This window comes from Lepidochelys kempii, chromosome 22, assembly GCF_965140265.1.
Source record: "Lepidochelys kempii isolate rLepKem1 chromosome 22, rLepKem1.hap2, whole genome shotgun sequence".
In the NCBI taxonomy this organism is placed as follows: Eukaryota; Metazoa; Chordata; order Testudines; family Cheloniidae; genus Lepidochelys; species Lepidochelys kempii.
The window spans coordinates 7,761,252-7,832,718 of NC_133277.1; the positions used below are offsets into that span (position 1 = coordinate 7,761,252).

Consider the following 71,467-nt stretch of genomic DNA (forward strand, 5'->3'; position numbering starts at 1 on the left):
TTTGTTCTCCACTTTTGCTGAGTGATTTTCATTACAAATATCCTCTTATAGTGTGTGCGTGGGGAGAGGTGAGGAGGGGTGAATGGGCCACACAAAGAGAAGGAAAAGGCCACTCATTATAGAACCAATAATTACAGGGGCTCTGACTTGCCTTGCAAAGAGCTGAAGGGATTCCTACGAATTGGACATGGCAGTGTTTAACATGTACAGCTCCTCCAAGGGCAAGCGCTTGTTTTTATTTCATTACCGGCGGCTGGGATGCAAGAGAGCTTTGGCCCCCAAAACACTGAGCTCCCAAGTGGTTTGGAGGATTTTTTTAAATTTTAACAAAAGCTTGACTAACTTTGATCCATATATATATATATATATATTCTCTGGTTCCATGATGGAAGGGCTAAAATACAACAAGACAGGGTATTATTCCTGTAGCCAAGATGGAAGCAGTAAGCGCCTGAAAACTCAACAGAGTTCTTGTTGTCTTGCTGGAGGCATTTCCAGCCCATTCTCGAAAACCCAAGAGGTTCCAATAATTGCCAAATGGGTGCTGAATCAAATCTCTGAAGCTTGTAAGATCTGCCCACCCCAGCGTACCATCTGCTAAAGCAAACGCGCTGCTTCATTATAAGAATTTTCCACCCACCCTGCTACAATAACAATTATAATGAATACATAGCTGTATCTGAATTTAATGCCTTGGGTCAAACTCTGAGTGGAAACAGAATGTCACCTCTTAGCTACACCCAGTTGTGTATGCATTGTATGAGTTTCTTCAATCCATCAATTTTAGTATTTACATTGCCCCATCACCATTATACCCGAACACCGCACAATCTTTAATATAATTTACACCACAACTCCCATTTTAGAGATGGGGACACCGAGGCACTGAGGCTGACTGATTTGTCCAACAGCACACAGGAAGTGTGGGAGAGCAGCAAAATAGGGACAATTATCTTTGAGAACTCATGGAGGACGGGTGAGGTCCTAGAGGACTGCAGAAGGGCAAACACAGTGCCTGTTATGTTGGCAGACCAGGTGCCAGTTGATGGCAAGGTCCTCATGCCTCAACTGAACACTGACAAATACACAGCTGGAATCAGTCTGGCTCACCTGTGCATCAGTATTGATAAAATAGGTATTTGAATTATGTGTTTAGTAAAAAGAAATGGAGGACTTGTGGCACCTTACAGACTAACAAATTTGAGCATAAGCTTTCTTGAGCTACAGCTCACTTCATCGGATGCTGTAGCCCACGAAAGCTTATGCTCAAATAAATTTGTTAGTCTCTAAGGTGCCACAAGTCCTCCTTTTCTTTTTGCGGATACAGGCTAACACAGCTGCTACTCTGAAATGTGTTTAGTGTTTAGACTGTATTGAATGCCTGTGAGTTGCTGCCTGCATTGTATTGTAAGGTAATATTTAAGCATTTATATTGTAAGCCTCTGTGACATTTTAAATCACCTGACAGGTGAGCGAGATTAACTAGTGTAAAGTGCTGATCTCCAACAGAAGGTGTTACATCCCAGTCAATAGGGAAAACACATTGACACCAGACAGACTATTGTGGAACATTAAAAAGGACAAAATACTTTGTTGTTTGGCTATCCCCTCCCTGCCCCTGTGAAGACAATGGCATAGAGCATACACTTATAGAGAAAAAAGAAGACTGGTCAAGGGGTGGTAGTGGCTGCTATCTGTCTTTAAATATGTTAAGGGCTGTTATAAAGAGGATGGTGATCAATTGTTCTCCAGAAGGTAGGACAAGATGTAATGGACTTAATCTGCAGCAAGGGAGATTTAGTTCAGATATTACAAAAATCTTTGTGACTCTAAGGATAGTTAGGCACTAGAAGAGGTTTCCCAGGGCGGTTGTAGAATCCCCATCACTGAAGGTTTTTAAGAGCAAGTTAAACAAACACCTGTCAGCAGTAGTCTTAGGTTTACTTGGTCCTGCCTCTCTCCAGGGGGCTGGATTGATGATATCTCAAGGTCTCTTCCCGCTTTACATTTCTGATTCATTGACAGAGCAGGGAGTTGAACCTGTCCCTTAGCCCCAGATTGTAGAGTGCGTTGAGATCCAGAATAAAAGTGTAAGGAATGTGTATGCTAATAGTAACTACAGACCCAAACAGGATCAGAGCTCATTGTGTTAGATCCAGTCCCACCCCATAAGTGCTCAGAATCTAAACAGAACCCTGCATATTTCCAGGGTCTTTGTATTCAGTGTTCTGTGACCCACCATATACCTGTAAAGGTTGGATCAGGATCCTGGTTGGAGTGTCTATTGTTCCCCCATCTACCACCTATACATTCAGGCCTAGGCTTTTGGGTTGGTTCTCTGTAAAGAGACAACCATTTACCAAGTTTGCTCCAGCTCTGGGTTCAGTTTTCTAACACACCAGAGGCCGGCTCCCAGGGTTTTGCTTTGAATCAATCTAATTCCCATAATCTTTTCTCCTTCCCCTTTTTTACTTGTTAATTTCCATCTAGGTCTTAATTTCCCTCACCCTGAGACCTGCACAGACTGGCCTCTGCCTACGTGTGATCACACAGTATAGTCCTTTCCTCTTCAGGGAAAGGTCAGCCATGGTGTTTTAGTGTTCCGAGAAGAAAGGCAGGAGCAGAAAGACAGAGAGTGCTCACAAGGTTCTGGCTGTGAGCCTCTCTGAGACAATGTCAGGTTGGGGAGGCTATAATAGCCTTAATCTGCAGTACCAGGGGATTAAAAAGCCCATTCTCACAGGACCAGAAAGAAAAGAAAGGAGCAGAAGCGGAAGAGGAGGGGGAGGTAAGGAGCAGGTTAAAAACCCAGAAATAAAGAGCATCAGGATTTAAGGAGCTCTGTCCCCTGGCATAATAAATGTGAAGTGGCCTGCACGGAAAAGGGGCCTTAGCAAATGGCTTTGCTTTTGGTTTTCACACTAAGCACACACACTTCAGCTGTCTTCAATAAAGACAGCCTGTTTTGTTTGGCTCTGTTGATTTCCAACGGCAAAGGAGTGGGAGGGGGAAACTGATCGTTAATGAGTTTCTGCCAGACTCAGCACTCGAGAGACTTGGTAGGTATTATTTTTAAAGACTGATTTATGGTCTTTGATCCTCACCACTTTTGTCCCTCCTCGGGAATGGCAGTCAAGTGCACCCCACACTTGAGGATGTTAGGGGAAGAAAGGGGTCTGGGAACAGGAAGGGAATGTGCTGAGTGCTGGGAGGATTCGGTCAAGGGATGCTTGAGCAGCCTTTTGAGCGTCTCAGTGAGGTGAAGCGAATGGAATGAAAAGGTTAAAGGAAGGAAGAAGACTTTAAATACATTTGAAAAAAAAAAGTTCCTTGATGAAGATGTAAAGGCCTGAGACACAGGGCAGCATGGGCCACAAAGACAGAAAGCAAGTTGCGTCTAAAATGGAACATGGATGCTCAGAGATGGCCACAATACTCACCTTATTATTTGCCCTCCAGTTTACTGACTTGTATTCCTACGAGGGGGACCTCTTTGTGCTAGGTGCTGGATACACATAGTAAGGGACAGTCCCTGCCACCAAAGGCGCACAGTCTACTCCTGATCTTGCAAAGGCTTATTGTAGGCACTGGCAGTTGTCCCATTAAAGGCAAGGGGACTATTCACACTGCATCAAGTGAAGCATGCACTTAAGTCTTCAAAGGGGAAATGGAGGCACAGCAGGGTGAAGTGACATCACACAGCAAGTCACAGCTGGAAAGAGACTCCCCGTGTATTGCGCCATCCACTAGACAACACTACCTCTCAGCAAGCAGCTTTCCTATGCCCTTCCACTGATTGTGGAAGCAGAAGTGGGTTACACAAAATAGTATAGATCAGATTCTGTTTAAAGAGCTAGTCACAGCGCACCGTTATGGACGACATTTGTTTTCTGCCCGGCTTTGAATGAGACAACTTCCTTATCTATAGCCTGCTGCCATCCCCATCCCTAGAGCTGTGACCTCATCAACTTTCCTTAGTTCAGCAAGGTTGATAATTGCGGGAGACTCCTACAGAAACTCCAGGGGGCTGCAGAAAGTGATGTAGGCGGTTCAGTAGGCAGAGGTTTCTGTCTGATCCAATACTGCAGAATGGTATAAGTAGGTGCTGGAGGTGGTAGAGAGGCTAGAGAAGTTGTACTAAAATGTAACAGTATGGGCAAAGTTCAGAGATGAACTAGGGATGAATATATCCAGATGAGACTGGAAGATGGGGTGGCATTAAGGTAAGAAGAATATAACTACCTGAGTTGAATTTTGTCCAGGATAACAGTATTATTAAATAAGATAAATAAACAAACTATGAAATCTTTTCTGGCCAGAAGTGCCTGGGTTTCACATCTCACCCCACAGATGGCAAATCAATCCCATCACCCATGAGCACCATCATTCCAGTACTCAGGTGGAGGAAAAGGCCTCCTGATAAGTCGTCATCATCCCCATGTCCTGCAGCCCTAGAGGATGACTGCAGCGCTCTGACACTAGCCCAGCACAAAGTGGTACAGCTGTTGGTTATTCACCCTAGCAGACAGGTACCTCACTTGTCTATGCCAGCAAGGCCATGCCTGCACATCTGGTGCAGTGAGAAACCTTGCGCCACTGTGCAAGTCCTTCGGGTGCGTTAGATTAACATTCAACCAGGGATATAGCTCCAAGCAGGTTCTGTGGAGTGTAGCCCTGAGTTGGATCTGGTATTAATTATCCAGTGTTCTGCAGAGAGATAAGTACTTAATCCTCGAGCTGTTGACACTGGAAATGGACCAATCTATCCTGGGGTGGATATTATAGAAGGGAAGTTGGCTCCAGCAGCTCTCCCTGCCACATGTGCTGTGCAAATGTTCCCTTACTCATAGGTAATGGGATTTCATAGAGCATATGGGATCTTTCTGTGGCAAAGCTAATCTGCAATAATATATGACCCAAGCGCTTAGTTGTATACAATTTCTCCCCTTTTTTTCAACCTAATATTTTAATTCTTAGTTGGAATTTTTCTTTTCTAGCTCTCTCCTCCTTTTTGCTTTTAATTATCAATCACCATCACATAAAGGCATGTGAGCTGGTGAAAACGGCAGCATTCTTCTCTCTAGTCAAACTGGCCAATATTTGCACAGCAAAAGCTGATGGTTCTTTCCAGTTCCAAACTACTGCACTCTCCTCTATCCAAGGATTTGCCTCCTTCATTCTGGGACACGCTATCAACCCACTCCCCCGTCTCTCCTCAGCCTTTTCTTGTCATCCTCCCTGCTTTATTCTCTTCTTTCTTCATAGTGTGTGGTTTGTAGGGATATTTCCCAGTAAATAAACATTTTAAATCCACAAACAGGTATACATTTTTAGGTAGGGTATTATTATATACAGATTAGAATAAGAACACAGGTCACATGGTAAAATATTTGTCTACTTTCATATATACAGGTTCTTGGGACAGTACTGTTATACACAAGTATGTGTTGCAATATTATCATACACTCGTAAGTCTGCATATAGTTGGCGGTCAGTTTTTGTACCCATGTGAAGACATGGGGATTTGGTGCAGAATTACAATTCTTGGTTAAGTATGCAGCTGCTATTTTTGCTGTATATAAATGAGGGGTTGTTACTTTTCTAGGTATAATAGTTATTATTTATATTATGGTAGAGTCTAGAAGCCCCAACAAAGACTAGGGCCCCGTTGCGCTAGGTACTGTACATACACATAGTGAGAGACAGTCCCTGCCCCCAAAGGCAAATGGTAGGTGTGGAAAGAGGCATAGAGAAGTGAAATGATTTTCCCAAGGTCACAAAACATGGTAGTGGCAGATCTAGGAATAGAACCCGGGTCTCCAGCCTAGCTCTTTGACCACACTACCTCTCTAGTACTAGCCACACCTGCGGTCAATATTTATTTTTGTTTCTTTCACATGACAACTAACTCAGTGACTAAGGCTCCTCCTGAAAAGGAGCATGGGATTTGCTCAGTCTGAGCTGTGCTCTGTTCTAGATCTCGGGTAGGGGCATGTAACTGTGGGACTTTTGCTTCTGAGTCCTAAAGTACTGAAATCTCCTTGCTGCTCTCCAGTTCCTGCAAATGCCCCTTTATTAGCAGGCTGCGATAAGCCCCTAAATTCCTGCCAATAAACAGAGTTTGCTGAACATGTTGTAGCAAGAGGGGGACAGCATGAGTCAAAGCTGCCCTTTTTTTTTTTTTTTTTGCTAAAGAGGTATTTTTTGTGATAGATAAGAGGAGGTAAATTTTCAGCTCAGACTGAACATGGGAAACTACTTTTTCTCATCATCATTTTCCATTTCATTTGCAAACTCGGGCGAGATGGCCTGTGCACAGGCAGAAACACTAAGAGAATACTGATCTTAATAGGATGTGTGTTCCTTAATGACAAAATACAGATTGGGGCCACCAGGGTGAGCCATTACCAGTTTTTCTATTCCTACCTCTGCATCTGACTCACAAAGCGAACACAGGCAAGTCACTTCACATCTCTGCTTTATTTCCTCCACATGTAAAACAGGGACAATAACACTGCTTTACCCCGCAAGGGCATTCTGGAGCACCATTCAGTGAAGTCTGCAAAGTGCTCTGAGAGCCACGGACAAAGGGATAGTACAACGCAAGGACAAAGCAATAGTGCATTACAACCGCAACTCACTGACACCAGCCTCCCACCAAAGTGACAGGTCTCTGGTTACATCCTTCATAATCTGCAAGAGGAACTCACTCCCTATGCCCCATATGATGAATGGCAACGGATATATTCATGAAAAGCTGCCCTCAAGGAACGTCAGAAGTCAGAGTTCCAGGCAGGATATTCGAACCCTCTCGACAGGTGAGAACCCTAGGCTCACCCTCTCTACCACCCAATGCTATATTCCATGGCTTTAAGGATTCCAAATATCACCCCCTTTCTCCCCTTCGACACTGCAGGATCTGATTTATAGGTGAGGGACTAACCCACCTTCCCACCAACCAGACTTTATTTTGTCCTCTCTGGTTTACACTGGGTATGACCTGAGACACCCAAAACATGAGGTTACAGCCATGGAGCAGACCAAAAAAACCAGGGAAGCCACCAGCCAGACCTGCAACAGGGCTCAGTAATATTACATAAGATTCTGGCTGATGGTCTCTTCTCTTAGGGCCTCTCCTAGACTCCTTTCAGGCAAGGCAGGTCAGGGTATGCTGTAAACCAAAATTATGGGACAGAGGAGCAAAATAGAAAGCCAGGGAGTGAGGAGGAAGAAGTGAAATGGGATGCTGAAGGGCAACCTGTGGCTTAAGAATGACAAAGAGAAATTGGAAATGGGAAACCTATTGGGTCCCACCTTCTACTCCACACTTTCTGCCACTGTGGGATGGATTGTCCCCTATGGTATGTTCTCCAATTCTTTGCCCAAATTCAGTGTTAAATGACTCAAACAATGGACTTTCTCCCTTTCCATCTGGGAGGCTATTCCTTCCCCTAAGAGACCATAGCATTGTTAGGAAGTTTTCGCTCATAGGCAGCCTAAAATTTCGGTTTGCTCCATTTCATCCAATTCCTCTTAGCTTTCGGGCACCCTCAGACCATCCTAAATGACCCCCTCCCCTGGTGCTTATACCTTTCACATACTTGTAGGCAGTACACACCCCGAAGAGTAGATACCCACACGGGAGACTGTCTCCCTATGGAAAGAGGAGGGTCTGTGTCTTCAAGGCTACCTGCACTAGTGTTACTCACCCCTCTGGCTAAATGTCCTCTACAGTGAAAATGATGCGCACCCAAATCCAGCACAATGGTTGGGGACTAGTGGGTGGGTGTGACAGGCTAATGCACGTCCCTTTCAGTTCCTGGGTAACTGCGTGTAACCCTTGTAAGAGAGAACAAGCACATTGGGATGTAGTGTAGAATGGACATGATGGCCATGACCTTGCAGGCCTCTCTCATGCCAGCTCTCCCCCATTATCTATTTTAAACTGTAGAGAATCACAGGAGGCAGGGTCCTCTTGGATGAAAAAGTCCAATGCCAGCCAGACTGTGGCTTGTGACCTGGTGAAATGTGGCCCATGTGCTGGAGGAAATGCAAATAGTTTTGTTGATGCTCTTACTCCCTGTTCACCTGCTTTAACATTAATTCAACAGCGGGGCACCATAAGCCCATGATGCCACTTGAAGCCTTTGCTATGCTGTAGAGATTGTCACCCTGGGGCATCGTACAGTGATGGGCAATAGATATATAATACCACCTTGTGCTGCTTCTATAACATACCCTGTCTCTACAGCACTTTGCAAATAATAGATCAACCCTAACAACATCCCTCCCAATTTTGCAGCTAGGGAAACTGAGGCACAACAAGGTTAAAGTGACTTGCTCATGGTCACACAGCAAGCCAGGGCAGAGCTGGGGATGGAACCCTGGGGTCCGGACACCCCCTGCCTGCTTTAACCACCCTCCCACTTATCTACCAATGAGAGCTGTATGATAAACTCCTTTGAGCACCAGTGAGGTGATGGATCTCCAAGAACTTGCTGCAAGAGGCAGTCTATGGTTACAGAAACTAATTTATTTCCCCTTGTGTCTGATATAGGTCAGTTCTTTCCTCCACAGAGTGGCCCGGCCACGAATCAATGGGAGAGATCCTCTGGTGAAGCGGAGATCAGGGATGGTCTCACTTCCAAGAAGCACCCGGCCTTCATGCTAAAGAAGCTGCTGCTCGCCTGTGGTGCGGTGCCTGAATTGTAACCCCAGGACCCTTAACAATCCCCACTTACAAGACAACGTGGGGTGGGGGAGCCATTGCCCCATAATCTTCAATCTTCCCTGCACAGGCAGATGACTTGGGGATGGGTGCGGTGCTCTCCAGTTCTGTTTCACCCCAGATCCCTCTCCTCAGCCTTGGCGGCGAGGGATCTCAGAACAACATTCTCTTGGTGTTGAGATGGTGTGAGGCACCTTCCCCTGCCCCTAAGGCAAGGCAGGAGCTTTCCGCTCGTTACCCATCACTCTGCAGTTCCCACAGATTTGGACGGTTGCTTATGAGGCTGACTTGGGGGCTATGTTCACGTCTCCAGTGTCTCCATCTAGGAGGTTCCACTCCATCATCCAGAGGGAGGTGGATTTCTTCCCCCCATTCTTCATGCTGGGCAGGCAAATCAGAGTGGGCGATGGGCAGGGAAAGGTGCCAGGGAGGATGTGCATGGAGACAGGAAGGACAACACCAAAGGCAGGAACTCTCCCTGGGGATGTCTCCTTGTCTCCATCTCATCTCTCTGGGGAGGAACAAGGGTGGGATGAGGATTTCCGCACTCACAGATATCCACCCTGAACGGGAGAAGGCCAGGCAGGAATCTCAGCACCATGCAGCCTTCACTCAATGAGGAGCTAAGTGGTGAATTTATTTACTAGGAATAAGGGCTGCATTCCTTCTTCTCTTTGCCTTATATGGCATGCGAGTCGATGGGTGTTCAGCTGATGGAACGTCCTGGGGTCATGTCTCTGCACATCAGTGCCAGGGCCTGACGCCCTCGAACCAACCCTGATGTGCCACCGACCATTCTGGGTCAGGACTACTCAGATTCAAGAGATATGCCGGGCATGAAATTACATCCAAGTAGGATTTGTGGCTGGCCTGGCCTCACTTCGCAGCCTGCTTGCCCCTAGAGAGATCAGGCGCTTTCCCACTGGGAGCACCTTGCTCGCCATCACGTGAGCCATGGAATGGACACTTATGTTACAGACAAACATCTCCACCTGCTCACACTGGGCATAGTCAGTCACCCTGCCAACAAGGGGAAGCCTGAAAGAAGCCTCATGTCAGACTGGCTGGGGTAGTTAATTAAGAAACTTCCAGCCCTGTCCAGCAAACACTGAATGCCAGTGACCTGATGCCTGTGAATTCTTTTCTCTGCTGCCCATTCTTCTTTGCTGCTGGCAACAGCAGCCCTGGTTAATGTGGGGAAATGCCTGCTGTCTCGAGGCTGTTAGAGACAGATGAAGTTACAGTTGTTGTTTTGGGATCATCACTGGAGTTGTTAAGTATCAAAAACTCCAGCAGGACGTCGGAGAGGCGGTAAACCAAGTGCCTGAAAGAGACAGAGGAGAAAACACAGGCTCGTCAATGCAAAGAGGCTGGAGTCTGACACATTTGCACTCGCTCAAGCAGGGTGTGCACCTATGTACAAGGCATCCATTAGAGGCCAAATTCACTGCAGAGCCCCAGGCTGGGGTAAGGGGGGGGGGAAATCCCACACATGGGAAGAGGGGGAGGAAATGCTTCAATGGGTGGGTGATCCCCCCCCAAACAGTGGTTGCCTGAGGCTGCTGAGAAGTTGGGAAGGTTAGACTCATTAGTATGGAGAGTGCAGCAGAGGGGCTCAGAGATGCATACTAAATCTATGTTTACATAATGCTCAGTGGCGAGCCATCTGTGTACGCAACACATCCACTGCCTGCTCACGAAAGCCCTGAATAGGACTTCCTGACCGGCTCTGCCCACGGGGACCACTTTGATTTTGATCGAGCTATAAACTATAAAGAGCAGTGTAGCTGTGGCATCACAGGCAGCGGCAACAGAGGTAGGGCTGGGCCATCCAGAGTGTAAACCCGCCTGAAACCGGCGGGTATGTACTCAGCACAGCTCAGCCGTGCCCCCGCTGCTATGACCCATGCTACCGTGGCCACACGGCTGTTTATACTCACGCTAGCTCTGTGAGAGCTAGTGTGAGTGTGTGTATGCAGGCTGGGGAAAATCACACCTGTGATGTAGACGTAGCCTAACTTAAAAGCCTTTCCAAACAATGGGACAACCCCAGATTCGTCTCCTGCCAAGCTATTTGCATCAATGAAATCAGCAGATCACCTGAGATAATTCATAGCATGTTGAGGTTGATATTTTCTGATCGTCACCTCACGTCAAAGCCTCAGGAGATGAACTTTTGCAGTGAGAGCCCTTGGCCTGAAAGAGTCTGTTCATTCCAGTGAGATTCCTCATCATCAGAAACTTTCTAAGTGAGGTTTTTCAAGGGAGTCCATCGCGCAACGCACTACTTGGTTATTGCAGAGCAATGACTCTGGCTTATGGAGGCTAAGAAGGCCCCGTTGTCAAGGCTACCTGTTTATGATGGGTTGATGTAGTGACTCAAGGACCAGGTTCCAGCTCAGTCGACATCTGCTTGTCCCAAGGATTTCCAGAATTAAGTCTGTTAACATCAGAGAGACACTGTCTTTAAAAACCCACATCTAAATTACAACGCAGGGCGCATTGCACTTGTTCAGGAACTCAGTGGATGTTAAAGAGGCTTTTCTATCTGATTAGATGTCCCAGAAAATGATGCCCCTCCTCCCCCGACTTGGAAAAATACCAGGAAAACACACATCTTAAAGCCCAATCTTAATACCAGACATAACATCCAGCTCTAGAACCAAATGTAGAAGAGAGCTTCCGGACCAAAGAGACAACCTCTGGCTAGTTATAATAAACAGCAGATGGAGAAGAATCTTATCATGCTTTACAAATTATCCACAGATGGATTACTTCACCCACTTCTGAAATGCAGCCACCTCTGGGGTGAACCAGACAGCAGCTGTTTTAAGACAGAGGGAAATGTAAAAGAACACCATCTGGCCAGCATATCAGGGGTAATGATTTTAGTCATGTGGAGAAGCGTCCTGATTTTTTTTTAATGATAGCAGAAAGAATTCTGTTTTATACCTCCTTTGAAAGATAGTACCTTCAGCGGAACAGCACCTTCTTGCTGTGCTGGGGCACTGCCTCCCTAGAGAGTGGCTCTGAAGTAGGAGCACCACCTACTGAGTGGCCAGTACTAAAGGTGGGAGATGAGAAGGCCTGTATTTAGAAGTCACCAAATGGCAGGCTCTCTCTCCCTCAGAGTACTGGACTTTGCTGAGATGGCTGTGTGAATTATCTCGAGTAACCCTGGGGCAGCGCGGTGGCTGTTCACTTGGAACTAGTGGGAGCCCTATTGATGGGTCATTTAACTCCTGAGGTGAGGTGAATTTGCCAGGTCTTGGATCTTGCCGTGGCTGACAATGGTGTCAAAACTGCACAGAGTTTAGAGAGCGAGAATTGCTATTTTCCAAAGTGTTTCACACTAAACACACCAAAGGGGGGCAAAGAAGGGACGGCTTCAAGTCCATGCCTCTGGTATCACACATGGGTAAACACAAGCAGGCTCTCTCATGCTTGGAAACCAGATCTCTAGAGGTGACAATGCAATGGGTTCACTTGTGGGGCTCCCCAACCCTCTGCCTTGCACTGGTTTCAGGGATGGCCAATGAGCCTATGACAAACTCCCGTTCATTTGCAGTGCTAACAGCCCATGGTGCTCAGCATCTGCGGCACATTAAGCACTGGTTCCAGGTGTCACTATTGCACCGGCTCTCTCACATGGCGAAGTGGTGGAATGGATTTCAGAACCTGATCCCTAAAGAGCCAAGGCCCGTTAGCCAGATCCCACAGCTAGAGAGCCCTTGGGTGTTTATCGCACGGCAAACTCACCAGGAAGGAGTCCCATCAGGCTCTGCAAGGCCTGCTGTGCCGTCACCTCCTTCTGCTCCTGCGTCCTGACAGGTTTAGGCACCGCTGGTAAGACTCCCCCGGGCCATATGGATTCCTGCAGCAATCGGAGGTACTGGACCCAGCGCTGAGTGCAGGTCAGGTTAGTCACCTGCACTTCCAGCCATCTGCAGGCAGGCATGGGGGGGGGGGAGAGAGAGAGAGAGGTGAAAGATGGCTACAGTGGGAATTAGCTCTTGAGCCTCCCACTTATCCGGGACTCCTGGAGAAGGGTTGATGGGCTTTATAAAATGTTCCTCCCTTCACAGCAACGGCCCACAGGGTATCACAGCCACTTCACAGCCATTCATTAGCTGCTGCTCCTCAGCCACCTGTGAGGCAGCTAGAGATGACTACTCCCAATCTCCAGATGGGAAAATGTAGGCACAGAGCACAAGGGCCAGATTAGTGACCCTCTTGCTTGCACTGTGAAGGAGTTACTCACACAATGTCAAGAGAGCTACTCATGGAACTGGCCACCAATGGGACCGTGGCCTGTGCTGTACAGGTCAGACTAGTCCTTCAAGCCTGTGGATTGCTCTAGCTCTTAATGAATGGCTCGAGGGCAGACTTTGGCACCGATGGGAGTAGAGCCCAGGGCTCCTTGCTCCAAATCGGGTGCCTTATTGCCAAGAGCATCTTTAATGCTTTTGATTTCAGAATCAACCCAGCTCAGAGACCAGCCTGATCCCTACCCTGCCCCACCCCACCCCAAAGCCAAAAACAGGCATTCTTGATGCTTCACTGTAAAGGGAAGACAGCTCCCAGGGGATCCAGAAGCCCCCAAGCAGCAGCATGCCCCTAAGCTGTGGTAGCAGAGGGTAGTATGTTATATTACCAATTTTCCTCCCCTCCCTAATCCCATTGCCAGCACAGCCTGGCGAGGGAATCTGGTCTGGCGTTGAGTGCCTTCCTTGTCCTGTCCCACTGCTAGTAGAGAAAGTCAATACAGGACACCACGTGGTGTTTTCCCATTGCTTGTGCCAAAAGCCAGTCCTCGTTTGGGTTGGGGGAGAGTGAGTAAAGGCTAAGGGGAGATGCTTGGGAATAGAAGGGGCTGAAGGACTGTAAGGAGACAACTGAAGGTCTTTAGTAATGCTAGTTCTTAAGACCAAAGCTATAACCTCCTAGGGCAGGGAGGTGAGACTGTCCTTGTGTTTTGTACTCATCTCCTTTGCCAGCTTTCCCTCCCATCCTTCTCAGTTCTGCTCATCTCCATCACTGGAGGGCAGTGAAATCATTGCAGCTTGCATCCAAAAATCTATGCCATCCATCTATTAAAAGGAAAGTTATGTACCCTCCAAAAAAACTTCACACTGGCTCTCCTGCTGCGACAGGACTATGCCCTTTATATGGTAACAACCTGCAAATCCCGAGGCTACAGCCACAGGAATGTCATTCCGGATAGGAGCCAGGAGGCATGTGCAGCCAGTGCAGGAAAGGTTCGTTGACACCACCCATGCTGGCCAGAAAATGTTACTAAATCTAGTGTGGATCCCCAGACTCCAAAACATTACAGCACTCTCCCAAGTACCAGAAAATGCCTCTGCAGTCAGCCAGCCGTCAGCTTTGGAGCTCCCTCTGCCCCCAAAAATCAGCCATGCAGAGTGGAACCCCATAGGCCTCCTGGGGAAGCATGATCTTAATCCTGATGCCACTCACATCAATGCCAAGACTCCCACTGACTTCAGCAGAACCAGGATTCAGCTCCATAGCACTGAAAAGACTGGTGCAATACCGCCGGCTGTGGGAAACGTGCTCTCTCCTCAGTCTGTGCCAGCAGGGGGCTCGACAGGAAACAGTGGAGTGTTGACAATGGGGAAAGCTTGCAATTTCTCCAGGCCTTCCATTTTCCACCTCCTAGAGTCTGGGATTCAGCCCGAGCCTGGAAGTCTACACAGCAAGGAAACAGCCCAGCAGCCCAAGCCTTGCAAGCTGAGTTGGCTGGCATGGGAAGCCGTGGGTGTCTAGTTGTTGTGTAGACATACCCACAGAGTTCCAGCAGATAGCAGCCCACAAGCAGTGTCGGGAGACCTGTCCCATTTGGCAGCCTGTGCTGGTGCTTGTGTTTGTAATTCCATCATCACTGTACTCCAGTGGCTTGTAGTACGTCCAAGAGCTGGGCCCTGCCAAGACAAACTTTATTTAACCTGCGCTCTGCCAGACTGTCTGCATTCTTCTCAGCCTGGGCATGCTGGCCAAGGGCTTCTTTCCCGGCTTCCAAATGCAAGTGGACAGAACAAGAGTGGCACTAAGAATAGAAACACCCAAAGGTAAGTGAGGGAGAAATCTCTGGGTAGTACCAATGGTTGTCAAGGGGCAGAGCTACAGTGATATCATTCCTCATGTGCCCCTGCCTTACATCCTAAGGAATACATCTCCCTAACAACAGGCTTCCAGGATCCACATAGAAGTTGTACGCGTGCGCACCTGTTAAAAACTATGAATAAAAGTAAAGAAGACAGGAAAATAAAACCAGTCTTGGTTCCACAGAGCTGTAAGGTCTTTGTAATCCCTCTCAAAACAGCCCTGTTCCTGGCACTCCTCTGGGGGAGCTGGATGGTTATCCCAGAGACTTGGGACAGCTAGGGAAAAGGTACCATCAGCAGAGCTTCTGTGGGTATTGCCACAGTGCCCCATGGTTCCAACCAGGATCAGAGCCTTCTTATGCTATCCGAGCATGCCCTTGGGATCAATAGGCTAGTTTGCACCAGCCTTAGACAGCAAGGTAACAAGAGTCCTATCTAGGGCAACAGTCACGTTTGAAAGTGCGTTGGCTTAAACCCAACTTTGCCCCCAGCATCAGCACACTTTAAAATCTTGCTAGTCATGCTTAGTTGGTCATGGTACACTCTAGGGTCAACCACAACTAACACACATGGTTTTCAAGGTGTGGAACTGCGCCTACTTTAGGGGCAATGTCATGCTTAAAATCAAGTTAATTAACAGATTTCCAAGTATGACAGATGGTGTCTGAGAGGGTCACAGAACTTCGGGGATGTAGGGTTAAAGCTCAGCAATCAGGCCAAGGACCTTTCCAGGGATGTTAGATCAAATGCTTCACTGGATTAATCTCCACTGTGTTCAACAACCTTTATGTGCTTCCTTCCTACAAAGAGCAAACATGTTTCCTGGCGGGAACATCACCAAAAGAGCAATTTTAAAGCAAATGTTGCAGAAAGTTAATTTTGATTGTGGAATCATCAGTATCAGCAGTGTAAGCCTCACTCTGAAGACTTACTCTCATCCAGTTAGGGGACAGGACGTGCAAATGGTTACAGGCCATAGCGCTCTTGTGATTATAAAGCCCAGGATGGGGAGGGGGTTATTTATTACACTCTATGATTTTGTATTTTCAGTCTAGCTCTGTGCTTCCCAAATTGGGGACTGAGTGCAGGAACAGAGGAGAAGGCTGATCCAGACTCGCTCCCCATGTGCTCCTGCTGAGGTGGGCAAAGCAGCAGATAGCTCTTCAAAAGGTGCCCAAGTTTTCTCCCTCTCCCTGCTCCTGCCCCTAATGCAGCCAGTTTCAGGAACAGCTCCTGTGGGCAGGGATGCAGGCTGCTGTCCCAGCTGTGCTTAGCTGCAAGAGCACAGATGTCCTGGCTCCTTTCGATCACCAGTGGGCTCCACTTTTTCCAAACAGTCTGTCAGCTCTGGTGGGCTGGGGGACCAGAGAGATGGAGAATCTCCACAGAGAGAGAACTGAAAAGAATCAAGATTAGGCAGCGAGGTGAGGGAAAGAAAAGAAAGGAGACACAAAAGTTGAGGAGGGAAAGGAAGTGCAGGGATAGTTGTGGCGCAGCCGATGGGGGCTCCCCTCCACCACCCCATTAAAGGGCGGACCCACCAAGAAAAGGCTAGGAAGGTCGGGATTGCTCGACAAAATCGGACCCGGGTTCCATCTAACCCAGCACATTCCGTCCCTGAGAGCCGCTGCCCTGGGAGCAGCGGGCACAGTCCCCTCATGGATCGGTGACTGGTTAAAAGACAGGAAACAAAGGGTAGGAATAAACGGTCTGTTTTCAGAATGGAGAGCACTAAATAGTGGTGTCCCCCAGGGGGTCTGTACTGGGCCAGGTCCTAGTCAACGTAGTCATACATGATCTGGGAAAAAGGGGTAAACAGTGAGGTGGCCAAATTTGCAGATGATACAAAACTACTTTAGCAAAGCTTTGGACACGGTCTCCCATGGTGTTCTTGCCAGCAAGTTAAAAGAAGTATGGGCTGGATGAATGGACTATAAGGTGGATAGAAATCTGGCTAGATCGTCAGGCTCAACGGGTAGTGATCAATGGCTCGATGTCTAGTTGGCAACCAGTATCAGGTGGAGTGCCCCAGGGGTCGGTCCTGGACCGGTTTTGTTCAACGTCTTTATTAACGATCTGGATGATGGGATGAATTGCACCCTCAGCAAGTTTACAAATGATACTAAGCTGGGGGGAGAAGTAGATAAGCTGGAGAGTACGGATAGGGTTCAGAGTGACCTAGACAAACTGGAGGATTGGACCAAAAGAAATCTGATGAGGTTCAACAAGGACAAGTGCAGAGTCCTGCACTTAGGAAGGAAGAATCCCATGCACCGCTACAGGCTGGGACCAACTGGCTAAGAGCAGTTCTGCAGAAAAGAACCTGGGGATTACAGTGGATGAGAAGCTGGATATAAGTCAGCAGTGTGCCGTTGTTGCCAAGAAGGCCAATGGTATATTGGGCTGTATTAGTAGGAGCATTCCCAGCAGATTGAGGGAAGAGATTATTCCCCTCTATTCGGCACTGGTGAGGCCACACCTGGAGTATTGTGTCCAGTTTTGGTCCCCCCACTACAGAAGGGATGTGGACAAATTGGAGAGAGTCCAGCGGAGGGCAACGAAAATGATTAGGGGGCTGGGGCATGACTTACAAGAAGAGGCTGAGGGAACTGGGGTTATTTAGTCTGCAGAAGAGAAGAGTGAGGCGGGATTTGATAGCAGCCTTCAACTACTTGAAGAGGGGTTCAAAAGAAGATGGAGCGCAGCTGTTCTCAGTGGTGGCAGATGACAGAACAAGAAGCAATGGTCTCAAGTTGCAGTGCAGGAGGTCTAGGTTGGATATTAGGAAACACTATTTCACTAGGAGGGTGGTGAAGCACTGGAATGGGTTACCTAGAGAGATGGTGGAATCTCCATCCTTAGAGGTTTTTAAGGCCTGGCTTGACAAAGCCCTGACTGGGATGATTTAGTTGTTGTTGGTCCTGCTTTGAGCAGGGGGTTGGACTACATGACCTCCTGAGGTCTCTTCCAACCATAATATTTTAGGATCCTATGATTCTACTCAAGATAGTTAAGTCCCAAGCAGACAGTGAGGAGCTACAAAAGGATCTCACAAAACTAGGTGACTGAGTGACAAAATGGCAGATAAAATTCAACATTGATAAGTGCAAAGTAATGCACATTGGAAAACATAATCCCAACTATACATAGAAAATGATGGGGTCTAAATGAGCTGTTACAACTCAAGAAAGAGATCTTGGAGTCATTGTGGAGATTTCTCTGAAAACATCCACTCAATGTGCAGCGGCAATCAAAAAAGAAAACAGAATGTTGGGAATCATTAAGAACGGGATAAATAATAAGACAGAAAATATCATATTGCCTCTATATAAATCCATGGTATGCCCACACCTTGAATACTGCGTGCAGATCTGGGTGGCTCATCTCAAAAAAGATATATTGGAATTGGAAAAGGTACAAAAAAGGGCAACAAAAATTATTAGGGGTATGGAACAGCTTGCATAAGAGAGATTAAAAATACAGACTTTTCAGCTTGGAAAAGAGACGACTAAGGGGGGATATGGTAGAGGTCTATAAAATCATGACTGCTGTGGAGAAAGTAAATAAGGAAGTGTTGTTCACTGCTTCTCATAATACAAGAACTAAGGGTCACCAAATAATAATAAACAAAAGGAAGTATTTCTTCACACAATGCACAGTCAGCCTGTGGAACTCATTGCCAGAGGAGGTTGTGAAGGCCAAGACTATAACAGGGTTCAAAAAATAACTAGATAAGTTTATGGAGGATAGGTCTATCAATGGCTATTAGCCAAGATGGGCAGGGATGGTGTCCCTAGCCTCTGTTTGCCAGAAGCTGGGAATAGGTGACAGGAGATGGATCACTTGATGATGACCTGTTCTGTTCATTCCCTCTGGGGCACCTGGCATTGGCCACTGTTGGAAGACAGGATACTGGGCTAGATGGACCTTTGGTCTGAGCCAGTATGGCCATTCTTATGGACAGATAGGAGCAATATGTTAGATCATTAAAGGTTCATGAGTAAAAATACCTCTGCTTTAGCGATTTTATTTGCTGTGTGAGGCAGGCTGGATCAATTAATGGAAAACCCCAGATGACTCAAACCCAAGTGCTCTGACATCGCCATCAAGCAGACCTATTGCGCTAAAATCCAGTCCTCAGAGATACACCAATGCAACACGATTATTAAGGGTTAATATTTCTCATGCATGAACTTAAATGTGTAAAGCTGCCAATCTGGCACCTTTCACCAGCGCTAAATTCACAAATAATTTTTTGTGCTATTAAAGCACTAATATTTTGAGGTAGACACCCAGACGAGACACACACAGAGGAAATCAGGTAGAAATAAACCCGCTGACAAACACAAATAGAACTGGCTTTATTTTGGATGGCTGATAAGTTGCTATTTCCACTCTGGTATTTTACACAGAAATAGGGCCCCAAAAGAAATTAAAACAAACCCATCACTGAACCATCTCCTTGTGTTGCAGAGGAGACCTGAAATAGACAGCAAGTCACCCCTGAGCCTCAGACACCAAAAAGCTCTGAAAATGCCCAGTGTCAAGAGACAGAACACATAGGCAATGGGTCCTGGCCTCTTGTCTGGAGGCACATAACTTGCCCATGCTGTAAGGATCCTCTGTTTGAAATAGCTGCCGATGGAGGAATGAACTGGCTGCTAAAAAAGAGCTGGTTTAATACCAGGGCTTAGGATGGAACTCCAAGGTCAACTGAAGGGGCCCCATCAAAACAGGATAAACATGAAAGCCCCGTAGTTGGGGAACATGGGTTTGGGGATGAGCATATACAGTGGCCCTATTCCCCAGAAAAAGGCAATGGGTGCTGCTGAGATGGGAAGGTCTTGTGGTAAAGGCACCACCCTGGGAGTCAGCAGAAGGGGGTAAGTAGCTGTGTGTGGACTGAAATCTTGTTTGACTCCTGAATGCAAGATGGGCTGCTGTGCCTCGGAGGGAGTGTGGCTGACCACCTGCTGGATTCCTTGCCAATGGAAAAGGCTGAGTACAGTGAATCAGTCAAGCTTCCCTGCAGGTTCGAAGGGGAGTCAGGCAGACTTTGTCTACACACAGGAGTTGTACCAGTTTAACTTAAACCTGTTTTTAGACCAATTTAGCTAAAGCACTGCAAACCCTTGTGTGGACACACTTATTTTAATTTACAAGTGGCTTATTACAGTTTGGCTTAAACCTGTTCCTAATGAATGTAAACTAAACTGAAGTAAGCCTGGTTTAAACTGAACTACGAGTGCCCATGCAGGTTTCTGCACCAAGTTAGCTAAATCAGTTCAATATCCCCTTAAGTTAAACCAGTGAAGCCCCGCACCTAAACAAGCCCTGAGGCCACAGTCTCCAGCAGGATTCAAACCCATGTTTGCAAGAGGTGAAATGAGTGTACTAATCCCAGAGCAGCACCTTGCCCCCTCCTCCTGAGATCAATGACTGAACAGCTGCTCAGGAACAGAGACTTGAATTCCTTGAGGCCAATTAATGCACCTCCCAGGCAACAGGAAGGTAAAAAGCAAGGCACACAAGACCAAGGTAGTACAATATACCAAAGAGAATGGTGACACATGGAGACTCACAAGGAGAGATGCAAATATATCCATGCCTCCTATCAAAAGGTTCTGAGAATGTTGTAGAAACAGAAACAGCTCAACTGCAGGGCCAGGATGGAATCCCTCTGTCCCATGTACAGCATCGCCACAAAATCCCTTAGGTGTTCAACATTAACACTCGACAACAGCTTGAGATAGGAAGTGAGGGAATACTGCCTCCATCTGAAACTCCAGAGGGAACCGAGAGTGCATTGTTACTCCAAACTCAGCAACACAAACGTATTGCCAGGGTTATTTTGAGTAGGTATCCCAATTCTTTAAAAAAAAATTCCTTGAAGTCTTCAGTCGACCACGAGTGAGCAACACCTCAAGAAATTATGTTAAACAGAAATTAAAAAGTACAGCACCAAAAGTAAACTCCCTGCAAGTTGCATGGAAACTTTTAAAAGACACCATAATAGAGGCTCAATTTAAATGTATACCCCAAATTAAAAAATATAGTAAGAGAACCAAAAAAGAGCCACCACGGCTAAACAACAAAGTAAAAGAAGCAGAGAGAGGCAAAAAGGCATCCTTTAAAAAGTGGAAGTTAAATCCCAGTGAGGAAAAGGGAAAGGAGCATAAACTCTGGCAGATGAAGGGTAAAAATATAATTAGGAAGGCCAAAAAAGAGTCTGAAGTAGCCAAAGATTCAAAAAGAATAGAAATTTTTTTTTGAGTGCATCAGAAGCAGGAAGCCTGCTAAACAACCAGTGGGGCCACTGGACGATCAAAATGCTAAAGGAGCACTCAAGGACGGTAACGCAATTGCAGAGAAACTAAATGAATTCTTTTCATCTGTCTTCACAGCTGAGGATGTGAGGGAGATTCCCAAACCTGAACCATTTTTTTAGGTGACAAATCTTAGGAACTGTCCCAGATTGAGGTGTCATTAGAGGAGGTTTTGGAACAAATAGATAAACTAAACAGTAATAAGTCACCAGGAACAGATGGTATTCACCCAAGAGATCTGAAGGAACTCAGATGTGAAATTGCAGGACTACTAGCTGTAGTCTGTAACCTATCATTTAAATCAGCTTCTGTACCAAATAACTGGAGGATAGCTAATGTGACATCAATTTTTAAAAAGGGCTCCAGAGGTGACCCCAGCAATTACAGACCAGTAAGCCTGACTTCAGTACCTGGCAAACTGGTTGAAACTATAGTAAAGAATGAAATTGTCAGACACATAGATGAACATAATTTGTTGGGGAATAGTCAACATGGCTTTTGTAAAGGGAAATCATGCCTCACCAATCTACTAAAATTCTTTGAGGGGGTCAACAAGCATGTGGACAAAAGGGGGATCCAGTGGATATAGTATATTTAGATTTCAGAAAGCTTTTGACAAGGTCCTTCACCAAGGCTCTTAAGCAAAGTAAGCAGTCATGGGATAAGAGGGAAGGTTCTCTCATGGATTGGTAACTGGTTAAAAGATAGGAAACAAAGGATAGGAATAAATGGCCAGTTTTCAGAATGGAGAGGGTTAAATAGTGGTGTCCCCCAGGGGTCTGTATTGGGCCCAGTCCTATTTAACATATTCATAAATTATCTGGAAAAAGGGGTAAACAGTGAGGTGGCAAAATTTGCAGATGATACAAAATTACTCAAGATAGTTAAGTCCAAGGAAGACTGCGAAGAGCTACAAAAGGATCTCTCAAAACTGGGTGACTGGGCAACAAAATGGCAGATGAAATTCAATGTTTATAAATGCAAAGTAATGCACATTGGAAAACATAATCCCAACTATACATAGAAAATGATGGGGTCTAAATTAGCTGTTATCACTCAAGAAAAAGATCTTGGAGTCATTGTGGAGAGTTCTCTGAAAACATCCACTCAATGTGCAGTGGCAGTCAAAAAAGGAAACAGAATGTTGGGAATCATTAAGAAAGGGATAAATAATAAGACAGAAAATATCATGTTGTCTCTATATAAATCCATGGTATGCCCACATCTTGGATACTGCATGCAGATGTGGTCACTCCATCTCAAAAAAGATATATTGGAATTGGAAAAGGTTCAGAAAAGGGCAACAAAAAGGATTTGGGGTATGGCACGGCTGCCATATGAGGAGAGATTAATAAGACTGGAACTTTTCAGCTTGGAAAAGAGCCGACTAAGGGGGGATATGATAGAGATCTATAAAATCATGACTGGTGTGGAGAAAGTAAATAAGGAAGTGTTATTTACTTCTTCTCATAATACACAAACTAGGGATCACCAAATGAAATCAATAGGCAGCAGGTTTAAAACAAACAAAAGGAAGTATTTCTTCATACAATGCACAGTCAACCTGTGGAACTCATTGCCAGAGGAGGTTGTGAAGGCCAAGACTATAACAGGCTTCAAAAAAGAACTAGATAAGTTCATGAAGGATAGGTCCATCAATAGCTATCAGCTGGGATGGGCAGGGATGGTGTCCCTAGCCTCTGTTTGCCAGAAGCTGGGAATGGGCGACAGGGGATGGATCACTGGATGATTACCTGTTCTGTTCATTCCCTCTGGGGTACCTGGTATTGGCTACTGTCGGAAGATGGACCTTTGGTCTGACCCAGTATAGCCATTCTTATGTTCTTAGACCTCTTTGTCTCATGTCTTATCTAGCATCCTCTCTTGCTTTGTAACACTAAGTAGGTAGATTCCCTTTTTAAAAACATACACAGTCCTCCTCTGTAAAAGAGAGGCACCTGGACAATTCTATTCTATTTCTTACACCAAGTACACTACCGATGGGTCTCAGTACCTACAACAGTATTCTTCATTTATATGCTCCAGGTTATTTAAATCCATGTGCCACGCCATGACAGCGAGGGACACACGAGCTTGATTGATCACTCCTGTGCCACATGGGTACCCTAACAGCTCTCACTAACCCTCCAAAATCCTGCCTGAGCTTGCCCTAGCTCAAAGAAAAGCCTCAGAAGGACTCTTTGGAGAACAAGCTTCCTTAGTTGACCCAATTTCCTCATCAGGAGAGGACACCTGTGTCTACATACTTCACCACAGTATATGTGAGCATCTCCCAATCATTAAGACATTTACCCTTTCACTTCACCCAAGGCCACAGAAGGCGGCTGTATTGAACTTGTCCATCTAGATAAGCATCTTATGATAGTATTATTGTTATTTGTATTACCATAGCCCCTAGGATCTGAGCGTCTCACAATCTTTAACATGTTTATCCTAACATCAGCTCTGTGAGGCTGGGTAGGGCTGTTACCCCCATTTCACAAGTGGGGACTGAGACATAGAGAGAGACTAAGTGACTTGCCCAAGGTCATGCAGGAAGCCTGTGGAGTTCAGCAAATGGATGCCAAGTCTCCCAAGTACTAGGCTAGTGCCCTGAACACTGGACAATCCTTCCTCTCTCAATGCCTATCTCCTAAATCCCAGTCCAGTGCCTTAAAACACAAGCCCATTCTTAACTCACGGTATCCAAATGGAACAATGGCCCAAAACATAAGCACAAAGCTGCAGAACACTGTAGCATTCATGACTTTGTAGAATTGTTTTAATGAGAATTTTTGGTTTATGGGTGTGGGAGGGTGGGTGGGGCGGGGGGGAGTTAATCCTGCCTTGCTGCTCTCTGGGGTGCCCCTGATATGCAGCCAGGAGGATTTATTCCTCCAGGGCTCTCGATCCTTCCCCAGGAATAAGTTCACTCACAATAAAACTGATTTTTTAAAAAAATGACAAAAGTAACCAAAGCTGCAACTGAATCACTCCCACAGCCACGGGGGGCGGGAGAGGGGGAAAGAAATGAGGATACATAGCCAAGGAAACAACTGCTTCAGGAGCAGTTAGAGGAATGGAAAATAAAGGAGGACGATATCCCGCCCCCCCCCGCCCTTGCCAGCCTCCACTTTCAGCACCTGCTGATGCTACAATCACCAGAATTTATGTGTTTGCTTCTCCCTCATGCTGTCAAGAGAAACGCACAGAGCTCAGAGCTGAAAAACTTGGATCTGACGCCTGCAGAGCAAACCAGCCTTCGTCCAGTTTGCTGAATTGTTTGCAGAGGGCAGACAGAAAAAAAGAGCCCTCCATAAATTAAAGACTATGAAGAACCCTGAGCCCTTTTAAAGAGCTGGCCAAGAAGAGAAGAAAATAAGTAAACCATCTCCTTGAATTACTGGAAACGTTCGTCTCTCACTGCCCTGTAAAAAGTTTACAGTGGTTTAAACTGCGAACAATGTGTTCCGTACCCCCAGCCCGAGGACAATATGATGAAGTGTTTGTTCAGCAGTGCAGCAGCCTCCATCCTTCAGGGCTCAGCGCCTTCCAGTTGAACAGATTGTCTTGCCAATTTCACACCTGCTAAACCCACAGCGCACACGCCGCTCTCCCTCGCGCCATGGTGCAAACCCGGAGCAGCTCCGCAGAAGGCGGCAGAGCAGAGCGACGCCCGGTGTGAATCGAGCCTTGTGAGTTTATCCAGATACAGCAGTCTCCTGTGCACCAAGTGAGTCAGAATGGTAAGGCTTTACACACACTGGTGTAAATGATTTGACACGTTGCAGGGCAACGGAGCATCAGGCCTTTCCTTTCTCCCCTCTGACCCCACCGAGAGTAGCCCTCTCTCACAGGTTTGAGACATTGGGGCTAGTGTGTGGGTGTGAGGGGGCAATACTGCCCCGCTGCTCTCTGGGGTGCACCTGATATGCAGCCAGAAGGATTAATTCCTCTAGGGCTCTCAAGCTTTCCGCAGGAATAAAAATACCAAAGCTGCAACTGAATTGCTCCCCAAGCCACGGGAAGCGGGAGAGGGGGAAAGAAACAGAGGATAAAAAAAAGTGTCCCAGGCCCTTGATTTTTAATGAAGTCAGAAAGTTCCCCTGCTTTCGATAAGGTCTTCATCAAGTGTTTATTGAGCCAATGAAGCTCTTAACAGCACCCCAGGGAGAGGCCGGTCTCTGTGAGCCATGGATTGCTTCATTCGCCCAGTTCAGAAATAAAATACAGAAAAGCACTGTTAACCCTCTGCAAGCCAGTAAAGAAAAAAAATTAAATACTCTTTTCCACAAGAGAGAAGCATTGTTCCCCCGAAAGTCTTTTCTTCTCTATCTTCCCAAATGATAGCTGATCTCCCACCCCATGCAGAAGAGATAAATTAGCCCTTACTAAGGTGCTGACTCTTGAAGAGTCAAACCAAGGACAAAGGATATGGTTAAAACAATGCAGTATCTACTATCAAAGCACAGAGTTTGCTTGTTTTTATTGGCTGTATTTGGAAGAACAGTTTCTGAAGGAAAAGTTGTTTGAGATGGAGAAACGAAGAGTGGATCCAAAATTCCCAGGTTTTTGGGAGGACTGGATTATGTCAATATCCAATGTGATTTCTCTCTCTCTCTCTCACACACACACACTTGTGTTGTCATACAGAGCTCATCCTGGGAAACAGAAATATATACCTGGACCAAATTCAGAGAGATGGTGTAAGGTAGTCTCCCTTACATGCAGATTCCACCACAGGCCCCTAGTTTGCACAAGAATCTAAGATTGTGTAATTTACAAGCCATACCAATGTAGCTGTGCTTGTGTGTCCCCCCCGGTGCAGATGCACTGTACCAGTGTGGCTGACCCGTTTCAAATAAGTGCAACCCCCATATTACGTTGACACAGCACATCTGCACTGGTATAAGCGATACGTGGAGTGGACTGCAATCTGGACTCCTTCCAGACTTTCTCAGACTTCTCTCTGCATTCAGAATCCGGGACTCATTGGGCTAACCTCCAAGAACAAGAGACTTGAGACCCAGAACGCAGCCTCAATCCAATCAAATGCAGGCACTTCTGCACCATTCATGGACAGCAAGTGATTTTACAAGGGAGATGGTTCAGTGATGGAGTTCTGCATCCAAACTCCTTAGAGTTTGGGCAGGAGGGAAAGGTTGGCAGGTTCTCAGTTTAGCTCTTTGTGGAGAGGTGGCCACATCACAATGAAAACCCCAGCATCCTGATGATCAGATGGCCTCTGTGCTGTTATTGCAGAGCCTTTCCCAGAGGTTAAAGTCAATTGGAAATGAAGCTTGGCACCAGCTAGGGTGTAAGGTTCACATATTGGGACCCCTGCACAGCTCAGTTGCTTTCTCTCCATGTTTTGTGGGACAGGAAGGAAGCAAAACCACCACATTTCCCATTCAGAGCTATTTAAGACCAGCACAAAAGCCCTCCCTGCCACCTCGAATTCAATTGGACAGGATCTCAACACACTTTATGGAGTGAGAGACAAAACCAGGAGACAGCCCTCTGCAGACCTGTCGTCTGGAGCCCTCCTCAGCACTCTCCTCTCCACGAGGCACTGTCCCTCCATAAACAGGCTGCAGTAGCATTGATTGTTTATGTGGGCATGGATAAATACCTCTAGCTCCTACCTGCTGCTGAACTGTCAGGGGGAGTAACCAAGTCAGATTGCAACACCCGTCAACTGGGCTCTCGCTGCATCCCTCCAGGCTGGGGAAGGATGCCGAGGGAGCTGTTTTCATGCTAAGGAGCAAGAATCTCTCCCGTCCAGAGAGCTATCACTGCTGAACTAGAGGCGAGAGCCTGGCTGTGATAACCAGCCATGCTCCAAGGAGCTGCAGCTGACTGGGAGCTAGTGTCCTGTTGGATCCTCCCAAAGCAATTACAGACCCAGCGCTGTCTTAGGGAGATGGTTGCTCTCAGAGCAGGGAGAAGCCAATTGAATCGATTCAGGGCACCCAGCGCTGTGGCATCCTGCGGCCACGCACACAAGTTAGGAAGTGCAACATGGGCACAAGTAGTTGTGCAGCTTTAGAAGCAGGGAAGTTCTTGCTTGTTTCAGGGGAAAGAGTGACCAGTCCTGCTGCAGGTGTCCTCATTGTGAAAAGACTTGTGCAGTCGGTTGGGTCATTGCGTTACATCCTAATGGCGGCAAGACTCAGGTTCATCCGAGTCTCTGGTGGTGGGAAGAGACACCATAGCCAACAGCCTGCTACTGGCACTGCTCAGTGCCTCGGTCCCACCAGTTCCAACCTTGATCCAATTTTCCCAGTGGCTTTGCTTTGCAGGAATGGCATCAGTCTGAATCAAGGCTTTCACCTGATCAGTTTTCACGGGTTTCAGCTACTAGCAATCAGCAGCACTCAACTTGGGGGGTGGGAGTTGCATCTTGTTTTCCGACTCATGACAGTGTCTTGTCCCAGGCTGCAGAATGAGACGGCGACAAAAGCAGGAAGAGAACCCAAGAGCCCGTGTTCCCATTCTCCTGCTCTCACCACCAGAAGGGAGGCAATTCCTTCCCCTAGCAGCTCTTGTGCAAGGGAAGGGGGGAAAATCACTCGCCCACCATCACACAGGCCTCTCTGCGGTGAGACATGGAAGCCATTCTGTGCCAGCAGAGCAAACTTCATCAGTTCTTAGATCAGGCAGTGACAAACTTCTCCAGTGGCTTCAACAGCGGGAGGAATGTTACTTATCCATCTAGCAATCTGGGCAGGACACAAGCAAGGACAAAACCCTCTAAAAGTGCCACAGGGTCTTAAATTGTCATAACAGGGAAGCACCTTGGTTTTCTGTCTCATCTGAGGAGGGCAGGCAGGGATCCTTGGGGAGGCCTACACTGCAGTGTCGGCAGCTGGATATTCGCTTCCGCCCTCTTTCCCTGTGTTCCAGATGGCTCTGGCAGACAAGCTGCTGAATCACCTGCCTCAGGCCATCTGTTCCCAGCTTCAAGGAGCTACAAAGTGCAGGTGCTCCAGAGAATTCAGGCCCATCCAAAAAGCCTGGCAGTGTGAGCAAGCAGGTTTGTGCCCGGGTGCTTGAGAGGGTCAGGCAACACTGTGCATCTGTGGTCCTGTGTAAAGTCAAGGGGAGCAAGGAGGCTGCCAAGTGATTTGTTTTCACCAGCTGTGCTGGCGGAAAGAGCTAGCGAGAGAGACTGAAAAACAAAACAAATCCCCAAAGTTATGAGCTCCTTGAATCACACTTGTATTTTCAGAGGTGCCCGGGATGGCTAAACTGACATCAACCCATTCCAGCTCCAGTTCCCAAAGCCAAGGGGGCAGGGAGGACATACAGCAGCCCCTGTCAGCACACTAAGTCGAGAGCGCCCAAGAGGCTATCCAAGGGACAGCCGGTCCCTAATCACCTCGGGAGATCATCACAGCTGCCTGCTGTGTTCCCTGCCGAACAAGGGGAGGACGATCATCAAAGAGGCTTTGATATCGGAATAAGCGGTGGGTCCTTTCAATTGCAGTGGCTTGAAGTTTAATGGCTCTAGTTCTGTGGGCCGCCTGACAGCTCTGGCCACTGGCCTCAATATTTACCGGTGGCACCCTTTGCTTGCCCAGTCTTGAACCCACTCACAGCTCCGCTGATGCACCTCACTCCTGCCCTGCAGCATTCCCCTGGGACAAGTTGGGGCTGGGATTTTAATTTCCAGCCACATGCAGCAATCCTTTCCAGCCCTAATGTTTTGGGAGATCTCACACCTTATATCCACCTATGTCCCTAAGTCAGAAGGGTTATTCTGATACAGTGCTCAGGACCTTTCATAGCCATAGTGATGTCTGAGCTCTCAGTGGGCTATGTAACAAGAAGTAGCATTTCCAGTGGTTGGAGCGGGAAACTGGGAAAGTCTGAAGGTTTTGGCACAAGACCACAGGCTGATCCCAAATTGGCTCAAAACCAGGCTGGGGTCTGACAGAGAAGCTCAGACATGGCACAGTGAAGCTGGATGGCGCTTTGACTTAGACAGACTGAGGCTGGGTCCTATTCCTGATGAAGGGGGAAGGGTGTGGTCAGTCACTGAGCCAACCCAGAACAGTCTGAGTCGCTCACAAAAAGCCCTTGCATGGCCCCCGGTGTCAGAAGGCTCGATCACCAGCCCACACAGGAGAGGAGAAAGCCTCCCACTGAGCCCAGATGCTGCAGCACTTCCTCTCCTAGGCTGTGGGTGCTGGACATAGCAGAGACCACCCAGCACTGCTCTCCTCTATCTAGATAGATTACTTACATGATTCCCCCCGCATCGCCACAGTAACTGAGCGCCTCTCCATCTTTAACGTACCTATCCTCACAGCCCACCCGGGAGACAGCCCAGTGCTGTTATCCCCATTGTAGAGCTGGAGAACTGTGGCATAGAGAGGCTAAGTAACTTGCCCAAGGTCATGTAGGAAGTCTTGTGTGGGGGAGCAGAGAATTGAAGTCCCAGGTCAGTGCACTAACCACTGCCCCCTGTTGGTCACCAAGATGAGAAGAGCACCGTGAGGAAATGGGATAAGGCAGAGGCTCAAGAGAGATGAGATGGAGGATACAGCACTCTCCTATTCCACCTCCTTTGGACACTCTGTGAAACCCTCCCTTTATTTCAGGGTGCGATTGGCAGATAACTGTCCCCCCGACAGCTGTGGGCAAGGTTTTCCCCTCCACCTGGTCCACACAGGGATGATAGCTACATTAAGTCCTGTCTACACTACCTCTTCTGCAGGCTTGTCTTCCCTGCAGAGGTACTTGAGTCCCCTGTGCGAACAAAACCCCTTCCCTCCAGCGCGCTGGTGCTTTTCTCTCATGTTGGCTGGCCCGAGGAAGGAGACAGGGCACAGCTCGCATGAGCACAACTCAGCAGCTGCTTCGGCCCTTGTTCTGCGCCGTTCTATTTCGCAGCGTGGCCGCTCACCCTCGTCAGTGGTCCCCCCGGCACAGGGTTGTCGTCCAGTGACACACACGGGCTGGTCCGCAGTGTCGACGGGCTCCCCTAACTGTGTAACCAGTTTTGTCTTCCTCCCAGCGACATGGGTAGTGGGACATCCCAGGACGCACTGCCCCCCCGTCCCGGGGCGGTTGCTATGGCTCTGTGCACGCACCCTCCAGGCTCTATCCCCTGCTGAGGCACTGTGGCGTAGCCGCCAAGATTTCCCCAGAATGCACCAGCACGGAGGGAGGTGTGGACGTGCAAGCTTGGGCAGGCACCTGGTTATGAGGGGAACAAAGCTGCTGTACTGGTACGACTCCCCGGTGCTTTGCCTGGCCCCTTTGAGTGGTGCGTCCACTCCTCCCCTCCCGCCGGGTTTACCCGCTCTCGTGTGAACGGCTGCCTGGCCCCGTTCTCATTCGACCAGTACCGGGGTGCCGGCTTTCCCAATGCAGAGCCCCCGGGGGGAAGGGCTAATTAAACCGGCCACCCAGCTGAGCTAAAAACCCAATCCGAGACGAGGCACGGCGGTGAAGCCTGATGGGGTAGACGGGCCAGGGAGGCGATGGCAATTTAGTGGTTGTCTTGGTAACCAGAGGCCTCATTGTTCACGGTGACTTTACCTCAGTGGGGAGTGACCTCCATCGTGGTCAGCTCCAAGGCCAAGCGGAGGGCCAGGAAGGGGATGGAACAGAGCCTGGGTGGGAATGGACAGCCCCAGGGCAAGGGCTCTGTGAAGGTTTGGGGGGGGGGGGTTCCTACTCCTCCCGGCCACATATCCAGGCTGCAGGTATAACGAGCCCTCGGGCCACAGTTTGAAAGGAGAATAATAAAAGCTGGAATAATCTGGAACCAGGCAGGGTCCCAAGACGCTGAAGCCACCACTAGCGGCCCAGAGGAACACACCTCAGCGAGGAGGAAGAGCCATGTGAGGCAGATAACTTGGGTGTGTGTGTGTGTATGGGGGGGTGAAGTTAAAGTTGCCCTAAGAGACCCTTGCCTAAAAAAAAAAAAGATATCCAATAGATTCGGGGAGGGGGGCAGCAATGGCATGCTAGAGCATAGGACGCTTTGTGACAGGGAGGGAGATTTCCCCAAAGCAAATTATTTTAAGGGCACTGCTAGGAAGAAAAACAACGGAAGGACAAAAGCCTCATCCTTGGTTGCAGCAGCTGTGACAGCTTCAGGGCCATCTGCAGGGACAGCGCTCAGGACCGCCTGCTCCAGAGCCGCCTGCCTTCACTGTCTGACCTCAGGGAGCGTTTTCATGAGCTGAACTAAAGGCCGGGTTTTTAACCTCTCCGGGCCTCACACCGTTGGGAGGGGAGGTGGTCATGTGCACATACAGGCCTTCTAGCCAGCAGAGGGCAGTGGTGTCACACAGGTGGGGCCTGGTTCCCTGCACTTACACCCCTCTGAGATCAGCAGGAGGAAGGGCAAAATTTGGCCCAGGGTGCATAACACAAGAAAGATCTTGGACTGAAAGAGTGAGGCTCTACAGCTTGAGTTAAAGAGCCAGGCTCTGTGTCTGGGTACCCATATTGCGACTCTGGATTGGTGAGGACACACCATGCACGCTAGTGGGTGACACTAGCATTAAGGAGAGAGGGGAATGGTCTAGGGTGGCCCAACTGGGTAAAATTAGGAGCAATAAGTGGAGACTCAGCCAGTGAACAGCAGGTGAAGTTTCTCGACATGGGGATGTAGGAAGACTCTGATTAGTTTCCCCAGAGGAAGCAGGATCCATCCCATCATTTAGGAGATTTAGCACTGGACAAAATGCTAGAGAATAGAGCATAAGGAGTAATGTGGATCTGGCCAAAGAGAATGGCTAAGATGTTCAACAGCAATAGGCTGGATTCCCTCTCTAACTGCCATGAGAGGAATAAGGAGACTTAAAGGTAGAACGGTGTTAGGTTAAACTTCTTCCAGCTCACAGGAGGGCAGAGATAGAGACACAACAGCACCATCAAAGCAGCGCTTCCTCAGTTACAACCACACGCCCTCAGATTGTTCATCCACCCCCTAACCACCACAAGCCTCATCTTGGTGCTATATCCAACAGCTCAGGTATCTCTTGCAGATCTGTCACTCCAAAGATCAGGGGTGTGTGTGTGTCTCTCTCTCGCTCCAGCTCTTTATTTAATTCTGCTCCTACCTTCCACACACAAATGTCTGACCCCACATACTGATTCAGCTCCCTCCCCTCCACCCACCCACATGGACAAATAAAGGTGGGGATGGTGACTTTAAATTACTGGTCACTCGTGATATCCCAGGCCACAGCAGAGACAGAAAGCAGCAGTCCAGTGAGACAAGAGCAAGGCTATGGTACAACTGAGCTGCGTTAGGCAGAGAAGGGGGTAGGGCATAGGCCTAAGTTGAAGGTTGCCAGTCTTGTGTGTACTGACCTGATCATATGAAGTGGGCAATGCTTCCCCTCCACTCCTGGGCTACTAACTCTCTAGACAGGTCTTGTTTAATACCCATTGGTGCCAGTAGGCATTGTATGTCTGGATCAAGAGAATGTTTTCCTGGGCGAGTGTCATGTGGCTCTTTTGAACCTGAAGCAGTGTAGTTCCAGGAATCCATTATACCAACAGAGAACTGGCCCAAATTACAAAGTTTGGACCCGAACTCCTGCAGAAGGTCTGGGGTGGTGGGATCTAAGACCTTGTTAGCGTGAATCTAACCATCCCTTTGCTCAGTGTGGCCACGCAGCCCGGTTCTCTTCTTATTCCATCCATTCTCAGCTGTCACCTCTATGTACCCACCCAGCCTTGATCACCATGGGGCATACTCCCCCAGTGCTATCCCAGCTACAACCCCTTCTAGTGACAAGAGACCCTCAGCTGTACAGCTGCGGGGTCCTTCTGAATTTTAACCTGCCAGAGAGAATCTCAGGTTGGCCAGCAGCTCCCCCTTGTGCCCACAGTGAGAAATGCAAAGCCAGTGACCCCTCTTCACCCTGCCAAGGCGAGAGAGGTGGCATCTAGAGAACAAACATGAAGCCAATAAACAAACTTAGAGCTGGGCAAACTGACTACTGGCTAGAAATTATGTCACCCCCATCCCGGAAAAATAATAGGGAGAAATATTGTGACAGGATTACAGCACACATACGTGTGCATGTCCTGGGGGTCTCTCTCTTGCGCTTTTCACTGGCAAAAAGAAAAAAAAAGTTTTGTGCCCGTGCCCTCCATTTATCCATACAACAGGTACCACACAGGCAACAACAGAACAGTCCTCCTCCATCCAGCACCAATGCTCCTTGGCTCCGACCACCTCCCGGGATAAGAGGGGCCATTCAACTCTCTCACCCCTCTACAGAGGTGGCTGAGATCTAGATTGAGACTCAACAAACTCATTTCACAAAAGTTTATCCAAAAAGCCATCAGATGGCAACAGCATTTTGTCACCATCAGCCTGGACTGGACTCAAATGGCTGACACAAGTGAAAGGCTTTATAGTTTCCTGAGCCACTCCACAACGGGTTAAAATCATAATGCTTCTCAATTCAAATGTGGTGGGCAAGATGCGGTCCCAGCGGACAGTGCACTGGACTGTGACTCAGAGGACCAAAGCTCTATTCCCTGCTTGACCACTGACCATGAACATCTCACTTCCTCTCTCTGTGCCCATTTTCCCTCCTGCCCTTTGTCTGTCTTCTTCACATAGACTAAGCAACCTGGGGTAGGGGCAGCCTCTTTCTATGTTTCTGTACAACACCTAGCACTGTGGGACCCCAACTTCAGTTTGGGCCTCTATATGCTGCTGGAGTATAATTATAAAAGCTGCCTACCTCCCACCTAGGACTGAAAATTCCAGAATCTGCAGGGAACTTTTCAGTCAAAGCGTGTGAGGTTGCAATTTTGTGGCAAGTGAAACAACTAGTGGGATGCACACTTCGTTGCTTCTGTATGCTTACACCAGGGGCTCCTTGTATTCCTCTATTCCACCCCCCCCTCAAATCTGTGTATCACTCTCCCTTCCCCCTCTATTTCAGGGCCTCCCTGAGACACCTCCAGCTCCTCCCTCATGCCAGGGGCTCTGTGTGACCCCTCATTCCCCCTTTCCCCACAATGCCAGGGTCCCCCAACTTAGAACGAGATTTCTCAGAGGCTCAGAGAAGCAGCCCTGGGATCTCAGTCTCCCTTAAGGTCTGGTTCTAGGATGGATCCAATCCCACAAGGACCCTGTTTCCCAATCCTGGCTCAGAGGCCAGCTGGAATTTTGGGAGAACCAGCAATGGATAGAATCCACACCAGAATAACTGAGCCCACAAGGCCGCCAACATCCAAAATGGTGGAAAATTGGCAAGGGCAGCGATCTCATGAGATTCCTGCCATGTGGAGCCTAAACATCACTGGGGCAGCTCACGAGATTTCAGTGCTGGTGAACCCAGACCCTTGCCATGAGTCAGCCTCTAGCTTGAACCTCGATTCCTAGTCTAAAACCTCATGCAGACCTGAACACCACCTGGCTGGTCCCACTCATCAACTACCTAGCTAGCCTAGCTCTTAGCACAGCTCATTTTTCACTTGCCCTGCTCCTCTGCTATGGACAAACAGGGGATGTTGATCCCCAGGGATGGCAAGGTGGTCCCTTTGCATCCATGTGCAAACTATAAAGGTGCTGAAGGAGGGAAATAAAGGCCAGGGGAGAGATCTGGAAGAGCCATGCGAGCATATGACTGAGGACACAGCAGGACAGGAGATGCTGATCGGTCATCCAAGCCAGGGATGCTTTTCATTTATTTTAACTCCTGCTCCGGGCCCCCTATAAAGCCACGTGGAATCTGACACCATCAAAGCTGACTGCATATGTCCGCGCTTCCCTTATATACACACACGCGCTTCCGAGCCTCAGCACGGCAGCCCCGCTCGGGTTACCAGGCACAGACGGCCAGGATGTGATGAAATGCAATCTCTTTATCTTTGGATTAGAAGGTTGTGTAAAATGTGCCCCTCTCTTGTTATGTTCAGGAAAGGGTGGGGAATGACTTACTAGAACAGCTTATTGCTTAAAAAACAGTGCTAGGGATAGAAGGCAGTGGGGAATGTCCAGATCTGGATTCAGAGTTCTCCCAAAACTGTGGGTGTTTAGATTCAGAGTCTTGGAACATAAGAATGGCCAGACTGGGTCAGACAAATGGTCTATCTAGCCCAGCATCCTGTCTCCAACAGTAGCCAGAACCAGAGCTTCAGGGAGAGTGTGCAGAACAGGGCAACTATGGAGAGATTGACCCCCCTTCCCCTCCCAGCTTCTGGCAGTCAGAGGTCTAGGCTTGCCTTGAGAATGGAGTTGCATCTGTCCAGATTTGGCCTCATCTCTAGATTCCCCACCTCACCCAGAGTCATCTACTTGGAAGTAGACATGCTCTGCAAGAGAGAATGAGCACTTCTCTCGCTCAGGCTGAAATGAGCAAGCCCCCAGAGAGGGGAAATCAGAGCAAAAAAACCACAGATGGTTAAAATGATCACAGCATCAGGAGCACTTGCGGACAACAGACACCCTGTGGTATCATCAAGAGAGACCCCAGGAAGCCCACCGACCCGATACAAAGAGTTGCAGTGGTGGCTGGCGAGGAACTGAGCAGGTTGACCAAGGAACCAGCCACGGGACACAAGACACAGAACAACCAGCGAGTACTGACTTATTGACCCAGTCATTGGGGCTTCCTGATACCTTTGCTACTGGCAATGGGACATAGCTCATGGGCCGTCAGAATTCAGGCAGTCTTGGCTCCATTAGAACCTACCGTAGGTGGCTACCAGCTTCCTGGATTCTCTAGCTTCATCAGCAAGGTTTCAGGGTATTGCTCTAGGGTTTCTGCTCCCTCCACCTGCAGCCCTTTTTGCCATCGCAGTAACACACAGAGACAGTCTGCACACTACAGGTACAATCAGCACATGATCCCTACATGCTGGGAGCACAGGCCTGCTGCACCAATCATGTCCACCCCTTATATCCACGCTGCAGCCCTGTTTGTCCTGGACCACAGGCCTACAGCACCCTTTACTGGTCCTGCAGTACCCATGCTAGGAGCCCATTACTCCTGCATCCCAAACCTTCTGCTCTGACCACACATGCTTGTTGCACCCACGCTGGCAGCCCCTGCTGCACCCATTCTGTGTGATCTCTTGCACAGCCCCATGCCACACCTCTTTCACGCGAGCGCCAGGCTCTTGTTGCGGCTAATCTCCACGCATTTTATACTTGGGCCACCTTCACCCATTGACATGGAAGCCACAGAGAAACTTTCAGCCTCCCCTGATCATCACAGCACTGCGGAGCCTGGGAAACACAAGAGGCGATGCCAGCAAACTACACAGGCAGAGAACAGGGGCGTTTTTAGAGGCGAAGCAGAGACATTTTCATGAAGAGGAATCAGAGGGAGGTGAGGAGAGTCAGGCTGGCAGCCATTGGAGCTTACTCTCAGTGGCTGTTCTGTAGGACGTGAGATGGTGGGTCTCCAACATTCGTGACCACCAGCCAGTGTCCTGGGGCAGATGCCCCCAGCCCAGAACTGACCACTACTAGCACTGAGTGCCCCTCATTGAGGTCTAATCGTAAATGAACCAGGAAGTCCATTCAAGTGGCTCATTTGCAGGAACCACCATTGCCTCCACAAAGGGCTCGCGCCGGGTTAGGCCTTGTTGGTGGCCAGATCAGGCCAGGCCAAGCCAAGCTCCCACCTCGCCCTGGTCTTCAAAAGGTTCCACAAAAACCCGCCCCCCCCATCCTTTGCCTGTTTGAGTCATTCGTTTTAATCTTCTGTCACCCAAAGGTGGCTCCGTTCCTGGATGCCCCACGGAGCTGGCTCTCGAGCCCAGAGCCCATGGATGGGCACTTGGTTCTGAGAAACCCGAAGCAAGGCTCCCCCATCTCTTCTCCCACTGGCTAAAAACCTAAGATTTGGACCCTGAGAACGCCCCAGATCTAGTCTGTCTCACTGTGCCCGTCACCGTGGCATCGGGGTGCCTGTCCCTTTGACCCAGTGGCAACTGCTGCCAAAGGGGACAGCTTGAGGGCAGGATGAGGGGATGCAGCCACTGTGTGTTCCAACTGCCCGGCCTGTATTTATATTGCTGCACTGACTCACCCACTCAAAAAGGGACTTTGATTGTCTAAATGCTTCTAGCTCCTGCACCGATACCCCAGAAGCCAAGAATAGCCCCATCTCTGTTCCCCTTGGCAGACAGGCCCCTGGGCAGACTCTGAATTCACTCTGCTAGGAAGGACCACAGCCCCGTTTCCTTCCTTAGGACTAAGAGCATTTTTTGCTCACCCAAGGGAGGAAAGAGACAGTTTAATAAATGAGGGGCACGGATTTGGAGCAGGGCCGAGGGTTTGTTTACAGATGCAAGCTGAGCGAGCAGAGAGGACTGTACAAACTGGAATCTTTTCTTGGCTCGGGGTCATCTCAACTCCCGGCTGCCCCCCACCCCCACCTCGCTTCTCCCTGCGGCTCCAAAAAAGGACCACTCCATGTTACATAATTGGATGCGCCTGGCACCGCTGCAGACATGCAAGCATGTCCTCCCTTTTACTTAACAATACCTTTTTCGGTCATCCAGCTTTTCTCCTCCAGCCTCCTGTTGCCATGAAACTGACAATCAGGGGAGATTTATAGCCCCTGGCTCCAGCTACAACTATTCCAGCCATGGAGAGGAGGGAAGGAAGGGTGAGGTGGGATATTTCGGTGCGGGGAAGGAGAAGAATCGTTACTAGTTAGCAACAGCATCTGGCGGAAGACACTTGTTGTAATTTCAGGTGTAAGCTGGAGGATGCTATGGCAATTGGTGCTAGGGAACAGACCGAGAGAGAGAGGGAACCGGGGAGGAATGAGAAACCACTGCAAAGGATGGAAGAAATGTGTGTGTAAAGAGGGGGGCAAATTCATCCCTAGTGAAATTCCACTGATTTCAACACTATTGCACCAGGCAGGGGGATCGGCCCATTGCGTCCAGATCATTTAGCTGCATGGCTTCTGCAAAGGAGGAATTCTGGTACTTGCTGGAAAGAAGCTGGAATGCCCATGCGGGTATTTGAATCAAGACACCAGGAACATCTCGTGCTACAAGAGCTGCAAGAGGAGTGTACAGCAGTGGGAGGCAGTTCTGAAGCAGCAACACCTGCCAACACCCTCTCAAGTGCTAAGACCCCAATGGGGAATCTGGTGGAGCATGAAAGGAACCCTCTGGGGGCATCAGAAGCAGCACAACAGGCTGTACATCCGACTCTATATAAACCTTCATGCTTCAGGGCATAAACCAACTAATAGGGGTCAGGAAGGAAGATCCCTTCCCACATCAACAGGTTATTCCATAACTGCCTAGGAAAAGGTACTTGCACCTTCCTCTCGAGTAGCTGGTACTGGCCACTGTTGGAAACAGGATGTCAGACTAGATGGAGCATTGATCTGTTAAGACTATTCCTGCACTTGGTCTACACTAGCAAAGAAAGGGGCTACCAAGGATTAAATAGTTCATGCCACAGAATCAGCATCTGGCATCATCTCCTCCCTCTTAGGGCTACCCAGCAGCAGTCTGCACCAGAGTCAGGGTGCCAGGACTGAGGCTGTACTTAGGTTTGCCCCGTTCAATCAAGCTAGGGGTACAAGGATGGCGAAATGCCTCCAACCCGAGTCTGTGTAACGCAAAACTCCTGAATCATCGTTATTAGAGATCCAACCTGGGGCCTCTGGATCTTAAACTCTGAGCTTCTATGACCCGAGAGACAAGACCCATGTTGGTTAGCTGAAGTTCTATATGTGGACCAGCCACCATTAGAGGGGGACATAGTACCACACTGAGTGGGCATGGAGAGCACCTGTTCTTAGCACTCCTCTAATGAGGGTATGTCTACACTGAAATTGAGCGATGCAGCTTGTGTCTACATATCCACACTGACTTCACTATAGCGAACGTGGATAAACATAGCAGTGAAGATGCAACTGCACGGACATCAGTGCGGGTCAGGAACACCGGTACATACCCAGGCTTCTGGGCAGGCTTGTACAGCCCATGCCAGGGTCTGCACCATCACGTCTTCACCACTATTTAGAGCTGTGCTAGCTAGATGAGAGCTAATGCAGGTATACCTGGGCATATCACACCACCGCCCACAGGAGAGATGTACCCCGAGGCAAACACAGGCTGGTCTCAGCTCTGCGGCAGGTAGCAATGCCAAGAACACAGAGAAATGGAGATCTCCACCGTAGCTCTCTGTCATGGTCAGAGCCACCAAGCAACTTGCGCTCCTCCCGCAGAAACACCAGCGCTGACCTCCCAGAGCAGAACATCCACATTCCTTCTCTGACTCTACCCCAGCTCTCATCCCACACCGGAGCTGAACGGCACCGAGAGGCCATCGCTTGTGGTGCCCAGAACAGCGAAGGAGACAGAAGTCCGAGCAATTAATGGATAGCACCAGTATCCTGGTAACAGATCAGCTGACTTTGCAAACCCCCCACCCCGCCCCCGCCGCCTTCTGGGTTGCATCAAACATGGATTGGAAGTATAGGCCCCTTCTAGTTTTGAATCTGATCCAGACACAAAGTGCAGAGGGTGGGGGTTCAGATCTGTGGATTCTAACTCAACCCCCCCCTTCCTCACCCTACAATTCAAGGGTGCTGAGCACTGGACTGGAAGCTCTGCTTTAGTTCTATTTCCAGGGGAAACACTGCAGAATACTCTGATCTGGGCACGAAAGCAGGCCCCCTGGCACGAGGCAAACGCCCATGGAGACACTATGTTCGTCTGACCCCGAATCTCTAACACAGACTGCAGGGAGGGGCTGCATACCCCGCCTTTCTAATACAGCTCTGCTCGGGACATTTCCAGAGATCCCCAGTTTAGGCACGAGTCACAGAGCCAGTCAGGTGCTTAGCCTGTGAACGCTCCTCGGGTAGAAAACGGGCTGGCGGTGCAGGCTCCCTGGGTAACAGGGACGCAGCATAGTAGGAGGGGATAACGTGCAGTGCCAGGACCTGGTGCCTCCTGTGCTCACACACACAGGGATCAGGTTCCAGCTCATTTGCGCAGCTAGAAAAGCCTGCTGTGGAGAAGCTGTAGCATTTCCCCCCCCCCACACTTCCCCCAAAAGAAGCCGACTTTCTAGTGGTTGCTAAAATCCTCAGCCTGAAAGGGCTTTGGCAAACTTCATCGGGGGCAGCTCCCCTGACACGGTCCTTGGAGAACATCTGTTGCATGAGAGGAAATGCTTCCAGGCTCTGAGCTTCGGCACTTTCGAAAAGCTTTGCCGTTTACCTTCAAAGACCAGATCCTCAGCTGGTGAAAATTAATGCAGCTGCGTTACCTGATTGACATCAGCTGAGGATTTGGCCGTAGGCATCCCCTCCTGGGAAAGGGGGATGGTACGAGAAGAGAGACTCCACATAACCAAGCTAATAGCCAAGCAAATGACCCCTCCTTTTCCCAGCTCACGCAGCAGGAGCCATGTTTTGAAGGACACAGGGCTGCAGGACATGCGGCAGGTCCAGCCAAGCGGTTACTGCTGCACAAGAAAAAGTGAGCACTCGCTCAATGCATGTGCCAGCCGAGGACAGGGCCCTGAGCCAGCCAGACTGGGGAAGGTTTGGCACATCCTGAACCTGCCATGCACACATGGCATCGCAGGAGGGAGGGTTACAAACACACCCTGCTCAGGGACAGTGCACACATTCCTTTCTGGAACATCAGACAAGGCATAGCTGTGACCTGCCCCTTACTGAGAGAGAGCTGGGTGTCAGTGGAGGCTGGGAGTCCTACTTCCCTGGGGTGCTGGGAGACTAAATTCATTAATGCTTGGGGAGATTATTAGCGACTATCCTCTACTAGTTTCTATCAGTTTCCACGATATGCATCTGATGAAGTGAGCTGTAGCTCACGAAAGCTTATGCTCTAATAAATTGGTTAGTCTCTAAGGTGCCACAAGTCCTCCTCATCCTCTACTAACGTAACTTTCCTCGTATTCCTACTGGGTTGGCCGCTGCTCTTACCAACCCAAATGGACCCATGACCCTTTGAGAGCACCCACTGGAGTGACAGGAAGCAGCCTTCACTGGACACACTGCCCTTCTCACCAAGGACAAAACCTCCCACTCCAAGAGCCTGGGACCTGATGCTATGGCTCAGTCCTTTCTGTCTCTAAAGGGAAACGGCCCAGGGCTGCATGTGCCAAGGGAGACCCGCTCAGCTCTCTTCTCCCTGGGGACGTGGAGCGCTGCAGAGATCTTACCTTTGGATCAGGGACCCGAAGAGCAGGTGCAGCACCTTCTGCATGTTCTCAGTGCAGAGCCACCTCCAGCGATCCACCATCAGCAGATGCAGCAGGTCCAGAGCCGTGTCTGCCAGGGGCGTCTCAGAACCTGCCGGGAGGTAGGGGGGCATGTGAGAAAGCCGGATCACACCCACGTCGCTTGCTGCATCAGAGTGAGACCATGGCTCTGCATTCACAGCAGGAACACTGCACTCCTGGGGCACAGACTCCCTTCCTTAAAGGCCCCGAACTACCACCTCTCTAGACTCCGGCACATGCAGAATGCTGCTCCTGGCCTAGGGACGTGCTACAGCACCCCCACTGCCTTCCGAAACGCCCTTCGGCCTCTCTCACCTCCAATCCAACACCAAACAGCTCCCTTCTCCCTCCCATATTCCTCATAATACAGAGCAGCCAAAGGAGATGCACATTAAACCAGATCCCCAGCTGCTGTCACTCGCTGCGAGCCCCGCTGACTTCACCCCCAGCTGCGGGTGTGAGGCCGGGGGTGTCGTTTACAATACATGGGTATAGCGTCTGGCACAATGGGGCCAGGACTTTAGGTGCCTCCGCAGCACAGCTAACTGATTAACTCCAAAGCCTTTCGGGGTGTGGGTTGTAGGAAAGGCCTGGTGACAAATAAAGCCACATCGTATTGTGCACATGGCCCATTCCTTAGTCATGCATTCCCATTCTGAGTGTGAGGAGGCGTGGGCAAAGTGGCTGTGCATTCCCAGTTCCTCCCCAGTGAGGAGAGTGGCAGAACATGAACGTATGCCAGGATTAAGGCTCCCAGTTGGTCCCCTCATCGCCCATCTCCGTACAGCCTCTAAGCGGACCCGGTGCTTTACAAATGCAGAGGAGACACAGACCCTGCAAAGAGCTTGCAAGCAGATTAAGACAAGATCAAAGGTGAGACAAGACATGGGGCAGAGAACTTGGGATGAGGAGAAAAGATTGCTTGGAGGGGTGGGTGCTGAAGGAGGGACTGGAAGGATCTCAGACTCGGAGACAGCCAAAAGGACAACAGAAGCATGAGGACGAGAATGGGAAAAGGAGGTGGAAGGAGAGGAAATGAGAACAAAGACGTAGGCGGGGGATACCATTGGGTGGGTACCAGTGGGGATTACAGGTAAGAGGTAGGAAGCAATAGGGGGAGTTCAGGGAGGGAAGCATGGTTGAAACAGGTGGGGAGAAAGCCAATTTCAGCAGATAGAGTTTGGACTCACTGGGTGTGGAGAAAAGGTGGGGGGAGGGGGCAGCTGGGCTTTTCCCAGGCATGCCCTTCACTGCTCCCAACTTGCAGTTTCCCAGGGGTTTGGCTTTCTGGTTAGCACCGCTGGGCTGCCATCTTGTGGCAGGCCCTGGACCCAGCACCGAGATGTGCAAACCATGTCCCAGCACAGAATGGAATGGTGCAAAAAACCAGCATGTCAGCAGTGATGTGCCGCTGTCAGACCTCGACAGGGTAACCGGCTCTGTTCCTCAGGGTCCTTGGACTCTCCAACAAAACCGTGCAAGCTTCAGATCTTAACTGCAGTTAGCCGGTCTAGAGAACTTTCGCACCTCTAGGTCTCCGGGCACACGACACAGGTGGGAGGCTTTACTTTCCCCATATTACAGGTGGCCAAACTGAAGCACAGGTTGCACGTGCTGACCTCACTGTCCCAGTCACGGACCCTCCATCCTCTCCTGAAGCTGGAGCACCTTTCAGAGTCCTCCTGCTTCTGCTTGTGCTCAAGTTACTGCCCGAAAGGAGAGCGGACAGGGTTTTTGCTTCCATTCCTTGCTGTCAGTGAGCTGGCCCCTTGCCCCCATCAGACTGGATGCTAATTGTTTGCACATGACCGTCTAGTAAGACGGGTAGCTCACATTTGGCCCCCAGTATCTCTGGTCCTTCTGAGAATCATTTCTTCTCATGCATTACATTCCTCTGGGGCTTGGATTTTCTTTAGAAGGGCCAAAGCAGGCTGTCACCACGCGCAAAAACCCAGGCAGCGCTACAGGACAGATAATCATGAATTAACCTTGTTTACTCCCTTCACGTCCATTCTCCCAACCCCAGGTCACTGGCTGGGCCAACCTTACTGTGCCCGCCTCTTCGGACAGGTCACTTACTCAACAGATATGGACTCTGGTTGTCCTTGGCAAGCCATTTCGCAGACATTCCCCTTCTCCTCCCAGACCATTCCGTCCCTTCGCTGCTTCCAGGTCTGGTGATGGTTCAGATAAGTCAGCATCATTTACGCAAGACTTCCATGAGAGTTCAGCTAAACACAACCCCTTCGCGTCTCACTTGTTCTGTACAGACCAGTGACCTCAGACCTGACAGCCCTGCAGCGTTATGTATTCACATTCATTAGAGGCAGGGCAGGTACCGCTACTTATGCGTAAGGATGCTCCACACTTCCTATTATGAGACCGTGTATGCAGTTGATTATAACTTAACCAGACTTTAACCATTGGGTCTGTAATCTTCCAGGCGGGGTGTCTGCCTCAAGTTGAATTATTTTGGAAAGTTTCAGCTTAAACAGTTCAGCCGCATCCAAGAACAGACTAAGGGAAAATACATTGTTTTGCCCATGTTAAAAATATTCTTACAACTGTTTTGTTGAAAAGTTCTACTGCCCCCGTGCTTGGAGCAGGGATTTGAAATTTGTCAGGGGTTGCTCTAGGGTCACAGATGTGCCTTTTGCTGTTCCCATTAAAGCCATCCAAATTTGGTCAAATTACAAACCTCTGAAAGACTGCGCATTATAACACATAAACGCAAGGGGGCTGAATGGCAGCTGCACGGGCAACCTTAATTCTGGCATTTCCTAACTTCTGAGTTCTTGACTTTGCAACTTTAATGTTCTTTTAATGGAGGGGTTTTTTAAATGCAATATTGACACTAAAATGTATTAAATGTCTCCCTCTCCTGGCTCTAGGAAATGCATCTCTATAGTAGCATTCACCAGAGGAGCTCCAAGCTCTCTATAAACATTTCTCACGTCGCAACAGTCCTGTAGGGTACAGAAGTGTATTTCCCTCCCTGGTTGCCTGGAAAACAGGGAATAAGGGCCACACAGGTGGAATAACTTGCCCAGGGTCCATCAGGGAAAAACCAAGCAAACGAGAGTCCAGACTCACACTCCCAAAGTAATAGACAACCCTGCTCTCTGCAAACTGCCTTTGTTACTTTCTCTTGGAGACATTCCGTCATGCAGAGAAGCAGCACATATCTGCCCAGGTGGGAATTTTCAAGGGTGAGGCCTCGTAAAGATTATTGTGGTGCTAATGTTGAGAGTCATTCAGATTTTTTATTACAGATGGGGTGTAAAAGAGACATAGACATACAAACAAGTGAGCCATTGGCTCCTGCACCGTACCTCCAACAGGTTATTTTAGAGAAAGGCAAATGGGGCAATGCTGGGCATGATGGGGGGACGGATTATTTCCTTCCAGCTGCTCGAGTCATCATCGTGCACCACAAAGCGTGAGACTGGATCACTCCCTTTCCGCATGTACAACTAGAAATATTATTGTGTGCAAGACTGTTCAGCCCCATTTCATGCCCTGCAATGGCTGTCTCTCTCCAGCTCCTGGGTAGCGAATTCCCCAAGCCCGTTCTATGCTGGGTGGAGCAGCGTTTGCTTTCGTTGGTTTGCAGCCTGTTGGCCACTAGCTATTAATTATTACTGGTATTACAGTGGTGCCTAGAGACCTCAGCCCGGGAGTGGGGCCCCATTGTGATGGGTGCTACACATGCTAAGAAACCCAAAGAGGTTACATCTAAGTAGCTTGGCGCGAGTGAGGAGTTTTGAGAGAACCCTTGCTCTCATGCCAGAGGACAGCATCAAAGAGATGACTGATCTACACACTCTGTAGCCACATGGCTCTGATTCTTCCCTTTGCTTCCAGCGACAATCCAGCACACCACTGCTTCCCAGCACGGCGCCAGAGAGGTCTAGTTGTTTCAGTCATTACTCAGAGTGCCCAAAGCGTGACAGGCAAGGAGACCCCAAAGGACCTGTGAGATAAGCAGACTAACGAAGATGGGAGAGGCATGTACCATACAAGCCAACTGATGAGGTGGGGTGGAGGGGCATTGGCAGGCAGGAGCTTACCAGGGTCATCCTTCTGGCGCACCGGCTGCTGCGGGACATGCGTGGGGCCTGTCCCCTCGGTTTCTGGGGCCTCGCTGGACATCGCCTCCAGCAACTTCTCCTGCTTCTGAATGAAGGACTCCATTCCGGCCAGGGACAAGGGGTCAGAGACCTGAGGAAGCAGCCATGTGTCAGGGCCACAGCACTGGGAAGCAGGTGGCCATAGCTGGCAACCCACCCCATCCAACTGCTCTGCATCATACGAACAGCTAGCCACTGCCCTGAAGCCATAGCCTCTCCCGGCTTCCACCCTGTGCAGCCCCGCTGAATCCAGTGGCTCCTGTCAGGGCACACTATGGCCTGTCCATTAGCACTGCAAGCATAAAAATTAGGTCACAGGAAGTCACTGTTGCTCCTATTTATTTTCTATTTCAACCCTCAACACTTAGTTCCTGCTGCTGGGCTCCAGGACCATTCCCCAGAGATGCACTGGCATGGCATTCTTGTCCTGCAACACCCTTTGTTATTCCAGCCCTAAATGCCCAACTCGCTTGCCCTCATCTCCAACAACCCTCCTACCCCGACCAGCTCTGCCCGTTTATTATTTGGACTGCGATAGTGCCCAGAGGCCAGGGCCCTGTTGTGCTAAGCGCTGCACAAAGATACAACAAAGAGATGGTTCCTGCCACCAAGGCCTTTCCTCACCTGCAGCCCTGGTATCCCCAAGAGCTCTGTGAATGCTCTTCCTGCTTGGTTGGCAAGAATCCTGCTAGGCACTGGGCCCCTCTTTAACTAACCGTGCAAACAGCTTCATGGTGGCTCAGACTACTAAACTCGTTGCACTGGTGACCATCTCCAACAGCAGCAAGCAGTGAATACGCTGCATGGGGTCCCCACTGCACCACATCCTTTCTACCCCTGGATTTTTCCAGTTCAGCCCTCAAACAGTCTCCCAAAGACCCATGGTCCTGGCCATCTGACCAGCATCCTCGTGCAGGACCCGCACTTACAGTGCTGGCCTCCCTCAGGCCGTACAGGATCCTCTCATGTGCTTCGGCCACGCTCAGCACCGGAGCGATTTTACTGGACGGGAACCTCAGCCTGGGCCTGGGGAAGAGAGACAGAGCGGAGTTTAATGCCTTGTCCTTCATCTGAGGGGAGGAGTTGCTAAAACTTCAGCTAAGAACACAGAAAGCCACCCTGCTGTGAAAGGAAACCAGCTCTGATCTGTCCTGTAACCAAGGCCAGATTAAGGGGCAGATGACCACCTGGGGTGCCAAGGCTGGGGGGAGGGGGGGTACCGGGCTTGGGGTGCTGTTTTTGTTGTTCGTGACAAAAGGGAAAGTAGAACGTCTGACGTGACACGTTTCAGACATTCCGCAGGCAGATTTATTTTTCACTAGCCTCCTAGAACATTCTGGACCTTGGTAGAATCTCGTGGAACCTTCCAGACTTTCTGAGAACTATATTTTCCTTGAACCTTCTAGAATGTTGCCAGCCAGGCCCTCGCTGGGTAGGACGTTGCAAGTCAGTCAGTGAGGTGCAAGACCGAAGTGAAGTGAGAGCCCAGGTGCGGTACTGTGAACCTTGTTCACATGGCTGACAACGTTCTGGGAAATGTCGTTCTCAGAAAGTCTGGAAGGTTCCACGAGACTCTACCAAGGTCCAGAACATTCTAGGAGGTTAGTGAAAAATGAATGAATTACAAACACAATAAAAAAATAAGTTATTCAAAGGCTTAACAAATGGGGGAGAGAGGGGTGCCAAAGACACTCCTCGCCTGGGGTGCCATTTGGTCTCGGGCCGGCCCTGCCTGTAACCCCCAGTGGCCCTAGGCAGACCACCCGGTAGGTATAATTGCCAAAGGTCCTATGCAATTCTGTAATGTATAGCAGCAAGGGATACATAGCGTGAATGGCCCTGTACACGCTGCTATAAGCCCTGCCAAAGAAGCGCTGGTATCATGCTATAACAGGGGAATCCTGCAAAGCAAGTCTCCATAAGGGCTTACAGACCACATGGGTATCCAGAATACACACTCCGGGTGCCTGCAACGCAGTCATGGTCTAGTGGTTGACAGCAGCAGCCAGGGCTTCTGGGTTCTATTCCCAGCAATTCCATTAACTTATGTTCAACATTAGGCAACTTGCTTCCCTTCTCTGTGCCTCAGTTTCCCCATGTCAAGTGTTTGGGAGAGGGGGTGCCATAGATATTGATGTAGGAGCTCAGTTTCTGAGGCTGAAATTTCTGACCCAGAACAGGGAGATTTCAGGGTGAGCACAGTATGCAGGAGTCAGTGATAGCCATGGACCCTGCAAGCACTACGCTGCCTCGTTCACCTCCCGAGGAGACTGCAGCCCTGGCTGGTGCTTTGGGCCCGGGGCAGCACTTACAGGATGTTGCAACAGTGACACTGCAGCTCTGGGTACCATATATATATATACACACACACACACACGTATAGACCCACATCTTATGCACTGGCTACCATATGGCCTAGGGTTCACTTAATCCTGCCTTAGCACGGGGGGCATGGACTAGATGACCTGTTAAGGTCCCTTCCAGCCTTATATCACTATGATTCTATATACATACATGTATATACACCCACTTCTTAGACACTGGTTACCATTTTTCTAAAGTCAGATTTAAAATAATAATAAAAAAAACCCAGCATGCCTATTCAAGGCTTTGGGTGCCCAACAAACCATCATGACTTGGATAACGGAGTGGAGATGATGCTTATAAAAGGTGTGTATGACACCAAGCTGGCAGGGGTTACAAGAGGTCAGGATTAGAATTCAAAATGACCTTAGCAAATTGGAGAATTGCTCTGAATTCAACAAGATGAAATTCAATAAAGACAAGTGCAAAGTTTTACACTTAGGAAGGAAGAAAAATCAAATGTAAAACTACAAAATGAGGCATATCAGGCTAGGCAGTAGTAGTGCTGAAAAGGATTTAGGGGTTCTGGTGGATCATGAACTGAATATAAGCCAACAAAGTGATGCAGCTGGAAAAAAAGATGAATATAATTTTGGGGTGTGTTGTATGTAAGACACTGGAGGTAATTGTCCCTTTCTACGTGGCACTCTTGAGGCTCCAGCAGGAGTACTGTGTAAAATTGTGGGCACCACAATTTAGGAAAGAAGTGGACAAATTGGAAAGAGTCCAGAGAAGAGCAACACAAATGATAAAAGGTTTAGAAAACCTGACCTATGAGGAAAGTTAAAAGAACTGGGCATGTTTTAGTCTTGAGAAAAGAAGCTTGAGGGGGGACCTGATAACAAGCTTCCAGTGTGTTAAGGGCTGTTATAAAGCGGATGGTGATCAATTGTTCTCCATGTCCTCTGAAGGCAAGACAAGAAATATGGACTTAATCTGCCGCAAGGGAGATTTAGGTTAGATATTAGGAAAAACTGTCTAACTATAAGGGTAGTCAAACTCTGGAATAGACTTCCAAGGGAGGTTGCTAGTCTAGGGTTAACTTGGTCCTGCCACAGCAGGGTGCTGGACTTGATGATTTCTCGAGGTCCCTTCCAGCCCTAGATTTCTATGATTAACAATACAATAAATAGAATGAAATTCCTGCCGTATATATCCATGTGCATTGCTCTTCTCTTATATATTGTCCAACACACACAAACAGGCCCTCCTATACCAGTCAATTTCTTTCTTTTTTAAATAGCAATTTCTATTCAGTGAGCGGTGGTCACTTATACACGAGCATATATGGTAACATAACACATGTTCATAAAACCTTTTGCTATCAAACGCCCTAAGCAGGATTGTGTAACCCAGCTATTAAATGTGCAGACATGGAGAGGTCTGAAGGATCTGGAAGGGCCGTTCGCTTTTTGGATCAATTAAAAAGTCTGTTTATTGCTAAGGAATGTTCTTTCCAGCCAAGATTGCCCCAAAGCTGATTAAAAAAACCCACAAACTGCTCAGAGCAGCCTGTTGAAGCAAAACATCCCTTTTCAGGAAAATACATATGTATACACACACATGGATTCCAGCCAAGTTGACCAGAGGCTTCTGTTGACTTTAGCAACAGCAGATAGTAAACACTTATGTAGCAAAGTACATGCAGTATCCTCAGCCTATGCCACAGGATAAACTCTCCAGCATTCACTGGCCATACCATAGGCCACCACAAAAAGCTTGTGGAACTTTTGGAAAGGGCAGTGGGGGTTAACCCCCAAGTCTGGACCAAATCAAAACTCAGGTATTAAAATTACATTCTTCCTCCCCCAAACTCCCTTGCAGTTTCAGTTGGATTTGGGATTGTGTCCTAAAGTATTGTGGATGGTTGCCACAATTGCTGTTTAAACATCAGCTGCGCTCCACCCCACAGGAGGCTGCAGTTCACTGGTACAGCTCAGGCGTTAGTTTAAAAGTTATAACGCAATCCTTCAATAACATAAGCATGTCCTCCAATGCACTGCACCTCCAACAGCACTAAATACAATGTTTCAGTGCGGACCCCATGGGAAGAGTGCCAGTCATCAGCCAGCACCAATTCCTGGAATATCTGAGTGTTCCCTTTGGGATCTCCCCCTCACATACTGACCCAAGTCGACTCTGCTTAATTTGTAAAACATAATGGAGTCACAGCACAAGGTAGGACTGATGCATATTACTCACCATTTCAAAGCACCCAATATCAAGCCTGGTATTTGCTGCTGCCTTGAAGTACTAATTATCCTACGTTCAACCCACTGATACTGTCAACATGCTGGGCATAACCTGAAAAGAGTCCTTACTTATTAGCCTTCTTCCCATCTGTCTGGGATTTCCCATCCACCTCTGCCTCGCTGAGCTCTTCCGTTGGGCTCTGAGGTTCCGACCTGGGGAATGCCGTCTTCAAAGTGTCCACAATGGCATTGAGCACAATCTGCCGGGGGTGGGAAAAGCAAGGGGGTTAGCTCCATGAGGAAGGAAAATGCCACGTTCCAGAAAGAGGAGTCCTCTGGCTTCCAACTCAGCCAGGACAGGCCCAGCCTGTAACTGCCTATCGACCACTATTGAGGAGGAGGAGGAACGTGTTAGGGCCATAACAGCCTTCACTTTGGGATTAAAAGAGCTCAGTGCTACACACAGAAATGTCATCCATGCTCCTTTAGGGCCAGCTCCTGCTGCCAGCAGAGTCAACGGGAGTTTACCGGGGAAGCCCGTGGGACAAGGCATGGGCCCATAATGCAGTCACTGCATGTCTTCCCCTTACCAGGTTGCTATTGGGAGCAAAGGGATAGCCAAGATGCCCAGAGAAATGGACAAGAACTGATGGGCAGCTCAAACCTCCACTTAGCTTGAGTCTGTCCTTCACGTCTCTGCTCCCGTGGCTGACAGGCGCTCCCCTTTAGGCCAGGCCTACACTGCAATCATGAGTGGGCGATCACAGCTTGTGGAGACAGACTCAAAGCTAGGGTTGATCTAGCTAGCTGGAATAACAACAGCAGTGAAGCCGTAGCAAGCATATACCCAGGGTGCTGGGCGGGCTTGTACAGTCCGTGCTGCTGCTCACAATCATTATTTGAGCTTGCTAAATCAAAGCAAACTTAAGGATGTCTACATGCGCTGCATTCACCCCTCTGCCTGCAGGCTAGAGATACCCGGAGAGGCACAGGGCCTCTCCAGGTAACATTTTAGACAGAGGCCTGTTGAACCTTCTGAACTGCACATATGCTCGTGAAGGACACTTCTTAAAGTAACCCTACTGGGGCTGCCGAGGGTTCAGCGGAGCGGCAGGCACTGAAATTGTTCCATCTGTGGATAGAGCCCTCGCTTGCGGTGTTTGGGGCACGGGCACAGCCACTGCTCTGGCAAGATTCCATCTGGGAGAGGCATGTGCTAGGATTTTAATGCAACAGCAAGAGGAAGAGACACTGATTTCACTTAGATTTTGTTTACGGGCGCCAGGGGCACCACGAGAGGAAGTGTTGGCCAGCATATCGAATGTGTTTAAATTAGACTGTAATATCCTCAATGCAGGGACCTTGTCTGAACCATTTTCCCAAGGGCAGGACAGCCTGAATTGTGTGAACATCACAGGGGACAGAGTAAATTTGGAAAATTGAGACTTTGGATAAATCAAGGGAACGTTCAGTGTGACTGTAGGAGAGGGAGGAAGGGCAGGACCCTGTTTTGGGGGAACTATAAAAAGCATCACTCTCATTCATTCAGAGCCAAATACAATGCACATCCAGCCAAGCTTCAACCCAAGTGGTTTTAACAAGCAGTCGTGCACCCAGGTGCCCAAGCAGAGAGCGATCTGTAAAGGACAGGTTTGAAAACTTTCTATTGCTCTCATTAAATAGAAAAACCAAACTGCCCATTAACAATCAGGAATTGGCCAACTGATGTAATACGGAGAATTAGGATATAAGGGGCATGAGGTCAGACTGAGTGGCAAGCCTTCGCATCCCCATTTTACAAGTGGAGAAACTGAGGCACAGAGATGTTAAGTGCTCAAGGTCACACAGCAAGTTAGTGACAGAGAGGGGAAGAAAACCCATGAGTACCAATCCCCAGTTCTAACTACTAGACTATGCATCTTTATCTAATTATGAAAATATCTGTGCAGCAAGTTTACCACCCAGGAGATTTGTTCAGAGAGCTCACAATCCAGGAGGAGATCCGGTGAAGAGTACCCAAAGGTGCACCAGGCACATTAGGGTCCGGAAGGATCCCATAAGAGTTAGTACCTTTCCGAGTTTCCAACACTTGAGCTCATCAACTGAGCTGGGTACTTGCAAGATGGGGTGGGAAAGGTAATCATTGAAATGAATGAACTATCCCTTTGTCTCCTCTTCTTTCCCCTTCTGTTACCTACAGCATCTTATGCTTTTGATGGGAAGGGTAGCAATTTGGGTCACAGATGCCATTCGCACAAAACAAGCAAGGGTGGTCTTATGGTTAAAGCAAGGGGCTGTGACTCAGTGACTCAGACTCCCAAGGCAAGTCATTCGATATTTCTATGCCTTGGTTTCCCCCAGCTATGACAGGGGGATTATAATACTTCATTCCTCCACTTCTGTGGCCATGTAGATTGTAAGCTCTTTGGAGCAGGGAATGTCTAAGTAGGTGTATGTACAGTACACCAGAGCTCAGCTGGGGCCTCTAGATGCTAGTAAATAATAACAGGCAGACAAAAGCCTAGAAGGAGAAAGTATTTTAATGTGTTAGGATGAGAGTGTTCACACAAATGGAGCTCAGCAGATGGCGGCTACACAGGGGCATGAAGGTACCTTGTCTATTCTGGAGACCACAAAGGGTTTCTTGACAAACGCGATCCTGGCGTCTGTGTTCAGGGCGAGGAACTCCTGCACCTGCTCACTATTGGCAATCTCGGGAATGCTGCACAGTTGCTGCAAAGGAAAACACAGAGTTGGATTCTCATCTCCCTACCCTACTCATAAAAACCAGAGACAGAGGAGTCCTGGTAAACCCCGTTGTCCACCTCTCCTCGTGATCAGGACCAGATTGTCTTTTATGCTATAGTCCCCAGATGTTCCAAGAGACTGGACTTCTACCACTCCCAGGGAAAATGCTCCACACCCCAACAGGGTATTTGTTGAGATATCCACCCCTGAATTTCTTCCCTCCTCCATAAAATGCAACAGGGCAAAGTCATGCATTGCATGGATTATTTAGAATCAGTAGGGGGAAAAAGCAGGCCCAAGGCTTCTCTTGTTGCCTCCATCCCCCACCCCCAAAAAATTAGAGGCCATTTCTGAACATTTGACTTGCACAAGTGGTCACATACACAAGTGGCAAAGCCAGGATAAAAGCCCAGGAAGCCTGGCTCCCAGTCCCTTGCTCTAACCAGTCCATCACTACTCTGCTCTGTCCATTCACGCAGAAGAAACCTGCACAACCAGATCACACGCATAAGGAAGAGGCTGCTGAGTCTGTTTAATGATAGGGACCTGAGAGAACATCTCACCTTCAAGAACGATTCCAGGAGACTTTTTCTGGCTTCCACCTTGTCACTATCCATGTTTCCGAATGGAAGATCAGGGAAAAGTTTCTTTGGACCTTTGACATCTTCAAAATAAAACACACGCGTAAGTAAAAATAAGACACATCAGTACTGTTAATAAAGGGTTGAATCCTGACTCGTGGTGAGGAGTAACTTACTACACCCATAGGCCAATGGCAGAGTAAGTTAATGCTCTGCATGAACTAGGGTGAAAGGACCTGGCCTCAAATATATACAGAGTTTTCATCCCAACTCTTTTAAGACACAGGACTCTGTAATGCCAAAGGACTGGAGGCGTTGGTTAAGAGATAATAGACAACCTGAGAGAACTTGAATGCATGGCAGTAGCACTGGTTGAAACACTGAGTGGAACAGTTTTCCACTGGCAAATGAAGTTTCATCAAAATCAAAACTTTCTGTGGAAACATGTCAATTTTGGGTAAATTTTCAAAGGAAAAAAGCATTGAAAGTAATCATTTTGACTGTCTCATTTCATTTCATTGTTTTGATGTTTTGAATATTAATTTTATTTTATTATATTATACATGCATTATGTATTATATATATAAATGTTATTATCTGTAATAAGTTATATTACAATGTTTCAACAATATCCAAACAATGGACTTTCTAGGGTGCAGGAGATTTCAAAACCGAGACTTTTCATTCCAAAATCAGAATGAAAATAATTCTCAAAACCAGAGGGTCCTATGGTATGGAAATTCTGTTGTCTGACCAGCTCTCCACTGCTTAGTCAAGGGCCCCCCATTACGTTAGGAAAGGGACATCCCAACCTGGGCTGTAGCAACAGTTATGTTAAGACCTTAGGAGGAATCTATCAGCCAACCCTGCTCTGCACCTTGATGTGCACCAGTTACCAGACATGGACACTCCTTGAATTGCTTGTGGTTTGAGTCCCCCGGCAGTGATTTGGATTAGGGAAGCCACGAGCTACACTCAGTTGAGCCATATTTGGTGCTTGCCCTGCATGTTGGTCACCTCTGCCATAGACCAGTGGCCTGACCATCAGAGGTGTGGAGCGACCCCGGCTCTCCCTGAACTTCCCGGGAGCTGTACGTGCTCAGCACCTATCTTCACATCTTGTATTGACAGACATTTGAAGAATACCTCAGACTTGAAACCAGTCACCATCTGGCCTGGCCTACATGGGTAGGGCTTGCCCCTGGAACCTATAGTGATGCTCCTTGAAGCACCCACCCATCAGCAATCAGGATGGGGTGACCAGCTCCCGCCCAGCACTCTGAGAGCCCCCTCACGTCCTGGGGGAGCTAGCCCAGGGTTGCTGGCTGGACCACACCCCTCTCCACCACTGTGCGTCACAGTGCACAGCAGGAAGGGGATGGACTGGGCAGCGCTGCAGAGGCTCCTACAGCAGGGAGAATGGCTGATTGCATTGGGGGAAGGGGGGGCAGGATATATCCCATTGTGGCCAGAAGGGGGCACTTGGGAACTCAGATGAAGTTCAGAGAGAGGCAGGGGGAATACCGAGGTCATCCTACCCTCCTGCTAACCCACCGTGTGCTGGCCTATGGACGCTCACCAGGGGCACCCATTATATTTAGCCAAGCAGTGCCATGCAGGGGTGGCAAGGAGGGGCAGGGAGATTGGGAAGGCTGCTAGGGCTTTTACAGCGAGCCAGCTTGAGTGCTGACTTTTAACGAATTTCCGCAGCTCAGGTTTCTCCTCCAGCCTGGTCTGCAGGTTCAGGAACTCGCGGTAGCGCCGGTTCACGGTGTGGTAGGCCACCTGCTGGAGGCTGTTGGCGTTCTCACTCTCCAGTGCTGTCTCATACTGGGGAGGAAGAGGGCAGACCATTAGTCAGTCATTAACCTGTGGAGACCAGACACACCTCAGGGACAAAGATCCTTCCGTGGGCCAGGGGATGGGACCCAGGAATCCCCACTCTCAATCTCTCACTCTAACCACCGGGCCCACACCAGGGTGGATAAAAATGGAGGATTTTTTTCTTTTAATAATTTAAACAGGATTTGATTTTGTTATTTAAAATTAGAATACCTTTTTGTTTTTAAAAATAAACCTATTTCAAATGGAATCTGAATTTAATACAAAATAGGTTAAGGCCTAAACTTATTATAATCTCTTAAAACATTTGAACAAATAATGAATATGCTGAATCCATGAACCCCGATCAAAACCTTTGAATTAAAGGCTTCTTTTCTATAAAAAGAAAGAATCAGGGGGAAAACATCTACTTTGTGAGGTCAAGCTTGACAAATATGGCACAATAGTGGTAAATAAGCAATATATTATTCACCATTTTCTTCTATACTAAAAAAAATGTACAATTAATAACAGACTGAAAATATTAAGCTATATAGTTGCTTAAATAAATATAGCTAGTTACAGTGTACCTTCCTAGGTACCAAATCTCATGTAAAGGCTCTATTTAGTTGTAAATCAACATGTTTTTATGATTATATCAGCCAAGGAGAATACATCTTTCTTTAGAAAAGAACTGAAGTACAAATGGAAAAGTTGACTGAAATTGAGGATTTCAAATCGAGGCTTTCCAGTTGGTCATTGAAATCACAGATTTAAATCAACCTGCCCTGCTATGGGCAAAGCTCCCAGAGGAGGGGGCAATGAGCTTTGCCTAAAACAGCTTGTGGATCCTCTCTTCCGGAGCATTAGCGTTCCTGCATGCCCACCCCACAACAAGAACAGAGGAGAGGAGTGACTGTATCACCTTGACCGTGTAGAGTGTGTAGGGATGGAAACCGGTCCCGCTGTGCTCCCGGGCAGTGATGGTTCCAGTTATCCGCAGGTTCTGGATGACGACTGGGCTGTCAGGGCTACTGAGTGGCTCAAAGCTGAAGGTATGGGAGGAGTAGAGTGGGAGAGGCGGCTGACTGGGGTCCAGGGGACTCTTTGCTGGGTTCTCCAGAAAGGACGGTCGCCTCGAGAAAGGCTTCTCTGGATCGGCCAGCAGGACGGTGACAGATGCCAAGCTTTCCTCCTTCTCCACTGTGGGGTCGATTTGTATGTCGGGGCACTGGCCCAACACAGAGGGGAGGACGCTCGTTTCAGAGCTAGAGGCAGTGCTCTCCTCCAGGTACCCATCCTTGGCACCCACACCGTCCTCTTGGTCCAGGCCGTCCGGCCCCTCCAGCCCCGCAAAGGAATCCTGGAACGTGTCGGTGAGGAATTCCTCTGTGGACAAGAGCACCACAGAATCCGAGTCCTTGCCGAGGTCAGACATAGGGGATTCCAGCTCTGAGTCCTCACACAGGAAGAGGGAGCCCAGAGTATCTGGCTGGGGGTAGCGCACGGGTGTGCTCCCTGCTTTCCTACCATCAACATCAGCACCAGGCTCCCCACTCGACAGGTCCTTCCCCTCTTCCCCCTCTTGAGGGTTGCACTCCAGACTGTCCACCACATCGTAACTGGGGAGCTCCGAAGGCCTTGGAGATGGTGCCACAACTTTCAGTGGCAAAGAATTCGGCACTGCGGGCTGGCAGGGGGCGGCGGCCAAAAGAGGCTCCTCCCCCTTTCCCCTTCTCCTTTCCCCTTTGCTGCCCATCTTGGAGAAAATCCCAATTAGTAACAGGTTGATCCAGTCAGGATCAGACATCTTCTTGATCATAGGCAGAAGAACATTGCAGGTGACCAGCTCCACCACCACGAAGCGCCCAGTCCTAGTTTCCAGGTGAGGCTTGGGCACCAGCACCCGGAGCAACACGTCCACAATGCTCCGAGCGTAGTTCACTTCCATGGCTGGGCTCTGGACGGCTGGGTGCGGGGCAGAAAGCTCACCGTACGCTCGCCAGAGCTGGTGTGCCAGCTGAGCCGGTCCCACCGGGCTCCTTGCAGCCTCCGTGCTCTCCCTTGCTTTCATGTAGCTTTGCAGGTGGCAGCCACAAAGCAAGAGAATCTTATGGGTCAAGGCTTGCTTGTCCACCAGTGCCATCCTCCTTTTGAGCTCTAGGGCCAGGCCTGTCATGGCCTTCCTCACCTCGTCCTCGAAGCCCTGCTCGCTGCTAACTGTCCGGTACCACGAGGACACAAAGTCCCGGATGATCTTCTGGATCATGCGGTCAATCTCCTCGTCCAGCTGCCTCTCCGCCTCGGGGCTCTGTGGGCAGCTCTCCAGCAGGACGAACCGTTCCAAGTGGAGCCGGGTGCAGGTGCTGATGATGGCCTGGGAACCCAGCCATCCCCCCAACACCGCCAGCAAGCCGGAGAGGAGGCAAAGCAGCCAGATGTTAACCAGCAAGTGGACGACTAATAACCAGGCTAACAGGGCCCCCAAAACCATCAGCTTCCTGTTCCCTACCAGCTCGCTCAGTCCGCTGCCGAGGCTAGCGCAGGGCTCCTGTGTCTTTAGCATCCTCTGGTTTTCCATTGAAAGAACCGGGGAGCTTGGTGCTGGGCTTGCAAGTCTGAAAGCAGATTTCCCCGGCCCAGGTTGATCAGCCCTTTGTAAATATCACATCCAACCAGCTGGGACACAGGAAAGGCAAATGCAAACCACTCTCCACTGACTGCCAAACCCTAGCACCCAGACAGCCCCGCAGAGCCACTGATTGCAAGCGAGGAGGCTCTTTGCAAAGGCACCTTTGCCTCTCCCTTTATCACAGCCCCAGGTAAGAACAAACCAGCCAGGCCAACCAGCCCCCTTTAAAACCACCAGCTCTTGGGGCAACAAAGTGTTGCTTTAAAAACTACGACTGGGTGAAAAGCTTCCTGCTTTTCAGATCACAGGGGCAAAGTGACCCTAGCGCCCCCCCCATCTGCACCCCAACTTTCCCTATAACCCCCCTGCCAAGCCAGTGGGCTTTCAAATCCTGCTGCCACCCACAGGGCCTTAACTGGGTGCTTGCTGGAATACGTCACGGGTTTGTCTGAGTGCTGCATTGCCAGGCATTGCTGGTGCTTGGCTCCTTTGCTCTCTCCCAGCTCTGCTTGGCATCTGTGGCTGGGTCAGCAGCTGCTCCCCTGCCTGCTGCCGGCCCCTCTCCTGCCAGGAAATGGACCTGGGGCTGGTGGCTCACGGCTGTTGTCTGAGAGCTGCCGGATCTGCCTCTGCCAAGGAGATGCCAGCAAAAGGGGAAAGGGAAAGGCCCAAAGCAGCAGGGAGAGGCTTTTCTCAGTGCCATCTAGTGAAAGGGAAGCAGAAGCACAGAAAATACTGCTCCAATTCAAAACACGGTCTCTGCTCATGCAGCCACTAACACATCGTGGGGACTTGGGGTGGCTTTTACTAGCAAATAATAATCAACAGTGCTACATCTGGGGCAGCCAAAGGAAAGACACAAGCCCACGTGGTGTAAAAATCCCACAAAGTAGCTAGAGCAGTACCTGGCCACACACCCCACAAGCACCCCTTGTTTCAATTCCCATTCCCCGACCCCATCTCTGTCAAACCAAGCCCACATGCAAGCCAGAAACCCATTCCAATGGTTTCAATTTACAGCCTGAAGTGCATCAGTGAATTACGCCTCGCCTCAGTGCGCCCTGCTGGCAGGGTCTGTATCATCGCTCTTGTTTTACAGATGGGGAAACTGCGGCACAGAGATGGTGAAGTGATGTCCCATAGAGAGTCAGTAATAGAACCCAGGTGTTCCCTAGCTCACAGTCCCTTATTCTAAACATGAGATTGCTCTCTTTCTGCGATTTTATACCATCACGGAGGAGGCTGGTGCTCATGAGAACTTGCATCCTGGATCAGCAAGGCAGGAATGAGATGTTAGAAATGCAGTGTTACGAAAGCATCCCGCTAAAATTACCTAACCTCATACCCATCATGGCTGACCCAGTTAATTACAGTGAAACCTAACTGACATGGAGATGAGTGAATGGGATTTCCCGATCTGGACATCCCCCAGCTTTAGGAAAGCTCATAACTGGAAGCAGATCTGGTCTCTGTGATCGGTTTGAATTGGAGCATCAGATCCAAACACCTCTGAGCTTTGGGAAATTCAGATTTGGATCCACGTGAGGTCCAAGCTTTACAGTGACCCCAACTCTAGTATTAAACAACCAAGCTTCATTAGCAGTTATCATTTTTAGGTATCACTTGTTAAGTGCTCAAAGACTGAGAAAATACACAAATAGACCATCTCTACCTGACAGCGCCTGCCTCTAACTTGGTCATGTGGTTAAAGATACTAGGCTGCAACTCAGGAGATCTACCTGTCTTAGGGCCTGACTTCACATGGAGTTATTCCTGATTTACTCCATGTGTGGACACTCTTACTCCAGAATAAGAATGTCTTGTTCCTGTTTAGCTTAATCCTTTCCACTTTTTCTGGCATAAGAGATCCACACATGGAGTTAATCAGGAACAACTCGATGTGCATTTAGGTTCTTACACAGCCTTAGGTACTTATATCGCCCCCATTACTGTGGCACAGAGAGACTAAGGTCCAGATCCTTGAACGTATTTAGGTGCTTAACTCTCATTTCTTTTGGACCTGGTATTTAGGAGCCTAAGTATCTTTGAGGATCTGGGCCTAGGTGACTTGCCCAAGGTCACACAGAAAGTCTGTAGCAGAGCAGATAATTAAACCAAGGTCTCCTGAGTTTAGCACTCTAACCACTACCCCATCCTTCCTCTGGGTTTGGTGCCTCCCTCTCCCACAGGCTCCCTGTCTGGGTGTGTCTGCACTGTAGATGGGAGTAAGTCTCCCAATCTGGGATGGATACACCAGTGCTAGCAGGGCTCCAGAGAGCTAACAGCAGTGGGGCTGTTCCTGCTTGGGTTCTCAAGCCAAGGGGGTCAGGCCTTTAATAAAGCAGGTCCTAGAGCAGGGTCACAGCTTTCCCTAGCAAGTGTGGGGGTTCCCAACCTTCTCTTTCTGAGTCCTGCCCCCATGCTATAAAAATTCCACAGCCCACCTGTACCACAAAAGCTGTTTTTCTGCATATAAAAGCCAGGGCCAGGTTTAGGGGGTAGCAAGCAGGGCAGTTGCCAGGGTCCCACTCCACAGGGGACCCTCAGGCCCCAGCCCCAGCCAGCAAGGCTTTGGCTTTCTGCCCAGGGCCCAGCAAGTCTAATGCTGGCCCTGCTTGGTGGACGTCCTGAAACCTGTGAGTGGGCCCCAAACCTCTGGCTGAGAACCACGCTGTACAGCATGTTCCCTGCAGCATGCAGGGCCCCACAGCTCTGCACCCCTTACCCACTTTGGAGAGGAACAAGGGAGTCCTAGATGCAGGTTGCCATAGCAGGGCAAAAGACTTAATTATCCCCTGCCTTGCACAACTGTAAGGACGAGCCAGGCTGCAGAGCAGGCCTGACGAGTTCATCAGAGGCCAGTTATCTCAGGCATGGTTCTAGTATGCTGCAGACAGGTGCCAGCAGGAAGCCTGACTGGACCCCTGGTCTGCCGGGGGTTTCTGTGCATGAGAAGAATAGTGGAGCTCCACAGCTGAGAGCAGAACACAGAGCCTCAGGACAGCAGTGCAGAGTGTGAGTGATTAGCAAAGGTGCCTTGAGTGAGCTTAGTTATTGAGAGGGTGAATACGCAGAGAGAGAGAGATCCTGATCACGTCATATCCCCATTTATTCAGGGCTCAGGATAGCTTGACCTCACCAGCAGGCTAAAACCTACCACTGTGATGGCAGCTAGGCACAGATAGGCAGCCTAAGTGCTTATGCTGTGCTAATCTTGCGGCAGCCTGCCCCGGTGGGTTTCCTGAATAACCCCAAGTAGAATGTGCTACGTGATATAATGTGGAACCCTGCTTGTCTTAGTCCCCAGCTGTGCTTTCTGAGCGGGGCATCAGACTGAAAGTAAAGGTCAGAAAACATTACAGATCAAAAAGGCAACGGTATCTCTCAGAGGATGGCCAAATCCCCCTTCAGGCCCTGTGGTCTCTGATGAGACATCTCCAGGGACAGCCACCTCCCACAGAGTGGGGAAAACCAAAAGGGATTTTTGCTGCTCAGGGAAATGAAAGGACTTTCCATGGGATTTTTTTTTTTAAAGTGGTTTCTTCAGAATAAATCTCTCCTGAGGTTCCCAGATCCCCACCTCAGAAGAGCATGCTCTTAAATGAGCTGCTGAGACTCTCACTCAAAGCAAGAACTTCCAGCAAGGGCAGATGTGTCCAACGGGATTCATGAGGAACAGAAGGAAACAAGGAGAGGTCCTTCCCTCAGTGACAAGGTAATGCTGACAGAGGTGTGCATTCCTGCGTGGTGCTCAGTGTCATGGGTCCCATACAGTCCCGTTTAGATTCTGCTTAGGTCGCAAGGGAGGATTAGTCCGTGCAAGGTAGTGTAACCTACTGTGATCCACAGAGCTGCTGCTCCTGACTAGTGGAGTTAGCAGAGGTCTGTGCTGGGCTCAGACACTGCTTTGGTCTGTGATTGAGGGTCAGATTTGTCCACACAATGAAGTCCTCACCTAGAGACTTCCAGTCATGCAGCCTGTTGCACTAAGGCTTAGAAACCAGAGTAGTGAGGGAGGCTTTGGGGGGTCAGGCTGCAGGCCCAACAAAAAAAGGATTAAATTTACTAACCCCACGTTATTTGCTCTGTGTCAGGGCTTCTTCTAAATGACAGCTGAGCGACACAAGGGCTGCTGATCACATGGCAGAGTGACAGGCAAGGCCATCGCAGTATTCTCTGTGGTCCTTTGTTTTACATGAATTGCAGTAGTGACATGTAAGCATTAAGTGCTCTCTCCCTAGGAGCACTATACAAAAGAGATCTTTGTGTTACTAACCTTTCTTATGCTAAGCAGCCTCTGAGAAACTAGTGTGAGAGTAGACAGTGTCTCGACCTGGGGGTGACTCCAGTTTATGCTAGCTGGTTATTCCCCCCTTGGGAGCATTCACCTCTTGGGGATTTCTGGAGCACAGTGTGTTTTGTCCATATTTCTTCCCCAGATCACCCTGATGTGACCCCTAAGCCATGCCCTGCAGCGGGTGGCATGTGGAAGGCATGAGGCTCTGCACCCACTGAGAAGCTGCAGCCGGGAAGATGCTCAGCTTTCCTTTCCCTTTGGGCCATAGAGTAGGCCAGGGGATCTGATCCACTGCCGTTTCTATGCTAGGCAGAGTCCTAGGGCCAGAGTCTGGTCTGAGCTGCACCGATGTAAACCTGGCGTAACTCCATTGACACAAACTGAGTTACTCCAGAGTTAAATGGCCGTGAGAGTGAGATCTGGTTCATTGCTCTGTAACATGATAATTTTGCATGGCTGAAAAACGGTCTCTTAATATGGTTGTCAGGCCTAAAGAGCCTATGAGAACTGAATAGAAACTGACAGTGAAGCCAGAGGCGTGACTGAGAAGCACAGGGTGACATGGGGAGGAAAACTAAACCCAGTGAGATTTTGAGCAGCAGAATTTCAGGTTACAAGGTGTGGGTGGGGACCCCCCGTGCCCTTTACCGTAAACTTTATCAATGCAAAACTCTGTATTGGTGCAAAATATGAGGTGTGGATTTAAACTCCCTGAAGTCAGAGAGCCAGATCCCCAGCTGGTGTAAATCAGCCTGGCTCCAGGAATGGAGCCAGGCTGATTTGCATTTGCTGAGGATCTGAACTGCAGTGCACCTGCAGCAATCCAGATATCATACTGAGATAAGAAATTGATGCGTTTTTCACTCTCAGCACATGCTGTACTTGAGGTCAGGGCTTCTCTTGTGAAGTGAGTTGGAAAAGGCCAGGGAGGGGCGTGGAACAGGGCAGGGTGGGAGAAGGGGATCTAGTGTCCCAAACTTCAATCTCTCTTACAGCATTAAGAATAAAAAAGTTCCACAGACCTGCCTCTGTTAACTCCATCTGGACCAGGCATGCCGAAGATTCTCTCCTCTTGCCAGAAAGTGTTAATGCTACTCATGTTAGGGGTGTGAAGTGAAGTAGCTCCTTGCCTGGTAGCATTGGCCCTTACTGAGAAACAAGCTCTGTTGCTCTCGCTCTGACCAGTCACTGCAACTTGCAGGAGACCTGTGTAGCTGAGGGGAAAATAAAAGGTAAGAAACACACGTGGGTGCAAGTTTGTTTGTAGGTGTGGTGGCTGCCACCCAGGCTGGCAAACCCAGGTTTGACCTGGGGACCTCTAGAGCTAAAAGCGTGAGTAGCTGCAGCTGGAACTCAAGTGCCAGATTTCTGTAGCTGGGACTGTAAAAGATTCATGTTCTGTGCAAATGGGGCACAGGGGGATCTGTCCACTCGACAGTGGATTACAGATGCACATATATTTCTATTTGCGTAGGTGTAGATTGTGATTGTGTAGGCCTGTGTGTGTGTGTTTCTAGATATCTGTGTCTTTGCTGAGGAATTAGCAGCTGGGAGAAGCCTTATTAAAATTTGCATTTAGTTCTTTTTGAACATAGGTGCAAAGTCTCCTGGGTAATCACAAACCCTGGCTGGAAAATGTTTGGGGGTTTTCTTCCCTCTTCTTGTGCAAAATTTTGATTCTTCATATTTAAAAAAAAAATCCACTTTTACTCAAAGTTTTTGGTATTCGGCTGAAAACAGTTCAGGGTTTTTTGTGGTGGAGTGGGGACGTTTGACAAAAATAGTAAAAATTTTCCATAGAAAATAGACCCTTCATTAAATTTTTGTCTAATAAAAAAATCAACCTTTCCATCAAACACATTCAGGAGAGAACTTCTGACCAGCCCTGATTGCACCAGACAGAGATGCAACCCCACAAACTAGCAAAACATCCTGGTAAGATTTGCCATTTATAATGCTACGGCAACTTCCACACAGAAAGCACCTTTTATTCGGATAGATCCCAAGGGATTTTTAGAACATGAACTTGATACTTCTCACATTTACATTGGTGTAAATCCAGAGTAACCCCACAGAGGTAAACCTGGGAGTGCCATGACAAGCCCATTGGTCCTGATGCTAATTTCACGCTAGTTCTACATCCGTGTAAGCCCAGTGACTTCAGCAGGTCAAGGCTGATTTACACTAGTGTATGTGAGAACAGAGTCAGGACCATAGCTTAAGTATAAAAAGACCTTCCTGCAGCTGTATCGAAGGGTACATCATGCGGTTGACACTGCTTGACGTGCTTATGGAGTGTGTCTATTAGGACATGAGGTGAAAAGTTCTGATTAGAACAGTGTGAATAGCCAGTTTTTCCACTCAGCCAACAGACTGAACAATGTGGGGGAAAACCCCCAAAAACTGGTTTGGATTGACCCAAAACAAAACCTGTTTTACATTTTTCCAGAAAAATGAAGATGTCAAAAATACTTTCGTTTGGATGGTTTTGTTCTCAAGGTTTTTACTTTAAAAAACAACAACAAAACATTAATGGAAATTCTGAAACAAAACACCTTTCTGAAATGAAAAGTCAAAGCTTTGGCTTGGAAATGCCAGAATGAACCACTTCAACACTTCTGAAATATTTATTATTCAATTAAAAAAACTGGCCAAAATTGGTGTGAATTCTCAAATTGTTTTGGGCGACCGCAAATCTGTCTTTTTTCCAATGAAACAATGATTTTTTTTCATGAAATATTTTGCCCAGCTGTAGTCCTGATTCTGCTCCTGGTTTACACTGTATAAATGAGGTGTAACTGTACTGCAGCAGAGGGTGCTACATCATGGTAAGGGTGAGGACAGTCAGGCCTGAAATGTGTTTTTTATTGGCACAAAATGGTGATTGAGTTCTACCCCAGAACTGGCTGCTTTTCAGAGGTAGATGCCTGAATCCTGTCTATAAGGACAGACAGATTGACTTACAATAGAGCAAACCAGCGTTAACTTCATTGATTCTAGTCGTGTTTAGTGCTAGATTCTGGTCTTGGTTACACCACTAGAAACCTGAAATAATGTTAGTGGGGGTTACTGTGCTGGTCAAATAACCTCAAAAATTGTTGAATCACTTATCTAAAAACTGACTATGAGATGTATCAGTTGAATTATTCAGTGAATGTTTTTATGGCCACCTCTTCTGCTGATTTACTGTGATGCAGCCAAGAAGACAAGGAGGTCTCATGTGACAGCGTCCTCTTTGTAACCATTCTAACAGTGATATTTCGGAACCTCACATGTTCAGTGCCTCCAGCACAGGCAAACATACATAAGCCAAATCTCTGACTTTTATAAGAGACATAAGCGTGGTCCCTGCAGTGGTCGGATTGGCTGGCCAGTGGTCAGAGGAAGGATGCCTTTGTGACTGGGACTCGAGAGATGCACGTTCAATTCCTGGCTTTGCCAGAGACTTGGTTTGTGACCTTGGCCAAGCTATGTGGGGCTGTGCTCTTTCAAGCACTCAGCAGCCAGCGTTGGAGCCAGTTCAGCTCCCATTTTGGTGTCTAAAAGAAGTGGCCAGTCCCCAACAATTCCCATTGCTCTTCTGAAAGCCTGGGAGTCGTTGGGTTTGGAGCAATTTTGCAAATCTGTCCCTCAATCTCTCCATGGCTCAATTTCCCCATATATAAAATGGGGAAGATAATCTTTAAGTGCCTCACACAGGGGTGTTGTCAGGATAAATTCTTTATGCCATGAGACTGGGGCCATAACCATCCCTGAATAGGTAGGTACTTTGTAAACATACCTAAGAACATCTCTCCCTCCCTTCTCCCCCCCCCCCCCGCCCCAAATGACTCCAAAGCTCTGAACCATTAGTGGGAGTGAGTCTTGATGTGGACACCTGTCCTCTAAGAACAAGAATTGCACGCTGCAGCTGTCTCTAATCTGAATTTTTTCCTTCTGGGGTAGAAATCCTGTCATTAGTCTTAATTTCTCCTGTTGTCTCATCCTGTAAAGGGATTTAAATGCAAGGCTACTGCTGCCTCTAAAGCCTGAGACTTAAGGTGGAAAGATGATGAAGCTTTGGAGCCCAATGCTGATCTCGCTTTTACCCATGTCGATCGGGAGTAACTCCCCAGAATCCAATGGAGTTGTCCGGGGTGGAAGGATGATTTGAGAGAGAGAAGAATCTGAGGTTGTTTACAGAGAAACTACAGTGATTAGAGTAATGATAATGGATAGAGCTGAGGGGGAACAAGGGGGCTACGGTGCTGGAGTTATCCATCTCGCAGAGAGATTCTGACTGCGTCAGAAACTGCTCAAGTGGATTAGCATCCCACCAGAGACTTGAGATGGATTGACTGTCTGAGCCATAAACCCCTCCAGATCCATGATTATTATTTTGTTTAAAAAAATAAATCTTGCAGAGACTGGAGTCCCTGCAAGTTTTACATTGGGTGAGCAGCCATTTCTTATGTTAAGTTATTTCAGTGGAAGAATGAAGAGCTGTTGAAGTAAATGGCAGGAGAGCTGGAAATACATTTTGATCTTGACACCAGACGTGACAAATGACTTCATGCCCATGTGGAGAATGGAATTTTTATCGCTAGATGGGCAGAGGGTGTGCAGGGGGAAGGCGGTGGCGTGTTTTATCAGACTGTAACTCTTCAGTATTCTATAACAGAGTGGTGTAAAACACCTACCGAGAGCCATTGTTCCTACGTTGCAATTGTTGGCCTGGAAAGCAGGCCGATTAAAAAGGATTAATTTGTGACCAGTACAAAACATGAATCTGACAGTTTATTACTATTGTATAAATGTAGGCTGTTTGGAAGAGCGCAAAGCATGTTAGGAGTAAAGCATCTTGTTGATCTGAGCAGGAGAGACTGTGTGTATGAACTAGCTACTTACTGCTATTTCGAGCCTGGGCACTTCCAAATTAGGGTTGATTTGATTTCCAAAGCTGGCTTATAAATTGAGATGACAGGCCCCTTCCTGAAGCCCTTGGATCACCATTGCAAAGAATTTTTCCTCAGCAGGAACTGTGCTTTTTATTTTACTTTTGAAATGAGGCAATGAGTTTTGGTATGGATGAAAACAGAAGCTCCTTGATGTAACAGTGTGGGGACCGCTGAAAGCAGCGAGTGGGAAGCTGAAGCTAAGAGGCATCAACTCAGCATGAGATAAAAAGCGACCTGAGGAGTCCCCCGGCTTGCTCGATAGTGAATTGGATCAGACAATCTGCCTCCGTCAAGGGAGTTGCCAGGGTTCTTAAGTGCTTACACCTGTCTTCGTTAAACACTGCTTTGTTTGGAGGGCTGCAGGGCTTTCTTTGCAAAGGGTTGTCATCTCTGCGAAGGTTTTGGGAAATACTTTGGGAGGGACAGTGGGCTGGAAGCTTTGTGGTGACTGACCTGACTCTCACGCACTAGCTGCAGGAGCTCCCACTCCTGAGCGGTAGAACTTTGCCTCATCACCCCTCATTTTGGCAATGGCTTAGTCTTTCCTGCCAGAGAGGAAGGCTAGTCTAGTGGTTAGGGTACTAACCTTGGATGCTGGAGACCTGGCTTCAATTCACTGCTCTGCCATAGACTCCCTGTGTGACCTTTGGCAAGTCACTTAGTTTCTCTGTGCCTCACTTCCCCAAATGGGACGAATGCTTACCTCATGGGGGCCTTGCGGAAATAAATACATGGATGGTTTTGAGGTGCTCAGATACTATGATAATGGGGCCATGTTAGTATCCTAGGTCAGCTCCTTTCCAAGAGGGATCAATGGGAGATGTTTGGCTGCCAGTACTCCCAGGATTCCCCAGTGCTTTCCCTTGGGTTTGGTGGCTCCAGAGCAGGGATGATGGCACTGCTGAGGCAGGACGATCGTGTGGCTAAGGCACTGAGCTGGGTTCAAGTCCCTGCATTGCCACAGGTTCCCTTGGGCAAATCACTGCGGGACAGATCTGTAAAGGCATTTAAGCACCTAAAGATGCTGATATGAGAATCCCATTGGGTACCCAAGCACCTAACTCCCACTGATCTCAAGAGATGTTAGGTGCCCAGGTAAATCCAGCTAGGCTCCTCTGTGCAGACTAAGGAGCCTAAATACCTTAAAGATCTGGCCATTAGACTCTCTGGGCCTCACTTCCCCCTCTATTAAAGGGGCAAGGGGGTTACAGTACCAATTTTCTCCTGCCTTTTTCCTGGGCTTTTTTAGATGGCAAACTCCTCAGTGCAGGGGCTGTCTCTGGCTGTACAGCACCGAGCGCAATGGGGCCGAAATCCATCTGGAACCTCTAGGGGCCACAATAATACTATTAATAAGAAATAAACTACTCTCCAGGGTGGTGGTGATCTGCCCAGGCCCCACCTGAACAATGTGGTGAGTAAATAGGTGTTGTAGCACTGCCGATGAGGGGTCCCTGTGCATGGGTTTGGGGCTTGCTTGTTCCACTCTTCTCAGCATTTCTTTATTTAATAAAGACACCTGGACACTTTAATACCCACCTCACCCAGAGCTGTGGCTTCTTCCTGCCTGGGGTAGATCAAAGTTGTGCTTGTCTGGACCCATGTTAGCACAATGCATGGCCATCCAGGGGAATTAAAGTCTAAGGCTTACATGTAGCCTATGGGGGCTAGGGCCTTCAACTCCCAAGGGTTCCAAGGTCCGGTGTTGCCCAGCCCCTCCCAAGACTGGGTCTTTACTATGCAGTGTAAGGGGTCAGGAAGGTCACAGGTTATGCTTGTATCCACTGGGGAGGCTTTGCCTTGCTACACTAGCGCCTCCTGTTGATTCCATCAGGGCGTGGGTTGAAGCTGACTGAAGAGCTCTGCCGTGTCCCTGGCAGGCAGTTCAGGAGTCCTAGGGGGTCTCTGGTGATGCAAGCTGGGCGGTTGCTGTGGGCATTGCAGCGGGAAGAACAGCATGGCTCCCTGCCAGGCCGGCGTGGGATTTAAAGAGTGAAACTGGAGACTAGCTCTCTTCATTAATATCCACGTGGCAGCTCCTCACTGAGTCACCTCAAGGTGTGAACCAGGTGAAAACCAAGCTGAGGCCAGTGCTCCCTGTCTCCCCTATTGCCATGCAGCCAGACAGATATAATAGTTCTGATTTACCATGCCACTACATTCGGGTGCATCATCCTGGTATAACCAACTTTATGGAGCTCCCCTTGGTGCTGAAATAGTTCTTTACCAGCTTTGCAAGGAGGCCCCAATGCAGCCAAGCATTTGCTTATAGTTAAATATATGGCTGAAGAGGAATGGAATTATACATGCCTTCAGTTAAGCATACACTTAACTTCTTTCTTTAGGCCCCCATTCAGCCAAATTCTTATCAGTCATAACCCTCTGTATTGATGCAAAAAGAACAGGAGTACTTGTGGCACCTTAGAGACTAACAAATTTATTTGAGCATAAGCTTTTGTGGGCTACAGCCCACTTCATCAGATGCATACAGTGGAAAATACAGTAGGAAGATTTTATATACACAGAGAACATGAAACAATGGGTGTTAGCATATACACTGTAACGCAAGTGATCAGTTACGGTGAGCTATTACCAGCAGGAGTGGGGAAAAAAACCTTTTGTAGTGATAATCAAGGTGGGCCACTTCCAGCAGTTGATAAGAATGTACGTTTCCTTTGGGCATTCCTAGTGCTTTACAGGTATTTGTAGATGAAGAGTCACAAAACTGCAGCGAGCAAGGGTTATCCCCGTTTTACAAATGTGTAAACCGACCCACTCCAAAGTCAAGGGGCTTGTCTAAAGTCACTAAGCAGAACTCAGGAGTCCCAGTTTATATTCTCTTACTCCAACCTCTGATCCACACTTGTCTAGTGAGGCATGCTGTTAATCGTCCCTAAAGGAGTACCATGTCTCACTGGAAGAAAAGATCCCAGGTAAATTTTTGCGAAATGGTTTATTAACACAGTCCTAGCACATAAATCGAGCACAGAGAGAACTTTCCTTCCTTTGGCAAAACTTACTTCTAAATGATTTAACCAGGTTTTTAAGAAACTCAGCCATTTTGCACTGAATTTATTAGGACTACATCAGCTAAATCCTGTGCAATATGACCATCATGCTTTTATTACGATTAGTGTATTAATCTTGGAATGAAGCAATTTGTTTTCCTTCCCTGCTTTTATGGTGCTTAAATGCAGGTATCTTCCCCCTCCCCCCAAATCAATAACTAAAATGATGAGTAATAAAAATAACTGCAGTGAATGGTTCATAGAGGTCTGAAGGATGCAAGTTTCACCAGCAATGACTGTTATCCATTAACTCTGTGAACTAAGAAGAATTATGCAGATTTTAATTGCTGTATCAACATTAGAAAGTCTTGCTGATAGACCTTTCTGATTGGATCCACAGGCTATCATACTGCTAATCCCGTCTGCAGAGGAGCTGATTATATTAGAGTGCATTGCAGATCTGGAGATACAAAGTTAAGGACTTATTTTTATTATTTTAAGATGGAATTTTCAAAAGCACTCTCATGGTTACCCTAACTCTTCTCCTATTGAAGTCAGTGAGATTTTTATTATTGACTTCAGTGGGACTCATTAGACCAACTCTGAGCACTTTAGAAAGCCCTGTCCACAATTTTTTATGCACAATGAGTGGAATTCATCACAGTGCTTTTGCATCACAAAACCCTCAAGATACAATCAGGGCATAAGTATCTTTTGTGCTGGTTCTGTGCATTGGGATGAATTTCATGCCATGGTCACACAACTGAGTGCCTAACTTGCATGAGCAATCACTGCAGTTTTGGGCATAACTTTGGTGACTGTTCAGGCAAACTCCTAATTATGTTCATTTGTGCATGTTATTATATTTTGAAGGCATAATTGTGGTAACTGCACTCAATGTGCAGCAGCAGTCAAAAAGCTAACAACGTTGGGAGTCATTAGGAAAGGGATAGATAATAATACAGAAAATATCATATTGCCACTATATAAATCCATGGTATCCCCACACCTTGAATACTGTGTACAGATATGTTTGTCCCATATCAAAAAAAGAAATATTGGAATTGGAGAAGGTACAGAAAAGGGCAACAAAAGTGATTGGGGTATGGAACAGCTTCCATATGAGGAGAGATTAGGACTGGGACTTTTCAGCTCGGAAAAGAGATGACTAAGGGGAGATATGACATGAAATCATGACTGGTGTGAAGAAAGTAAATAAGGAAGTGTTGTTTATGCCTCATAACACAAGAATTAGGGGGTCACCAAATGAAATTAATAAGCAACAGGTTTAAAACAAACAAAAGGCAAAAGGAAATATTTCTTCTCACAACACACAGTCAACCTATGG

The 71,467-nt window shown here is 48.4% G+C and overlaps 1 protein-coding gene across 5 annotated transcripts; it reads right to left on the reverse strand.

Annotated features, from left to right (window-relative positions):
- Window positions 1-5,323: 5,323 nt before the first annotated feature.
- Window positions 5,324-58,499, reverse strand: SNX19 (sorting nexin 19). Of its 5 annotated transcripts, XM_073320768.1 has the most exons (11): window positions 56,171-58,499; window positions 55,116-55,254; window positions 53,407-53,507; window positions 52,709-52,828; window positions 50,225-50,355; window positions 46,469-46,565; window positions 45,480-45,630; window positions 41,350-41,479; window positions 12,488-12,672; window positions 11,081-11,168; window positions 5,324-10,052 (listed from the first exon to the last, which is right to left on the reverse strand). In XM_073320768.1, exons 1-11 carry the CDS (start codon window positions 57,824-57,826, stop codon window positions 9,917-9,919), a joined length of 2,934 nt encoding a protein of 977 aa, XP_073176869.1. In that variant the 5' UTR covers window positions 57,827-58,499; the 3' UTR covers window positions 5,324-9,916. The 5 variants fall into 5 exon arrangements, 4 of the variants coding, with proteins under 4 accessions (XP_073176869.1, XP_073176872.1, XP_073176871.1 ...); XM_073320771.1 differs by lacking the exon at window positions 56,171-58,499 and having other exon boundaries at window positions 55,093-55,164; XM_073320770.1 differs by lacking the exons at window positions 55,116-55,254; window positions 56,171-58,499 and adding an exon at window positions 55,004-55,071.
- Between the last annotated feature and the right edge of the window lie 12,968 nt (window positions 58,500-71,467).

Coding starts and splice junctions, on each gene's coding strand:
- SNX19 (XM_073320768.1), bottom strand. CDS start 57,826: ATGGAAAACCAGAGGATGCTAAAGACACAGGAGCCCTGCGCTAGCCTC. Junction 53,508..55,115: donor GCTGCGGAAATTCGTTAAAA/GTCAGCACTCAA, acceptor TTTATTTTGAAG/ATGTCAAAGGTCCAAAGAAA. Junction 45,631..46,468: donor GCCTGAGGGAGGCCAGCACT/GTAAGTGCGGGT, acceptor CTGCTTCCTCAG/GTCTCTGACCCCTTGTCCCT.